The sequence below is a fragment of the Cebidichthys violaceus genome, unplaced genomic scaffold (genome assembly GCF_023349555.1).
Source record: "Cebidichthys violaceus isolate CVI_PGR_0920_01 unplaced genomic scaffold, fCebVio1.0.p SCAF_11, whole genome shotgun sequence".
Taxonomy (NCBI): domain Eukaryota; kingdom Metazoa; phylum Chordata; class Actinopteri; order Perciformes; family Stichaeidae; genus Cebidichthys; species Cebidichthys violaceus.
The window spans coordinates 9193604-9265692 of NW_027176274.1; the positions used below are offsets into that span (position 1 = coordinate 9193604).

The 72089-nt window shown below is 40.7% G+C and overlaps 4 protein-coding genes and 1 long non-coding RNA gene across 5 annotated transcripts in view; 1 reads left to right on the forward strand and 4 right to left on the reverse strand.

Moving 5' to 3' along the window:
- Positions 1–32034: 32034 nt before the first annotated feature.
- On the reverse strand, positions 32035–48539 carry LOC137890755 (uncharacterized). Its single transcript, XR_011105309.1, has 3 exons — positions 48459–48539; positions 44494–44553; positions 32035–32139 (listed from the first exon to the last, which is right to left on the reverse strand). It is a non-coding gene; the product is annotated as an uncharacterized lncRNA (long non-coding RNA).
- A 6465-nt stretch (positions 48540–55004) lies between these two features.
- On the forward strand, positions 55005–60717 carry LOC137867200 (polypeptide N-acetylgalactosaminyltransferase 5). Its single transcript, XM_068703677.1, has 10 exons — positions 55005–56485; positions 56581–56747; positions 57574–57693; positions 58000–58135; positions 58248–58367; positions 58439–58556; positions 58646–58975; positions 59154–59234; positions 59644–59796; positions 59973–60717. Exons 1-10 carry the CDS (start codon positions 55446–55448, stop codon positions 60111–60113), a joined length of 2406 nt encoding a protein of 801 aa, XP_068559778.1. The 5' UTR covers positions 55005–55445; the 3' UTR covers positions 60114–60717.
- Positions 60718–60810: 93 nt separating this feature from the next.
- Positions 60811–62536, reverse strand: LOC137867208 (immunoglobulin A1 protease autotransporter-like). The gene is made up of 2 exons (XM_068703689.1): positions 61771–62536; positions 60811–61668 (listed from the first exon to the last, which is right to left on the reverse strand). The coding sequence occupies exons 1-2, from the start codon at positions 62315–62317 to the stop codon at positions 61310–61312; spliced, it is 906 nt and encodes a 301-aa protein (XP_068559790.1). The 5' UTR covers positions 62318–62536; the 3' UTR covers positions 60811–61309.
- A 1235-nt stretch (positions 62537–63771) lies between these two features.
- On the reverse strand, positions 63772–66985 carry cytip (cytohesin 1 interacting protein). The gene is made up of 8 exons (XM_068734965.1): positions 66765–66985; positions 66499–66548; positions 66299–66353; positions 66046–66148; positions 65729–65822; positions 65528–65594; positions 65278–65344; positions 63772–65047 (listed from the first exon to the last, which is right to left on the reverse strand). Exons 1-8 carry the CDS (start codon positions 66930–66932, stop codon positions 64569–64571), a joined length of 1083 nt encoding a protein of 360 aa, XP_068591066.1. The 5' UTR covers positions 66933–66985; the 3' UTR covers positions 63772–64568.
- Positions 66986–68680: 1695 nt separating this feature from the next.
- LOC137867216 (activin receptor type-1C) overlaps positions 68681–72089 on the reverse strand; it is a 13987-nt gene continuing 10578 nt past the window's right edge. The window contains exons 8-9 of the mRNA XM_068703701.1: positions 71687–71817; positions 68681–71592 (exon numbers count right to left, since the gene is read on the reverse strand). Coding sequence (XP_068559802.1) covers positions 71467–71592; positions 71687–71817 — 257 coding nt within the window. The 3' untranslated portion in view covers positions 68681–71466. The remainder of the gene's footprint in view (positions 71593–71686; positions 71818–72089) is intronic.

Sequence of the window (72089 nt, forward strand, 5' to 3'; positions counted from 1 at the left end):
AGGCATGATTGTCCTATAAGGCGTGATCTATACATCATCCTTTCCAAAAGGATTCTAAATGCTTGATATTTATTAGATTAATTCAGTCAATGCCAAATGAAATACAAATCAATATTAAATGTGTTTAAATATGCTACAGTAGGTGCATGTGATTGGTTCCAAGCAATATTATTGTCTTGCATTTTATTAAGCTGAATGGCATGTTGTATTTGAGGCTGGCTTTTAATTTCTGTATCTGTCCGTGCAGTTGGTGTTTTTATTACTATTAATTTATTACTTGGGTTTTGTCTGCTTGGCCACTTGCATTTATAGAGTAATAAGGGAATGTATTTAATACACCCCCGCTTTCAGTTGCTGTGTGAATTGTGAGCATGAATCAAGGGGGTTGATTAAACCATACTGTCCCAGGCTTTTAAGTGTGCTTAATTTCACACCATCTATAAATAAAGCAATTATTTTCTTTTGCACACTGTCAAAGTGAGGGCTTCATATGTTTGGCTTTGCTGTGACAATTGTATATGAAGGCTGTTTCAAAGACGTATTGTGCATCTCTATTTCTCTTCTGGTTAATCCACTTCTAATGTCGACTATGGGTGCTTTCATTAAGAAACGAGCGCCGTTTTTGTTCGTACAAAGCTCAAATTATGAGGGAATTGTATTTTGAATGCACTTATGAAACCGTTTCAGCTGGGGAGTTCTAATGCATACTTTTGTTGGACTTAATCTACAGATTGTTGTGGCTATCCATGTGGGTATTATGCAATGCAAACTCTTCAAAAGAACACAAACAGGGAAATTCTCAAGACTGAGTATGTGGGAGGGCTTATCCGAGCGTCTGCTGCCAGTTTTATCACTCGAGGATGCTTCATGTTCAATGGATTTATGCTTTTATTTCTAATCTTCACTGTGTCTCTCTTGCAGTTGGGCCGAGTCTTGTCTTGATCCTGACCAAAGCAGTGAGAAATAAAGTAAGCTGCTGTGATCACAAACAGCCTCCAACTGTCTTTGGAATAATTTCTTTTCATATTGTTATCAAAAGCATATTTTTGGTTTTGCACATTGCCCAAATCTCATTTGTATCTCTTTTAATTTTGTGAGTGTATTTCTAAATACTGAGTAAGACACAAGGTTATTCACACGGTAACAATTGGCTTCATGACTGCTTTATGAACACCTCCACTGTGTACACATGCAAAAGGCGTTGTGTATAATCACGCATACCTACTGCAAGACCCAAATGCATTGTAATTAGAAAATAATGGGCTACTGTTCATGGATGGGAGGTTTCTACTTAACATTTTCCCTTGAAGCAAATGGGCTAAAGTCAAAATCAACCTGGATCGAGGCCGTCAGACCCCAATATAAAAGTTGATCTAGCCTGTTAAAAGAGGGGGACTGTGCACACAGAGGTGTAATGGCCAGGCTGTCTCTATTAAGGCTAACAGCTCGTCTCCTGCAAGGTGGTCATTTAGTAGTGCTGCTCATTCAGCCTAATCAATGGTTGAAGCAGCAGCGAACCATTAAATAAAAAAAGAGACGAGGGATGAGGTGCTTCTGATTGGGGTTAATTGGATGTAATTGGAATTTATACTGTACAGTGGACGACTCATTAAGAACACATTTAAAAATAATGTCGTTTGAGCTCAGGTCATTTAACCATTTGTACATTGAAAAAGTGTAAGGCAGGACTTCGGGGAAAAAACTCATAGCTGGTGTGATTCTCTCATTACAACCATACCTATATAGGCGGTTCTACCACTGCATGCAAAATGTCACTTACTGATTTGTCAACTGGTTCAATTTCTGATTGAAAAACAATTTGATTCATTTTAGATAACATGGTAAACTATGCTAACACTTTACTTAAAGTCCTCCTATTTAGTGTTGTATTAAAAGCAGTAAATAAGCACTTAATGAATTGCTCATAACACATCATAATGTAGTTGTAAGTAGATATCAGGGTCTGTATTTGTTAACAACTATGCACTAGTCACTGCAGACTGCTGTAAAACAGTTATTCAATGACAATATAGTCAAACATGATTTTAATAAAATATGTCTAAATAGGATTTATTATAAAAGTTGAAAAATACTGTACATTAATAAACACTTATAACTACATTATAGTGTGTTATAAAATATGTATTACATATTTTGTACTGCTTATAGATGCTAAATAGGGGGTGTTGACAAACGATGTTTAATCTGAGAATTTCCTTTAAATTGCTAAATATATTTTCTTCAATGTTTTGTCCAGCTAGCATCCTGTGTTGGACGGCTACTTGAAGCCCTGTGCCATGAGACAAGCTCAGACGGATGGATTTCAACACTAATCCGTTTGATGTAAGTGAATTTAGGTTCTAATTCATGGGCTTGTGCACTGTATAACAAGCCAGAATCAGCAACACACGGTCCATAAATTGAAGAGGAGAGTGAGGGGGAGAGAGACAGAGTCTGGGATGAGAGAAGGGGGTAGAAGAATATGGTGTTTAACTGGAAGGCAGTATGTTTTATCAGTCACTGGCACCATTTAGCTGACAAAAATGAGCAGGCCCAGCTCTGGGAATAGGGCCTAGGCACCGGGTGTTCACCAAATCCTCCCAAGAAGAATATCAGCACTTCTCACATGCTGCTGCCTGATATCCACTGCTGTAGCTGAAAACTATCTCCATTGTCCAGTTTGATTGCCTGAATCAAACTGATTTACTGCAAATCCATCTGAGCTTTGATAAATCTATTACAGTTTCATTTCGCTGATTTCATTAACGTGAATAAAACCAGCCATGCTTTCTGCATAACTGCCTTTTAATGGCTTGGCCCTGTCACCTGCCTCAGTATTAATCCCTCTGACTTATTGCTCCGCAGAGGGAATGAGTAATGGGTATTTGAATGTGATCAGCACAGTACAATGCAATTAAGGAACCAGTACTGTTCTGTGCCTTTAATCCTGAACTAATTTGAATTGCAGTTTGATAGCACTGTGAATCCTGCATAATTATGTAGGGTGCATATTAAACTCTGTGACAAACCGAAGAGGCCTTTAACTAGCCCTGCCATGAGGAGAGCAGCCAGGAGAGCCCAGTAAGGTAGCCAGCCACAGAACACTGGAAGTCTCAATTACCAGCGTCTTGGCTGACAGGTGGAGGCTGGGGGGGAAGAAGCCTTCATTTGAAAATGGCTGACACTGACATCTCTCTCTCTTTTTTATCCCCAACCTCAACAATTATGTACAAGTGTCATTTTACCCTCAAAGAACAGATACATCAAGTGTGAATCAGAGAAGGTTCGGGTTCGGTCAGTGTGGATAAGCTCTAAGGGGGACGGTACTTTTCTTCAAGGTCTACATCATATCTCCACTGGCAATTGTGAGGTTTTTTTTTAGGTAAATACAGTATTTTAGAAGAATCAAGGATGCTAACCCCAGTTTGTGCCTCTCATGTTTTACGGTTACATGCACATCACTGAGCGAAGTAACTGATTTCCTGAAAAATAATTACCTAGATTCAATTCAGGTATTTTTAGAATTCCCTTCACTGCAAGTTAAAAAGATTTGTAATATGTTCACCAAGTTTTTATAACCCAAACAAAGATGACAACCATAAATGACATAATCTCATTGCAATTTGTATAAGGAGAACCAAGAATATAAATTCCATAATAAGTCATGTTCCTATATAATGTATAATATAATTATATTATATTTGCTTTGTTTTACAAAAAAATGCAGTCACCTGTATTTTTTTTATGTTTTTAAAAAATCTTTAAGGTTTTTGAAATATCTTAAAAACAGTTCTAGGTTTTTCAAAGCTCACCTGGTAACTATTTTTTGGGAAAATTGGATGCTTCACTTTTATGAAGGTAGATTTGTGTCTTTATTACGCAAACAAAAAAATATGTTTTGAAAGCAAATTTCTCGCACTGCAATCAAAAATCAAGTTTGTAAGTGAAAATATATAAACTGAGAATAAATTATTTGTTAGTTTTGCTTATGAAACTATAATTTTTGGTTGCAAAACAAAAACCTTTGCTTTTAAAACGAAAAGCTACGGTTTCAAAACCAAAAGCTACGGTTTCAAAACCAAAAGCTACGGTTTCAAAACCAAAACCAAAACGTAAAGCTACGAGTTGAGTTTGGACGTAGTGGGCGGGGCATACGCTGCTGAATGAGCCAGGAGTTTCTATTGGTGGGTTCGACTTACGTTACATGCACGCAGAAAGTGAAGCTTCATGTCAACAACACCTCATGTCGTTCTTTAAAACGACACTAACAACATGAAAACAAAGTGAAGTGCTGCCATATTTAAAATAATTGTGACAAAACAGAGCAATATAATGTCTTCTCCATACCGCTCATCACAGTAACGTCTACAGTGGAAGTAGATGCCGGGATCCAAGTCGAACCCACCAATAGAAACTCCTGGCTCATTCAGCAGCGTATGCCCCGCCCACTACATCCAAACTCAACTCGTAGCTTTACGTTTTGGTTTTGGTTTTGGTTTTGGTTTTGAAACCGTAGCTTTTGGTTTTGAAACCGTAGCTTTTGGTTTTGAAACCGTAGCTTTTCGTTTTAAAAGCAAAGGTTTTTGTTTTGCAACCAAAAATTATAGTTTCATAAGCAAAACTAACAAATAATTTATTCTCAGTTTATATATTTTCACTTACAAACTTGATTTTTGATTGCAGTGCGAGAAATTTGCTTTCAAAACATATTTTTTTGTTTGCGTAATAAAGACACAAATCTACCTTCATACACTTTGTGATTTGAATGTTAATATGCGAGAGATACAAACTGGTGCTGCAGATGCATGATTGTTATGTCTCAAAAAGAGCACAAAATGTGACTGTTACTCCATGTGACAATGGTGGGAAAAAAAAGTAATACAGTTGTAAATCTGAAATAAATACTTCCATCAGGAGTTACCTTGTGCCATGTACCATAAGTGGTCTGATTTGGGCATATTTCACACCCCTTAAAAAATGAAAAATATCCTTAGCAGTGAACTACTCTGCTTCACACAAGATTGAGTCACAGAGGTAAGAAAGGAGGGATGTAGAGGGGAGAAGAGGAAGAAGACACAGAGGGGGCTGCTGGCTAAATTAAGCCATTGTGACTCAAAATCCTCCTTTAATAAGGTTCATGCTGTCTACAACTTCATCATTTTCTCCTGAATGATAATTACTTTATTCAATCATGTTCAAGGTTTTAGTGAAAGCTAGCATTGATTGATTAACTTCAATTACCATGCTTGCATTTGCATAGATAAAAACTGCTTTTCAATTTGTGAGTGGCACGCGGGTGGAAACCCTGCCTTGATATTTGCATTTCAATGTGAACGGTGAAGGATAAAGGTGGGAGCGGGGACTGTTCACTGCTAAGCCCTTTCTGGTCGGCTGCGCCAGCATCTATTTTTCCATAAACACCCTTTGTTATGATGTTGGTTTGCTCCCTCCACGCAGAGAGAGCCAGCAGAGAGCTCTGTTTGCAGGCTGGCTTGACGGCTCTGTTGGGGGATTAGGCTACGTTGCACTACAACTCAGTCGAGAGCTTAGGTGAGCTGGGGCTGTGGCACTGCACTGCTCTCACATACACTGAGACGACTGTTGGGAAATTTCACACTCCAAGGAATTGTACATGGCCATACTATATCTATAGGCTGACTAAGCTAATGAAGATACACATGTGTACAGAGCAAGAGGCAGTGGAGATAATTACAATTATCACATGTCTATATTAATCATCATTAACCAAATTGAAAAACATATACGGTATGAACCCGCACTATTAATCTTGACAGATATCTCCTGCATTTAACCGTCAATTTATTTGAATTCCCTCAACTTTTCTTCAAGCACCTTATATCTTATACCTCAGCTACAAAACCACATGTTCATTTTCAAATAGGTAATAAGATTTGCTCCCTCTTGACAAGCTGGAATTCTTTTTTACTTCTTGCCAACTTTAAGTGATAATGGAAAAACCAACAGATACTTGTAATTACTTTATTGTAATTGGAAGGCATGAGTTAAGTGTGAACTTTTTTTTTTGAAGTCCACAGCCACTTGATCATTGTGAGCTAAAATAAAAATAATGAGAGGAGGTGGTTTTATAATGTATAGAATTTCCATTTTTGCTCCAGTCCATGCAGGTACTGTACAACTATACAGTGAGCGAAATCACAGCTGTGCCACTTATGCTTGAGTATTGGGATTACTGTCACCTTTGTCTGCATATTTTTCTTTGATTAATGTCACCCAAATGCTGTGTCTTCCAAATGAGAACCCGGTTCATTTGCATGATTTTTTGTACATGGTGCAAATTTGGGGATAAATTAGTCAGTCTTCCCATCTTTGTTGGCATGGCATCGAGTGATTTTTTACTGAAGGAAAAAAGTCTGGGAGCAATACTCCTAGAGAATTACACCTGTGAGATATGCTAATCATTAACACTGCCATAACAACCATATTTACCTTCATATAAAAGACAGAAATTAGCATTAGGTGCCCTAAATGAAGGAATAGTTAATAATCAAGACACTCACTTTTACCCCCTATTTGTTAGCTGGAGAGGCTAAACGGCAGCTTCAATATGTTTAGTGGCAGGCAACCATCAGTCGATATCTTTAAAACGTATTATGGCACCATCTCCTATTGCTGCCTTGGAGGGGAATTCCCAGATGGTGGGATTATGATTAGGTAGTTCACTTGGCTGTTTAGAAATGAGCATCTGGAAACAGGTTGAATTAACACCACTGGGTCCCTCATTTTCTCTAAATGAGTGTCATTCAATTAATCTAATTATTAGGCATACAAAAACTGAAGGACTAATAGATTCCTATTATCCCATCATTATCATCTCTTACTCACAAGTGCTTACATTTCTGAACAGGCTCACATGTGTTTGCGCCACACGGAACAGCCTCCAGCTTCTCTCTCTCATGCCCTCAGCAAGTACAGACAAGTTTTTAAAATTAACAAACTTGGTTACTTTTTAAATGATCTGATTTGCATTTTGCTTTCTACTGTGAAGAGAGTTTGCTCTCATTCCTGGTCCTTTCGGATACAGAGCCCTGCTGGTTTTCATTTTTGTCATGTAATCAGGTACTGATTTAGACCTGGAACACCAGCTGAATGAAATTAAGTATCTAGTAGTACCGAAAACAAGCGGCACTCTGGGTACTGAGGAGCAGGACTGAGAGCCACTTAATTACAGCACTGTATCTGTGACAAAATAAAAAGCACCTTAGAGGCATCATTAGCAGCAAATACACAGATATACTGCTCGGACAAATCAGTGGTATAGGTTTGAAATTCAAAGAGTCAACTCTAAAAGCAATTAGAAGTGAGAAAACTGGCAATCACAGTAGAGGAGAGCTATTTCAGAACAACTTAGCCATATCCTATCTGGGACTCCTGTGGCTATTTCTGCTACATTTGTTGCAAACAAAAAGAGGTTGATCTACTGGATTTTGAAGACGTCGTCCTCCTGTCACTTCACACTATCTGACATAATGGACGGGCAGAACGGATGATCGGTGTCAGCTCCTCATCAGTCGCCTCCTTTCACATGGATCATGTGATGCAAGCCTAAAGTGGCCCGTGTCTTGCCTCGCTCTGTGCCCCCCCCCTCTATCTGGAGCCCCCGCTGGCCGGAAGGACCCTCTCCCCAGGCTGGAGTGGCTCCTGCTGGGACTGCCAAGCCGCTGGCGAGAGAGGGAGGGAGGGAGGGAGGGAGGGAGGAGGGGTTGCACAGACCTGGACAACATTGTCAACATCCCCCAAACCTCCCCCATCACCCTCCACCCCATCCTTCTCTCCTATCCTCTGTCCCTACTTACCCTCCCCCACGTATAGACAGACACTCTTCCCGCTGTATGCGTGTGTATACGTGTGTGTGCACTTGTCATTTATCTCCATATGAGCTTCTCTGGTGAATGCATGTGTCAGAGAGAGGGAGAGACTGCTCATGTGTGCGTGTCTTTATACAGGTCTGTGTATGAATGATTTTTAGTGTGGGCTGTATACGTGTGTGCAAGTGAATGACGGAGTGAATAAACATGTCCCAGGGAAGGATTAACCTCATGAGTTGAAACATTGAGGGGAGACACCAACAATAAATGTCAAATGCTGTACACAAATAATCCTACACAGGATAAACTTTAGCCAGATTAAGTAAATTGAGTCAATATCTTGTTAGAATGAAACCATTTAAGATGGAATCAAGTGAATCTTGATGCTAAAACCAGCATCCAAATTTAACTACTCTTCAACCGTTCGCATTGTATTTTCTCAGTTTCAGCATGCTTTTAAAAAAAATCTTTTTCACATTCATCAAAACACATATCAGCCCCCCCTTCTCAACAGGCCCTCTATCGGCCACTCTCCAGTCTAGCCCGGCCTATAATGCAAACACCCAGGAAACTTAATTCACAAAGAAGAGATACCAATTTCTTCTCAGCAAGAGATATATCAAGGATGTTAAACAAAGCAAACAGCTGCATCGAATTCTGATGGCGCAAAGCTAAGCCTTCAATTTGAGCCTCCCCTCAGAAGAAAGCAGAATTTTGCTTCAAATATATTCCTGGTAGAAAAGAGAGCGTATTGTGTTATCACGACAGTCTGTTTACCTAGTGAATCTACATATGGCTATCTAATATCTTTGTGCCATTGAGCAGGTTTGAGGCTGGAGTCCCAGGGGTTTCAAGGCTGGGATTATGCATGGCGGGGGTTGAACTATTGCCCCTGTGTGATTGAAAGGCCTCCACCAGCTTAGGCCCTGTTTATTGTACATTTGCATTGCTCAGTTCCATGAGGCTGCTGGGAACTATCAGTGGCCAGGCAGCTCATATCTGGGCTGCTATAATTCGGTTTCCTCCGAATCCCCCTCATGCCTTCCAGCCAGCAGGAGAGGGAGCAATCATTTAGTCTGATTGACCAGGATATGCTCTGATCAATATCTCGCACCAGGCCCCACATGGTGAGAGAAAACAAATCAACTGTTTGTGTATTTCAAGCTAGTATTTACACTGGCATTCAGGATTAAATACCCAAACACGTGTCGTGAATTTGGAGTAATGAAAGGACTGTTTGGATATTATGCGTCATGTTTTGCACATGGAAAAAAATGTCAAATTACGACATTGTGAGACAACTTTAACATTTTTCATGTTTTGTGTCAATCAGTTGCTTTCTGAATCATCTTCTACCACTGAAGAGCAGATCTATTAACAAAGATAATTGCGTTTGGATCCATGCCCTTAAGTGGTTTTCACTAATTCATCCTGGTGAAAGGCTGACCTTAAGAGTTGTAATTACACACACCTGAGTTACACAAGAGCCCAAGAGGTCCGCAAAACGTTTACTGGTGAGGAAGGTATAATTTACAGAAAACAATTAGCTCATTGTAGTGGCAGTTGGCAAGAGAGTTCTTCCAATGCAGCTTCTGGCTTTAAACAAACAACTGATTATGAAAACGTAGTTGTATGCTGTCGATATCAAAGCAAGAACAAAGCTGTTTTCAATGTAAAAATTGGAAATCACAAATTTGGGAGAAACACAATGCACCTGCCTCTTCTTAAGGTATACAGTGGAGAGCAGCATTAGTTCTACATGACCACGTGGAATTAAGTGGTTTAGAGTAACCTGGTATAAACACAAATCATTTATGAATTTTAATAGGCCCGCCCATGCCTCATAACTATGCATGACTTCATACTTTCATAATTGACAGGAAATATGAAATAGGCCAGGGGTCGCCTATTAGAATGACTTTTCATTTAATTTTTTGACAGCCCAATACACAAATGCGGGGCGGATTTCTTGAGCATATTCATGTAGTGCACAGGAACCTTTCTGGTGAAATCTAGCAGCAATCCCCCGAGGCCAGGACCACCTCTCTTATAATTACACAGTACTACACTTTGTACTAGCGAAGTAGATCTCCCTGAGAGTCGCACAAAACGTCTGAACTGTTCAAAGGAGAATTCAATTTGTCCATTACAGTATAACATTGCAGATCCATTTCAGTGATTAAAAACAAAACTCGAAGAGCCAGAAATGCACATAGCGCATTCAGACACCAGCCAGTGCATTACAGACAAAACAGTGCAGTGTTGACAGGTGTGTTGTGCACAGTTACATCACTTCTATTCAGTGCATTCGACCGTGCAGACTGAGCAAGAAGAGAGTGCATTTTGCCCAAGTTCAGCTGTAGGTCAGGATGAACCCCCCTCCCCATCATCTTCAACACCTACCCTGCTCTGAGAGGTGTTCACACACAATAGAACAATATGCAGTGGGAGGTGGAGGAATGTGGGCCCTAACACCCCCCTTTTTCCACAAGCTAAAACTCATTGTATCCCTAAGATGTAAATCTACACCTCTGGGCTATAAAAGTGCTACAAAGAGGGTTCTTGACTGAGTAAATTAACATTCATCCCACTCGCAATTAAGCGGACAGACTGACATTGTAGCTCCTACATCGGCGCAACACTGGCCGCTTTGTTGACATGGCGTCTGGACAGAGGAAAAAAACAGAGGAAAATATTTTCAACTGAGTCATCGACTGGACATTAGTATCTGGAGACTGGAGTCTGAGTGCAAAACAAGACGCTTTAAAGCTGTGCAAGCAATGCTCTCTCTCCGGGATACTGTACCATTATTAAGATCATCTTCACACCAGAAGGAGCAGGAAGTGTCAACCCCAGTTTGTTATTTCACTGTACACTGTTGACCAATTATGGATTGTACCGGACTGTACGTCAAAGGCTTTTTCTGTATTGAAAAAATAAAAAAATGACATCAGTGTGCACATGTATCCACAGTTGGACCTAATATGAAAACGGAATTGGTCTAAATCTACAACAGATGGTGCGGGCTGTTTAGGCCATTTATAGCTCGCAAAAAGGTGTTCATAACAAGCACAGAGACACATCAAGCTCATAAAAACCCTATATGGACCAGAGTAACAAAAATGAAATGCCTCCTGGAGAAGATTCCACTAAAAACAATAGCATAGTATTAAACATGTACGTATTTGTTAACACCAGATATAAGAACACATACTGAAAGCATGAATACATTACCATCTGCTGCTTTTAGTCTCAGACAGTTACAGTAGTGGCATGTTTTGGTAAAAGGATATCATTAATCATGGGTATAATCAGATGACATCAGGTCATGGCCCACTAAGTGTGTTTTCCTCATTATGGTAATATGGAGGAGAGGGGTGTGTTTCCGCTCTTCTTCTTTTTTTTATTTTTTGCTTTGACACTTCTTTCCATGACAACCTACTCCTGATGGAAGAGGAAAGGAAAAGATTAGCAACTTGGACAAAACAGCCATCTCCTTCAATGACTATAATCTGACGGCTAAAATCTTCATTAAATACGAGACTTTTGCGGTTTCAGACTAAATATCAGATTAAAATACAAGATGTTTAGCTGCTGCTACAAACAGATTATAAGTACAGGCAGTAGTAGGAATGTCTAGAATTATTTATGACTTCTGAATAAGTCAGTATAAACAAAGTGAGTTGGCTCATCTCTAAAATGATTTTTTTTTTCTTTGCCATGTTTATGTGATCTAAATTCAAGTCACCCCAAGTTCAGTTTATGAATAGACCGAAAGCATTTCTGTGGCAGTACAAAATAAACCCTGCGGCTATTTACTGTCTGCTTGATATATGAAGTTTGTGGTTTTGATTGTGTGATTATGTTCTGGGAGAATGACCTTTAGTGGCAACAGTATTGTAATATAATGAGGATGTGTCAGTCGGCAGGAGTACAGTGATGAGACGAGGCCAGGCAACCGGCGTTTAGAGCATCGATCCGCCAGGCACCAAGAGTATAGAGGGGAATCTGAAATATTTCAACGCCTCCTTCTCCCAATATACAGGTGGATACGAGATCTCATTGAGCTGCTCCGAGGCACATGAGGCAGCCTGAGCCGCCGAGTACAATAAGAAACAAGACAGAGGCATATGGACTCTCCTGCCTGTGATTAATGATGAGCAATAGATCGGCCTGTTTCTCCTGATTCATACACAATAATAGCAATTATGTAAAACAAACTGTGCACTATGTTAAAAAAAAGAGCTTATTAAAAATCTTTTATTTATTAGTTTTCTCAGTTAAACAACATAAACGACATAGATTTAATGTAAGTAGGAATGTGACAATGTTGTATCATACTAATGGTGATTAATGTGGAAAAGATAAAAAACCGTCGGAGTGCAGGTGACAGGAGAGGTGGTGCAGATTGATATGGTGATGGATTCTCTTACCTCCACCTTCTCATTAACTCTGGCCTGAGTAATATGACCTGGGAGAGATTTTCTCCTCCTACTTCAGCCCTAACACTGAGTCTCTAAGCCCTGCTCGGTAAGCCCGATCTCATAAAGCACAATTAAGTGGGCCAATCAGACAGGCTTAAAGTCACTCCTCTAGTGCCTTAACTCCATAATTAACCAAAATACATCATCAGCAATGAATCAGCCCCATGGGTTTCAATCATAATCATAGTCAATCATAATGTTGTAATTTGCTGTGACTTTTACCTCAAGGACTACTTGGTGTGATTTTTGGCTAATAGGATTTAAAATCAATATTTTTTTAGTCAGTTTTTCTTTATAAAAAAAGTAAATAAATCAAACTACACAAATAAGAAATGTGATTTAGAATTCAATGTGATTCTGTGTGCTGGTTGAATGTGATTTGAGTATGTAGTGAATAGTTTATCTCTGGGGTCTGAACCCTAACTATGGAAGCAGAGCACCAGTGAAACATTAATCACCAAAGTATTATGGCTCATATCGTTGGACAGCACATTAATTCAGGTGGCTATTAGGCTGCCTTGCAGCCAACCTTCGAAAAAGGTCCACATTGAAATTCAGTTGACAGTGTACAGTGTGCAGAAAGCTAACTATGGTGTTACTGCATCCCAACAATAAGCAAAACAAATTGCACATGTGAATATAACCAATATGTAAGTATATTTAGTGGAGCGGGAGCTGCAACAAAAACAGTGGACTTCAGTGGACAGTAGGTGTAATCACTCTTGACTGGCACACCAGTCTTCCCTGTATTCCTTGTCAATAGAGACAGACGCTCTACCTGTAGGTGGAAAATAAAAAAAAAAAAGCTGAAGTAACACCAATTAGAAAGGCTCTCTTTCCTGCACTCCCTCAGAAAAGCCAAGCTCCGCTAAAGGTCAGCCTGAAATTTGAATGACAGGGCCAAAGTCTTTTACTCATAATTTTTGTGTTTGCAATAGATTTCGGAGCAATTCACAGCCTTAAAGGCCTTAAGTGGAACAGCAATTAATTGTAATGAATAATCTGACAAATCTGGTTGACATATGGCTGCTAATACTCCTCCTTTCTAGAGGGAGCAGTGGAGGGATTAGATTACCTCAAATGAAATCTGGGAGCGCTGTGCCATCTGCATGTACAGGGAGAGGCAGCGCACGTAAAACAGGACGTGGGTGGAACCGGGGTCTGCTCCCTGCTGCTCCAGTTCCCTCAACCTCACCAGCAACTGATTTGGGAATAGGGTCCGTTTTTTTCTCATCTTATTGAACCAGCTGCCTCTCGTGAAGTAAAACGCAATAACGCTGTGCCGTTGCCAAAATCGAACACCGCGAGAAAAGTAAACAAACATGACAGAAGTGATAAGTGTTGTGCAAACATATAAACAACACCACCGCATTGAACCATCTGAGCGCAGTGAAGCCATAACTTTATTAAAAGCATTTAAAACTATGAAGAATTACCGCACTAAACAGTGCTTCACATCTGTTCATCATTTCATTTGTAAGGCTTCACACAAGGTATCAAAACATCTTGTATCATGTGCCTTTAGGACATGAAAGATGTGAGTAATAGGTGGACGGCTGAACAGATACAGGGAAGCATGAATAGCCTAGGGTAGTGACGGAAGAAGTATTCACATGAAAACTATAATCCATAAATGTCCTGCATTCAAGAAGTATATTAAAAAAAAGGTATGGAAGAAATATTTTTGCAGACTAGCCCCTGTCAACATTATATTATTGTATTATTATTATTATTATTATTATTATTATTATTATTATTATTAAGTCAGAAACACTTGCAAAAGACAGATGGGTCGATCACTCAGATAAACATCTTATTTTACCTATTGATAGAGCGCTGTTACAGTTTCAGGGTCATTAATATGTCTGGAGCATGTTAAATAGTGCCAATAAAGTAAGAATAGCCTGGTCGTCAGCACTGTGAAACAATGTATTGCTGGGAGTGTGCTGCAATATCAACAGATCTGATAGGTGTAATGACGTCACACTGTAAACTCCTGCTAAAAGCCTGATAAAGAGGCAGTGTTCTGCAGGATGTCTATTAACAGCCAGCTGACATAAGCAACTGGATCAGCGCATTGATTTAAAGCGGGGGAATTCTGTTCTCATAATATGCTGTCACCATTTCTCAGCCTTGTATGTAACATGGAGGCCAACATCAGACTACATATATGCACACACACACAATATATATATATATATATATATATATATATATATATATATATATATATATATATACACATAGACTGCTGTTTGTGCCAACCACGTTTTAAACTGCGACCATAATCCAGGGGAAAATACGTTTCATTCTAAACATAATTGAGAGTGCATCTTAGTTGTATGAAAACGTCATTTGTAGGAGAAAAGGTTGTTTGGAATCTTTACATCACGGAAGCACAGTTCACTAAATGTTGAAATATTAATTTAAGGGTTTGAGTCCAAGTCTTAAGCTTGCTGGCGCCTTGCTTCATCCACTGAGCTAGCACTGACCCACTATTTTTTTTAAGATGACAGACAATTTCTTTTTTCTTTTTTTTTTAAAGGTGTTAACTCTGGTCTGAGAAAAGAGCCAAATTAAGGCACAAGACAAAAACATAGTGTGCAGGAGTGCTGTGCGTTTGAAGCAGTGAAAGTGAAAGTGACTGGTGAGCGGAGGTGGAGATCTAAGACAGTGCATCTGCTCACATCTGCCTAACCAGCACTAATGTGACAAAAACTCACCTAGAAAACACAGGCTAATCACCTCATCCAAAGGCAGCAGGTGTCACGTCGCATATCAGTCACCGCTGGCTGCTTTATGATCATCACTTTAACCCCAATGTAACTCTGATACAGAACACTGGATTGGCTCCATTTACTCCACCTGAGAGAGGGGAAAACAACAATGCATAATCATCCTTTTCTTCTTATAAAATGCATTCTAAGCAGAAAGTTCAGGAGTCAGGTCTCATATTTAATTGCAGGAATTGAATAAAGAACGTTTTCCATGAGGTGCTGGTGTGTGGCTAGCATAATTGCCAGGGAGCAGGTCTTAATTTAAACCGGGGGGTAATTATCATGCAGAGCATACCCACCCAGAATGTTTGCATAACTATCACAAGCGTTTTCATAAATGATGCTTTAATTAGTCTTAATTAGAATTTGTTTAAGTCAGCAGGGAATGCAGGGCCCGTGAAATGATGTATGTAATAAGCATCAGGGCCCGCTCTGTTTTTTTCCTTACTTGGGGAATAGAGCTGACAAAATCACATCACATTAAATTGATTCAGTCAGAATTAAAATTCTTATGGTATTAATTAAATGGGGGAAGATCTCATTAGCAGGCTGTGTGGTGAGGGAGAGACCCTCTCTGCCAGCAGATGTGACGGTGTCAGAGCCGCTGTACATGCTCGCCATTAGGGCCCCCAGACAAGGAGAAAGTGAGGGAGGAGAGAAGGAAGGAGGTGAGGGAGGGAGAGGAGAGAAGCAGAGACAAGTTGAGAATGACAGAAGAGGAAAGAGTGGAAAGAGATAGATAGAGGGGGAGAAAAAAGGGGGAATGTGAGGGAGAGAATGTGAGAAAGAACGGGAGAACGGCAGTGCATGTCTGCAGCTCTGGGAGGGGGAGAGCGAGGTGGCAGCATATTAATGGGCTGCAGGCTCCTCATAGCTTTATTTAGCTTCATTTGGTCTATTTGGCTGGAGGAATTCAATAAGAGGAGAGCTAATGACTTGACCAGATACCCTGTTATCAGCACTGATGAGACACCCTCTCTGCTTGACTCTTTATACAGCTACAGTAGTCTAATAGGCGTCTGGAAGATTGCTGCCCAGAGTACAGTGCAGACCTCCTCTCTGGAAATATAGAACATGATTGTGCCTTAGGGAGCTTTGCCTCGCTGGTACAGGGCTCACCTGATCCCCTTGTTAGGGAGCTAATAGCTATTGACACACTTCTTAAGGAACTGAACTGCAGAATAACAATCCAATTCAGAGGTGTAACTGTACTGAGGATTTCCGCTTTTATCCTATTGTGTTTTTCAACGTGGCTTTTCATCCCTCAGGTAGCATTTGGTATCATCAGGTCAGCAGATAGTGGGGATGTTGTGCAATAGACACATTGTTGGACCCCCGCAGCAGCTGTCAGTTTGAGTGAACTGCAACAGTGAGCGGACAGAAGAATATGGTAGGAAAAAAAATGAACACCTAGTAATCATACACAGTCATAGTAAATCACTGTTTCCTCCGTTGGGTACCACTGAGGATGTTATTGCTCCTATTGCGGGTGGATAGCAGATATTTTTAGTAGATATATTTTCTATAGGGTGTCAGTAAATGTTGGTCTGGAATATGCATCATGTGTCCCTCAGATAAATGAATACAAATATTACAACATTGTGGACTTTTTATTGACAATAAAGTCAAAATTTCTAGAAGAAATCTCTCAATATCCAAAACAGCTCCGTAAAACACCTAAGGCCTACAGTATATGAGGCAGTCATTCTAAACACTGGAAACACTGCCCTGTATAGAATCCAATGAAAATGATAATGGAGGAAACAATGGCCTCAGGCAATGTAGCAGCAACCCAGCACCGCCAATGTTACAAGGCATCACTTTCCCTTTATTAGGAGTAAGCATGACTGTTAGGCCCTGCATAAATATTTGGGGTAAATACACACTATATCATTTTTCTTCACACTTGAATTGCATTATGATTTCCATGCAGACTCAGGTGAACCGGGGTCAGGGGACTAAATTAAGTGGGTCTTGGAAGCAGCTGCAATGGTTTCTCTCTTTAACCATGGTTGGCTGGTTAAGCTATCAAAAGCCGCTTGTACATGCATCATAAAAAACACTGTGTGTGTGTTTAAAATTGTATTAAAATGCTGTTGACCCTTAAAATTAGAAAGGGAAACGTGCAACTCTTTGCATGGCAATTATTTCATGTCCATCTAGAGCACAGTGGAGTGGGGACGTATGACCGAGGCCCCTTGAAAATTTATTGACAGGCAGGCAGAGAAGTGAGGTGGTTCATTTATGACAATGGGGCGTGATGACATCACACCATAAAAGCTCTCCGCAGGGTCAGATGGCATGCGCCGCCGCACGGGTTTCAGTCTTTGTGTTTGCTATGCATGAATATATTAGATGTAGAGTGGGTCAGTGGTTGACATTGCTTTCCTGTGATGTATTGTGACATCTGCTGCTATGCTCTTTTGTTTTTTTTTAATGCCGAGACTGTCACAAGGAGCCGATCGGCGGTTTGCTTAAGAAAATCCCTCAAACTGGCTTTTCGAGGTTCATAAAAAGACTCACTGAGATTTTCTCATGCAACCATTCTTCTACTAAACTGGGTTGGGCGATATGACGATATATAATAGGACACAACTAGAAGAGATGTTGCATTATTGTTTCTCCAGAGGTACATTACATTACAGTCATTTAGCAGACGCTTTTATCCAAAGTGACTTACAAGAAGTGTATTCAACATAAGTATTCAAGAGAACTACTAGTCACCAGAAGTCATAAGTGCATCTCCTTTTTTAAACAAGCATCTAAGAGCATAAACCGGCGCAAAAGTACAGTGCAAAAACAAATAAGTGCAACAAACTAATACGAATACAATAAGTGCTAAGTGGAAGGCTCAGGGTAGCACTTCCTGAAGAGGTGGGTTTTCAGCCTGCGCCAAAAGATGGGCAGCGACTCTGCTGTCCTGACGTCAGTGGGAAGTTCATTCCACTACTGTGGGACCAGGACAGAAAACAGACGTGACCGGGTAAAGGTAACTCTTTAATATCTTTGGTTGCATTAGGCCATTGTGGACAATGCTGCAAATGAATGCGAAGGACTTCATGACAGTGTTAGAGTTAAGATTTTTTCATTAATGTGACAAATTGACTTGATTTGTTGGGTATTTAATTCAATAGATCAGCACTTTTTATGAAATCTTGTTCATATTTCCAACCCCAAAGTGTATGAAAGTATCACCTGTTTATTTTGATGTGCATTAATAAGCATAATAGCACAACAATTTGTTCTTTTTATGTTACAGTGAGTGGCATACATCGTTCATTTCAGTCCAAACTCAGTGATGAAACCGTAAGCACAGGATATGATAATTTAGCTTATAATAATTAGCTGTTGTATATTCATTAGCCTTTTAATTGGTTAACTCTGGGGACCACCAGCAATTCCAGTCAGTCAAATACACTAATGACACACACACACACACACACACACACACACACACACACACACACACATATATATATAACTGTTCTCCACACAGAAAGACCTTGCAGAAGTAACCTCCCCCTGAACTTTTGTAGAGCACTCTCCCTCCAATCACTCCAGCTTTCAATACAACTGTCAGTTTTGGCCAGAAACGCAGGCTTTCGCTCTGAATTTGCAGCTTTGTCCTTAGTGAGAGGAAGTACCTGTGACATCTGCACTGACATGCTGGAGATAATCCTCCATGTGATTGTCGCACAAATTGGGGGTCAGCGGCGCTGCAGACAGGGGAACGTGGCAAGGGACATGGAGGAAATGTTCAATCACGGGCCAGCCCATTCGGGAGCCTCCCTTTTCAGCCTCTTCAGCCTATGGTTCATCTCTCTTTCGCGCTCTCGCTCTCTTTTTCTCTGCCCACAGCTGCCGGGCTTCCACTGGGAGGGAGCTGTATTATGGCTGGGTTAATTTACTGATTAATATCCAGCCACTAGATCCAGCTTTCCCCAGATGGCCAATTAAAAACTACAACTGGCAGCACGCATAGGCCTGGCAGCAGGTTGCCGTCGGGCCCAGGGCTGGAGGCTGTGACAGAAGGTGTGGGTCCTGTTTGGGCCCGAATAAGAGCCACGGACTCTTACACTTGAACTCTCCACACCAGAAGGACAAACTGAAGCCATCATACTGAGCAGAACAGAGGAGAAACACGGTGCTGAGAGTGTTACTACCTATACTGATACCATGTGGAAGCCTTCATGAACAGAAAGTTAGTAAATGCATATGTAGAGTTTGTCATATGCACAACATGGGGCAGTACAATAATCACATTTTAAATTGTGATTACGTTGTATGGTTGGTACAAAAATGTAATTTAATAGTTTTAAATATGTAAAGGGGTTACAACAAAAAAAGACATTTCAGGAAATAAAACAGTAATGGGATAAACAATTACTTATCCTATGCTTGGTAATGTTTCAGTAGTTATTCAAACAAAAAGGTATTACTACTCATAGTGAATACAAAGAAAATATAATTTAAGGCTCGGTAAGAACTGACTAATAATAAAGAAACAAGCCTTGTTTGCGTGAATACTGTATGTAGTGGTGTTAACTGAATACATAAATGAGAAAACTAGACATAAGACTATGTTCACTTAATCAGTCCATTGTTCTTACATATTGCATAAAACTCATTTTGACTCTGAACATCTGCAAAACACACATCTAGGTGTATTAAACGATAAGGAATCGCTATCAAATCACTTCAAATAAGAACATTTTTCTTTAAAATATTATTATCTAATAAATACTACATTTTTAATATAACATTTTACATAATTTCAGGTGATTTCTTTTTCTACCACTAATTAATGCATACCTTCAAAGTAAATGTTTGGCACTTGATATGATCTTTGGTATTGTAATGTTTTGATATATTTATCATTATGCCATACAATGTTGTTAAAGTCAACTTTTGTATAGTCGGTAAATTACTAAACTAAATCCCATAATTCCAAGTTTTAAATTAGCTATACCTGTAATTACTTTATAAATACTATGTAATTATTGTACTCTAAAATAAAGGGATCTCTTTCAAAATCAAATGTCTTTTTACATATAATGTAATTCATTCTTCACTGAGGATAATAATATAATATAATCTAGAATATAAATATTTGACATCAGTAATATCCGAATAGAAACTGTTCAATATAACCTAAAAAGCGTCTTTCCTACATTTCTCTGCAGTACTGCTGAATATTACCAGTCTGTAATATAATCCAGCCTGCAATGGAGCAGTGTTAATTTCACTGTAATAACCTCACATTATGAGGCACTGCTATATTTAGATGGAGGCCATTTGAATACAGGTCTTGTCTTAATACTGACACAAACCTTATAAATGGGCTAGGGTCACCATGGAAACGCTGTAAATACAATGGCCGCTGCTGCTCTGAGAGGATGTGTAATTAATAACTGAATTACGAAACCGAGATAGAAGCCAGACAGACCCATGCAGCTTCTTAGTCCCTTGATAAAGGAGAGTGTAATACAAACAGTTGTACTTCTACTGGGTCAGCTAAACCAGGGATATCTGGGCCATCTCTGTTCAAAGAGAAAAAGGCCACGAGCAGAATTGATGGCCCATTTCATTATGTAATTGCCTCTTTAACTTCCTTGTTCTGAGCAATCGCTCTTTAAACTCAAGCTCAAGGTAATATATGCAGAGATATGAGGGTAGTCTCACAGACAGATAATTCAGTAAATAGCTGTAATCTTTGCATCACCTTTAACCACCCCGGAGCTGGCTAATATGTCATCTTAAAACCGTAGAGTGCTGGAAATGAGGTACGCTACATTAAAAAAAAAGTGGTTGGCTACAGAGACGAGTTGTACATCAACACAGAGCTGAGCTGAATCCTGCAGGATCACACAGACCGGTGTGGGAAGCTTGCTGCTGTTGCGGATATCAAAAGTGTGGTCCGGTGGTGGAACAAGGCTCCACACAGCCTTTAAGCTGCCACCCTCAGTGTTGGGGTACAAGGAGCACAAAGCTGGATATGATTACCTACAAGAGAGTGATGCTTCCTGCCCTCCAACCCCTGAACTTAAGGTGTACCTTCCATAGAATCAAAGTAAACACCAAGCCCCTGTTCAGAGCCTCTGAAGTGGGTAGATGTGAGAACACAACACGAGTGACCCGCTTCCTTTCATTTCCCTCTTCATAAAGATCCCACAAATGAAAAAAAAAATGCAATGCAACACACAAAACAGTGGTGGGAAGGCTGCGCTCTTATTGAAGGGTCAGTCGTAGGATCACTGGGAGAAGGTCACCAAAGAGCCCAAATTCACACCCCATAATTGAGAAACAGGGGTCGCTGATTACAAGGCAAGCAGCATAGAGGAACATAAGACAGTAGACGGAGCTGTGCTTCACCTCGAGCTGTACTGAAAACAAGACAAAGCGTTGAAAGAGAGCTCTGGAAAGACTGGATGGTCTTCTCAGGTCTACCACTGTGATAAAGAATGAAGACTTAATTAACTGAACAGCCGGATCTAACAGGGACCACTATATCAGAGAGACAGAGAGAGAGAGAGAATTCCCTTTATGTAATTAGATCAATTGGGCATGAAGTGAAGAGGCTTCATCCAAGAGCAGTGTGTGGTTTTGAAGTGGGATCACTGACTGAGGTTTGATTACCTTTTGATTGTTAATGCAAAATTGGAATGAGCCACAACGGTCTAAATCCCTTATATTTTAATTAAGAGTTTGGAGGATTGTTTTGTGCTTATTTTTCAATGACTGATACACGAGAAAATCTGAGTTTTAAGAAAAACGTGACGTTAATGTGCATCATAAATACTTTTTATAGCAAATGTGCTTGTCAAGTTCAAATCATTAGAGGTAATTAATGGCTTCTCTGATAATTCACCTGAGTGCTTTATGTCCACTTATTCGGCCTATAAATTACCTTTAGATGGACTTATTTCCTTGTCATTTCAAAACAGAGCTTTTTAGCTCAGGCTCAGTTAGATGTTTTTCACCGTTTCACTGTCCAGTACTATAAAATCCACGTTCATGACGCACAGTACACTGACTGTAAAAATTTACACTTTGAATAAAAATTGAAATGCACTCTAACTGTAGGGAAATAAAACATAAAATGAAACAAACAATTATCCTGGAAGTGCTACCGACGCAATAAATCTCTTAATTGTTTCACCACTGTTTGGCTGAGAGAGTTCCTCGTCTCTTAAATAAGGACCCAGAGTCGGGCTGGTCCCAACATGAGGGTCCCCAGGGAGGTGATGGTTCTGTGGCCCAGTGGAGCAGTAGAGTGCCTCTGTCTGTGTCTGTCTCTACATTTCCAGTCACAGACAGAGGACGTGCGTGAGGGATGGGCCTCATCGTCCAGGGGAAACGGCTTGTGTCGGCCGCCCACACTGCGCCTCCTCTGTGTGAAATTGGCTGAGAGGATGTAGACATATTCCACGCACTGATCCATGGCTGAGTATAAACAAGAGAGGATCTCGCTTTCACTCCTAGAAGGTCAGGAAGCTTCCCCGTGAAACAGTAAGTGACACTGCCTCTTCTGCACTCGCTAACAGTCTGACCGGTGGAACTTGACCCTCCCTTACCCCCCCTCCTCCTCCCCCCATCCACCCTTCTCTTTGAGGGTGTCCTGTGTAAAAACGATTCTTCCACTCTCAGTGGGGTGCACTGATATTTAGTGGCTGGGTATGCCAACTTAATCAACAATTCCAGGGACAGATACTCAAATTCACATTGAGGGACAGAGCAGCAGACACAGCATCCAGCCTGTGACTGAAGATCCATGACCAGCTGGAAACACCTGTAATATCTAACCTCTAAACATTAGTCCGAGTCATTTATCATGAGTTCAGATAGACGGACAGGAAACAAAATCTAAAAATCATGTTAGATCCTCTTCTCGCCGCCAGCAATGTCCAAACGGTTGAGACAGAGGCATGAGATCCGTGCATGAAATCTGATTGCGGCTGCAGTAAAATGGACTGGGGAAGGCATGAATGTAATTAAAGTGGCTGACACTTTTATGCTGGGTAATGGGAGTCCAGGGCCCAGCTATTCCCTGACGAGCTCCCCTCACAGTATGGAGTACATTTTAATACCACCCCGCACAATGACTTAAATGCAACTCTCAAGGCCTTCATGGAGATATACTATTGATGTGTAAATAGGATAAATGCCAACATCCTGGGGTTTAAGGGACATAGTAAATAAACACTACCTAATACACAAAATATATAAAACCGCTCAGGCGTCTGGAAACTGCAGAGTAAAACAGGAATGAACGGGAGGAGAGTGCAACACTCAGTGTCTACCTTTAGCATAATGTTATGCGGTTACAAAATGACATAAATATAATCCTCAATATAATTAAAACCCAAGATACTGCACAATATGTTTGTGAGTCACATGCAGTATACAATACCGAGTATAAAACCGAGCATTGCCTTTGTATAGCTGCCGGTTTTAAACAAAAACATCTACCTGAACAAAAGAAACAGAACATCTCTATGTGAAATTAGGCTTAATGATTCACAGTCGGCCCTAAGTGGAGGAAACAGATGAGTTGTGTTGCGCACCAGCACTAATGTTAGGAAACAAATGCAGAGAGTAGAAAAACAGTTAGGCATTGTCCAATCAGTAATGTATTTGTTAACGCAGGTAGGAAGGAGGGAGCTTTTAGATCACAGAGGGGCAGATAATGAAGAAGTTAATAAGAGGAATGGTACTTTGAAATGTTCCTCAACCACCCAGGTCCCACAATTTAATCTGTAATAAATAATCTCGCATCATTGCAAGATGGCATCTCATAATGGCAAATGAAATATGCTGGTATGATAGGTACAATAAATCTGGATTTTCCTATGGTTCCCTCAGGCTAGGACAATATGCAACTATAGTGCTCTCTGTCAGGAAGAGCAGATCTCAGAGCCGTCATAAAATCTAAATGGGCACTAATTAGGCAAGCCTTCCCTCTCACACTTACTATTTCTATTGACATTTTCGGCGCGCCGTCCCCCCCTCCCCCTGCACTACCATAAGTCACTGAGAGAAGAACTCCCAGGATTGCAGAGCACAGGGCTGTTAAAGGGAAGTTCAACTTAGTGGTAATGAATAAATTTGCCCTCCCATGCAGTACTGTTTCTTTTGTCTTGGACCCAAGCATATTCATGCATCTAAATGGTAATTTAATAATAACCCATGCCACAAGGGCAGATATGAGAGCCATAAATATACTTTATAATTGCCTTTGATTAGTAACAACTTCATTCTCATTTCTTAAAAAAAAAAAAAAGAGGAAATGTGTTGATTGTAATTAATTTTCTCCAACATATCTAGCTAATAAATAAATTCAGGTAATTTTAGAAATGTAGCAACTATTAATATCTTACTACTTATTAAGAACCATGATAATGTTTTTTTCTTGCTGCAGACACCAGTAGAGTTTAGTTAACTTCTAAAGGGAGCGCTGGGGTTGAGGGTTGGCGAGGAGTGGTGGGATCACGTAAATATATACGTATGCATTCCTGCCTGCTTCAAATTAATAAAAACCTAATGCTTGCTTGGCACAGGACTGCTTGTTGAACATATGCTGCAAGCATGGCTAAGCCATCTGGCTCAGAGTCAAGTATTCCCACCAACTGTAGTCTTATGCTACCTGACAGTGGAAAAGCTTTATTCCCCTGGCATCAGGGGCACAAATGGAGAAATATTATTGAAATGATTATCTGCATCAAGACTCAGATTTGGGCTGACATTTCGCTGGCTATGTGTAATCCGAGGGGTTGTCTAGGAGAGGGCGGAGAGGGGGTTTGCCGGTAAGCCTTGGCGGGATGATTAATGAAGCCAGGATACTGGGTGGACCCAGCCCACCTCCACTCAGACCCAGGGGCCAAGCCCCGCATATGAAATTGGCCTATGCTGCTCATCTCCCTGGGAGAGAGCCAGTGATGATCCTCCCGACACCGCTCTATACCTCCAGTCACCAAACAGCACTCCAAAGCAATGCCAGGTCCAGGCTTAGGAGATACTCTCCACATACTGTGGGGCTGTAAGGGAGGGCTGTGTGGTAAAGAACAGCATCCGTCCTCCTGCTCTTCTGTCAATCACATTTCACTCAAGCCATATTATGGGGGGGGGGGGGGGGGGGGGGGGGGGTCGGGGTTTCAGCATGACAACTTTCCTGCAGTGCTCGGTAGGTGTCATTTTATAGCAGCTTTGCAATCAAGTTTTGTGTTTTAAAGAATTTTATCTTAAAGGAATAATAACCCTTCGAAGTTGTTGCAGAAACAGACGACCTTTATCACATTTGGGAGGAAAAGATACACCGTCACCTTTATAAAGTTACATCAGAGAGCATCACATAATGTTATTTTGCGTGGCAAGTCCTCTGTTTTTCAATATGAAACCATGCTTACCTTTTAATATCCCATGAATCCCTCTGTGCTTTACATCACTGCAGCAGCATTGTCGAGGCTCTCCCTCAACCCCTTAGTCTTGATGGATGGGCCTGTGAAAGCCTCTCAGGACGCTGGTAATCGGATAACAGCAAACCAAATTCTTGACCACGAAAAAAAAAAAAAAAAAAAAAAACGACAGACGGCAGCGACATGTAGCTCATGAATGAACACAGACGAAGGGGAAGCAAGTAATTCAAAAAAGCGAGGAACATCTTTAATCATTCTGTGTCGATGATTAGTCATAGACAATGTCGCTTTGTTAAAAGTGGGCTGTAATTAATAACTGGAGCAGGACAGAACAATTGAGGGAGCGAATGTCATGTGTTGTACAATACTAGAGAGGTGATTTCTAAATAGTGTAAATTAGGTGTTTACCTATTGTGATCCAGCCTGTGACACTTCAGCCTCTTTTTCCTTGAGAACAAGACCAAAGAGAATGATTAATTGCGAGCTCACTGGGTTTTACAGCTTCAAGAGTAAATCAACTTCTAAGAAGTGCTAACTTGCTAAAATATAAACTAATTTTAGGCCCCAGATATTAAAATATAATCCATCTTCTTCCTCCACAGGGAAAGCTAATTAGAAAATGTGACTGGCATAAGAGAGGAGAGGTGGAGGAATGGTGGGATTAGACTCGGGAGCAGAAAATCACACCCTCTTGCTAAATCTTGGGATTTCTATACACTTCAAATCAACTATTTCTCATCGGGCCTCACCGCTTGTCACATTTCCAAAACAAAAGCTTAAAAATAATTGTATACTACAAATAGAAAATGAAATGAATAGATTACCAGAGTATTTCATTAAATTGTTCATCAATAAAATAAAAAAATTGACAGAATTTCTTTTCCTGAATAACAAATATTTATGCTTTTTCTCCGTCTCTGGGTTTATATTTGAACATCTAACTGGCACACTTTCTCTTTAATGCAATAGCCAATAAACAACAGTTGCCCAAGGCTAAGAGGCTACCTGGTTGAGGCTCGACTGGCATTCAGCTCTTGTGTTCATCATATGTATTGACCTTATGCAGTAAAACATCCACAGCCTATTGTTCAATGCAATTTATATGCTTCAGGAACAAAGCAGTTCTAAACAGGAATAGCGGACTTATACTGTCACCGAAAACATAATACAACTGTAGACATGTTGTTATAAATACATCTAAAAATTTACTGATTTTGTAAATTATAATTTTCTTCTCACACAGATATTTTGACTGTCAGAGAGTGTGTGTAAATCAGTGGACAATAAGCAGTATGAGAGTGCATTGCATTGCAACATGACACAGTAGCGGTGTGCAACAGAGCTCAGTAGTCCCAGCCAGCCAAGCTCGCACTCGAGTCCCAGAAGACAATCCCCCGAGAGAAGAAATGCTCTGAGTGGTGACAGCTTAAAGGCAATAAGCCAATAATAAAGACCAGCAAAGTGGCCATGGGAGAGGGTTCTCTTCCTGCTAGCTTCAAAACAACAGAGCAAACAAGTGTCACTCAAGAGTCTGCAACCAGGTGTACAAAGTTATAGTGACGTCTTTTTTTCTCTCTTTTTTGCAACTTCCCTCTATTCTTTTATTAACTTAACTGTTGTGTCTTCTCATTTGTGTTCTTTTTTTTTTATAAATATAAATCTCCTTCTGCAAGCATCTAAGAAAGATGTATTTTGTTGGGAATTGACAATTACTTTCAGTAGACCTGTTCTGTTAACTCTTTCAGTATCGGAAATAACTTCATAATCCATTTACAGAGGCGTGTCAAGTGTTTTAGTGCTATAATAGCTGTCCAATTGCTGCCCTGCTGGGTGTCTATTTGGCTGCACCAAATGCACTGAAATGCTTTCCTACTCACTGTAACTACTCAGAAACACTCAAAAGAAAATCTTCTGGGCACAAATAGCACTTAAACTAGCTAAACTTAATTTCATAATGTATGGACATGATACAGGAGGTGATGGGAAATGTATTTAAAAGCTGGAGTTGTAAAGGACAACATTTCTGTTATGACAGAAATTGCTCTTTGCAGATAAAGGAAAAAACAAAAAATTTTAATTCTGATAAATTCATACCTGAAACAATAAAGTGGATATTGCGCTGAGAAAAGAAGCACTAATTGGATTCCAAGCAGCACACACTGCATGACAGGAGAAGAGCATTCAATGCCATGTGGCCCAATTCCCTCAAACTACCGCACCAAACTTTGTCTTTTCATTCGACCTCTATGTAATCAACTTTTCTGGTGGAACTTTAGTGGTCGACTCGTTACACGTTATTGTTACACTTCAGTACAGTTGTGAGGATGACAAATTTCTGGGCTAGTTTGGAAGGCAGAGTGCTGCAGGGGAAGGTAGTGGCCAGTCTGCGATGGGGGGCCAACCAGATGAAAACTCATTTGGAATTCAGCACTGCAACATTGCCATCTTTTGGCCAGTCTGTATACTCTGTGAAATCCTAGGGATACTCCATCTCCAAACCCAGACTGAGGTCCTACGGCAGCTTGACACGGAGGTACGTAATGGATTTATTCTTTATACAGAGAGAGGGGAAATCATCTTTTAGCTGATAACACAATCAATAAAACAGCCTGATATGTTTGTAACTACTAATTAAGTATATTCTTAAAACTACAAGAATATTGACACACATCTTTCATAGATTGAATTTTCTCTTTGAAGGCAACACAACCTTAATATCACCTATGCATTAAAATGCTGTAGTCTGGAGTCAGGAAACAACAAAAGTCAACTACCTGAATGTAACTGAACATTGTGTTTTGTGCTATTTCAACGGCGTGTTTCAAGTATCACATTATCAAGATTTCATACAATGGCTTGTAAAAACAAGTGGACACATTTTAGCTTTTAATCCATCATCTACTCTTCTTCTGGGAGCAAATTGGCAAACATGTGGTGAACAGGAAAGCTTGAGTGGGTATACTTGTCTTCTACCTGAATAAATATTTGTCTGAAGCGCCCGTGCTGTCCTGTTTTCCCACGGTGGTGTATGGGACATCATGGATAAGCGAGAGGATGGGCTCTGACAGAGAGTGACAATTCATCCCTTCATCCCCCCTAACTGACATGTCACATTCTCTGATGACTTTATTGTGCTCCCTGTCACTGCACTTAATCTGTGTGTCAGTCAAGCCGGAGCAGCCAAAACCACCACCTCCAGACAGCAGAGCTAATACCCACCCTTTTAATGACATTAGATTTGGAGTAATGCCATTCAGTATAGCATTGATATTATCTTCTATTTGCATCATTCAGCCATGTGACAGAGCCAGAGCTCGGCCGATAGAGAGCCGGCCATTTCCCCATCCATTTCCACTAAGATGACAGATGTCAAGATGGAAACTGGTTATTATTTACTGTAGCTATGTTGTTTTTTTGTTTTTTTTTATCACAGACAGGCATGATGTCTCACTTTACTCCAAGCTGTCAGCCAATGAATCAAAACCTTTTTTTGGCTGATATTTGAAGAACAGCAGTACAAAGTATACATTCATTTTGTTACTTGTTTTTTTTTTTTTTTTTTTTAAATAAACTGTAAGGAAGCAAAATAATAGTGCTGATTGCCAAAAATCAAACACTGCACGATAAAAGTTCTGATATTTCAAATGAATAAAAACATCAGTTGTATCTTTGCAAGAAAGACACTAAAAGCAAATCATCCTCATTTACTTGACAATCACTTTAACTTGATAATGAATTTTGTATTCTGTGAAAAAGTCTCACTGAAGGGCAATTAATAATACCTGCTTAGGCCTGCCAAACCTCAGGAAAATACTCCCTCTCTCTATAAGTGTCTGTACTATCCTCTTCAGGTGCTATGATGATATTATAATGAACGTGCCACAAATGATTTTGAGTGATTCAAAGTCCCTCTGCTGTGTGTTTGGTCCTCCTGTCATTGGGAATGAGTAAGCAGCAGTACCAGCCTATCAGCATTAGAGGTAACAAAATCTTTTTTTACTGACAGTGCATTTTCTCTCCCATCAGAGCTCCAGTGCCTAATTAAATGTATTTAGCATCATAAATATTCCAGGGGGACAGGTTGACACAATGAATTAATGTCTTGCCTCAATACCAGAGCCTCTCTATTGGCTGTGGAGAGAAAGTTAGCCCAATGCCAGGTAAATGCTACTGCTTGCATGGCTTGTTATAAATTAGTAGCGCATTTGTTTTCTCATACTGTGGAACTGAAAATACATTGATACTGATTATGTCACATGACTAGAATAACCACTAGTGACATACACTGTGAGCGAACAGGCAGCAGCTAGTAGTAGATATTTTGTATTGTTGTAATCTGATCAATTTTTTTCTTTACCATTTCTTTCTTTATTGCTGTTTTATAGTGTGGGTATCGTTTAAAGAATATGCTTATACATCGCTCATATCTTTCCAATAAATATAAAGCTGCAGCCAGCAGCCTGTTAGTTTAGCTTAGCACAAAGACTGGAAACAGGAAGAACAACTGGCCTGGCTCTGTCCAAAGGTAACAAAATCCACCTACCAGCACCTCTACAGCATAAACAGCTTGTATCTCATTTGTTAAATCCACACAAAAAACAAAGTGTCACTGTGAGGTTGTCTGGAAACCAGCAGAGAAACCTGTAATACAAGAAAAATACTAAATACTAAACAGTCCGACGGCACATAACACCTCGTAACACCACACCGTGTAATTTTCACATCTTAGTTTATCCAAAGCCAGGCGACCTGCTTCACCCAGTTTCTAGTACTTGTGCTAAGCTAAGCTAACCAGCTGCTGGAGTAGCTTCAGATGTGAGAGTGGACGCCTATCGAACCTATCAAAAAAGTAAATATCAGTTGTTTCCCACAGTGTTGTACTATTCTTTAAAGAGCAATTCAATTAAATTTACTTGAGATTACAGAGAGCAAGATGAGCTTCTCTACGTGATTGATCATTTGGTTCAAAGAAGTACCGTCTCTACCCTCAGTGACTTGTCCTAGTGGGCTTTCTGTGCCAGTGTTCACCAGCCATAAGCCAAACACTGCTGCTAGCTCGGTGTTTTTCTGTGGTTGAGCCCCACCTCACCTTGCTGGTACATTCACCAGTGCCCCCTGCTTAACAATGCCCTGCACAAGCCCCTCAGGAGGACAGCAGGGAATTTTGGATGACATCCGGGTTTAAAATCCCTTTCCAAGTCCTCACCCTTGAAGAGGGAAACATTTCACAGCTTATTTTCCTCGCATGGGCAGCGAGGAAAAGTGTACTAGTCTGTTAAGCCACCACCAGAACAAATAGGTAGCTGCCAGACAGGGCTGAGGGGGCTGGAGAGGATAGAATTACACGTTATTATGTTCATTTTAAATCTAGATATTTTTCCTAATTTTCTCACATTTTCTCTTGCCTGCGAAAACGCAAAGACATTACTTCTCTCCCCCCAACACGTGTAATTGCAATTTGCAAGAGCTAAACTAATTTTACGACACAGGAACACCTGTATTCATCTCCATATTAATAGAAAACAGGAAGTATAAATCCCAATTTTCCAGCAGCCAGTGTCAGTGAACATGTTCCTTGAGGGAGAAGGCTGTCTCCTTTGCCATTAAAATATTGGTGTTCTCCCCCCGCTTTCTCTCTACAGCGTCCCTTCTGAGCCGAAATCAGATATCATAATTATGAATGGCACCAAATCTACATCACTGGACTTGACACTTTTAATATACATATATGCCAATGCACATTTAAGTCTCCACTGTTAAGGTGTTCTCCATGGTGAGTTATAGTGCCGTGTGGCGCCGCTCTACAATACAGGCCCCTGTGAGTCTCATTTAGCTGTGGAAAAGGGAGGTTTGACTGATCGGCTCATTTGGATTAAGCGCAAGTACAAGGCCTGAAATATCTTTTAGAAAAGTAGAGAACTAACTTTTGCATTACTCCTAAAGCCACTAAAAATCTCTTAATCTCACACAGGCAACCTCAGCTATTAACAGAGGGGGAAAACTGGTCACCATTATGAATCAACATTAACATATTAATACAAGGGGACATTTAGTGTTATCCTCTTAAACATATCTATGCATACCATTTTTTTTATATACTAATGATCATTAAATTTACAAATGTAACCATTAATGAGTGCGAGTCTCACTCTGGGCTGCATCTGTGCTCCTGCATCCCTCTCTGTGTATGTCATTACACCATGGACCTGAAAGCGCGACCAGGAGCCATTGTCAGGTCAGGCACTACAAAGCTACGGCTGATGTAGGTGGTCTACGTTGCCTCATTAGTAACAACATGAGCAGTGGTCTAATGAACTTAAGACAATGCTAATTAATGGAAGAGAACAAAGGCTTAACATTTTTAGAAAGTGTGAAGCACTGAGTCTGCTTGTATGACAGCGTTTAAGCCACCTTAATCCGCTTGTGATGCGGCGCATGGTGCCTCGACCTCGCAGCGGCAGGGCAGGTCAGAGGGAGCCGCTCCATACCTCAGCTGATATAGTCACCTGTGACAATCCTTTATGGGCTGATAAAGTAAGGGAAGTCTCTCAAGGAACAGTGCAGTGACTTGGCGGAGGGTCTCCCCGGGGAGCAGGTGTCAGGGTTGTCTATCAGAAGCCTGAAAGGAGAAAAGGGACGTGTTACCGGGCTCTATTGTATCCCGGTTGTCATTGACTGATCGGGTCCATTTAGCTGGCTTTCACAGTGAATGAAACCACCTGAATAGATGAAAGCGAGACAGCCTTCCCGACAAACAAGGAGCCCTGGAATATTCATGGAGGATCTGTGAGGAAAAGATTAATGTATTAGAAATTAAAATGGGGCCCGGACGTATGATCTTGCTCTAACACTTGGCCAGACCTGTGTCACCCGCCGCTAGCGCCTGAAGTCGGCACATGCCGCTGCCAAGGTGGAGAGGAATCATTAAGCACCCTGCCATTGTGTGAGCAGAATAATCAAACTTCACCCCCCCCATTCTTTCCCGCAGCACTGACAATGAATAATTCTGGAGCCATTTGCAATGTTAACTGCACCTATCTGGGCCATCCATGCCTTTATGATAAGAGCTCCAAATATGCATTTCAACAGTCTGAACAGAAGCTGCTTCACCGGCATTTCAAAGGACACCTGTCAGTCATCTGAAAGAGCTGTCAGTCTCTGTCACGCAACGGTGCCGGTGAAATGGCCCAAAAGATAATCTTTACTCCCTCTCTTTCTTTCTCTCCACCTCTCTCTTTCACATCAGAGCAGTTACATTTGCAATAGAGTGACAAGTGATTTACACTGGAAAATGGATTGTGTTTAAACTGAAAAAGGGGGGGGTTTATTCTTTTAGGCAGCGTTATTCTTTGCCGGTGTACAGCTGTATCAAATATGTTATCATAAATGTGATCTTGGCTACACTGAATGTCATTATGTTTGATACCATGAGCACTAGACGGGCTACTGAGCTCAAAGGTGACTTTGATAATTCCTATCTCTCTAAACAGAGCTCTGTGTCTACGAGGAGTAGGAGCGGGTGGGATCAAACAGGTTTGTGTTTCCAAAAAGTTTGACCTTCTGTTGTTTTTAAATGGAATGGGACTTCAGATTGAGTTCACTTCTGTGTGGTTTATCTACCATGCTCTACAACACTGCTCTGTTATATCTCAATAGATTTTTACTTAATAAAATCTCTCTTCTTTTTTCTTTTTTTTACACAGAAAAGACAAATAATTGATTTACTATAAACCTGTTTGTTGCAGATTGTAATTGCATGGCCACTTTATTGGCAAGGAGACAAGTGAAGCTCCCTGCCCCTCCTCATGTAGGCCAGTAATTTGTTAAGCACGACTAACTTGTGCGCCACCAGCTGTTGGTGATATTTACAGCTGAGTGGGGAGGATGCGTTTGGACCGAGGCTTGCAGGGCCAGGGCAGCACTAGACCCAGTCCCACTTCGCTTGTGGCCACTCCATGGGTACAGGACAGCCAGCACAGACCACAATACCATAACATCACAATACAGAGGTCCAGAAAATAAGACAAAACTCATTTTTTTCCTCAGCTGGATAGCTTGTTGGCTCAGCGGAGCAAAGAGTAAGCCATGTGTTCATATACTGTGAGTCTGAATCTGGAGAATGACCTTTATGACAAGTCATCCTCTCCAAAATCTCCTCTGTCAATGTACTATGCAATAAAGTAAAAAAAGGGCCACGGTATGGGTGGCCCAGTTGTTTCCCCGCAGTGCACCACTCTCCCAATCACAAAGAGATCACAGCTAAGCTGTGGAACATTATATCATGCATACCAGACATCAGTAGCACATTTTGATCACTGAAGTTCGCTAAAACTGCCGAAAACTGTCTTCAATGTGCTCCTGGGAACTCCGCCAACTGCCAGAGTCACTTTAGTTCATCCAGCACAAGCCATTACAAAGCTCTGTGGAAACCCTTATGCTTACCCATTCAAAATTCTTTGTTGTTTTCCAGCAAACCAGGCCATTTTCACACAGAACAAACAGCAATTTAACGAGGAATTCAAATTTTGGGCACTCCTCTTTGTCACATAGTTTCCACACCATGTCCGTTCCTTCAACAATCTCCTCATTGTCGCTCAAGGAGGACATGGTTCAAGAAGTGAGTCACTCGATGAATGTTCACTTTCATTTCAGAGCGCAGTAGGCTGGCATAATCCCTGATACTGAACCCTGACTCACTAGGTCTTTTTTAGATTGGGCGCTCTGTCCGTCTTCCTTTGTGACAAAGGACTTGCACTCGCACTTTTGACTAGATAAAGTTCATCCACACGCTCACTGATGAAATTACATGTGTCAGAAAGACAACAAGGCTGTTGTGAATGAAAACATTATGAGGAAACCCGCTGAAGACAAATGAACACACGTTCAAATAACTCACGAGTGAATGAAATGTTATGAGTTAATCAAATGAAGTGAATAAAGGAACAAAAGCGAGTAGTTATCTTGTCTGCAGTTTTTTTTTCTCTTCCATTTTGAAATCGTCACACAAATGAATGTCAATAGATGTGCTTGTACAACAGCTTCCTTACAAATTATTCAGTGACTACAATTTTGCAGTTGAAAAAGTCACACACGGAAAGCCATTTACCTGAGTCACAAATGAGTGTGTAATTGAGTCCTTAGGGAAAATAACTCAGCTTAACTACTGGAAATAATGTGTAAATTCAATACATTTCCTAATGAGCTCATTTGAGTTTGCTGCAATTATATTTGCTAGTCAAGGTGCAGATAGGATTCTGCAGCTGAGTTGAGGTGAATAAAACCAGCTCTCTTGTATTCATTAAAATTAGCATATGGACCTGTCAACACTTCTCAGAGGCACGTTGTAACAATGCCATTTAGCCCTGCATCAAGCACTGCCAGTGGAATGAATGCATGTGGTGGGTAAATGCCTCCCCACCCCTAGCGACAGGGGTGGAATAGGACTGGCAATGCTGGCTCTGACGCACAAAAGAGGCTGCGTTTTAACAGCCAGGCCCTGGCCTCTGACCAGGGGCCATCCACATCAACACTGCTTACACTCCACCATACCTCCCAGCTACTGGGCCAGCCGACCAGCTCTATGTACACATGGAGACAGACAGGGAGAGGAACAAGACTGGAGAAACAAAGAGTGTGTGTGTGTGTGTGTGTGTGTGTGTGTGTGTGTGTGTGTGTGTGTGTGTGTGTGTGTGTGATTGTTTGCGGAGGTGGGCGGATGGTGGGGCCAAGGAGCAAAGAGAAAGAGATAGAATAAAGATAGGTCTCTGTATAGTGAGTCTCTGTATCTTCCCTTTAACAGCTCTCTTGATCATTCTTGACAAAGTGCATTTTTCATCTTAATAACACCATATATTATATATTATAAACAATTATTTTCTGTAAATATCTCTATCTCCTGATAAACTTAAAAACTATTCTTATCAAAAGGTTCCAGGAAGGAGAGGCCCATGGAAAAAAAGACCCCCTTTATTGTTGTTTGTCATCATTACACTGAAGCTGCCAGTGAGAGAAGGTATTGTTGCTCAGCGGAGCACACAAGGCCCTCGTTGCATTGTTGTGCCAGGATTTTAAAACAGGCGCGAGTTATCAATAGACCACAGACTATTCGACTCACTCAGCTGTGCCTCTCGATACACTTCAGAACCTCACACGCTGAACAGCCAGCTATGATCTCACACAATTGGGCTGCTTAACTGACAAACACTTTGTTTCCAGATGGATCCAGGTCTATGTCTAATGGATAGACAGTGCCATCACTCCAAAGCCTTCTGACTTCCTTTTAGCTCTTTATTCTTTATAAAGAATGAACTGAATATACAGTATCAGTTGGCTGGCACAATTCCAATTAATGTAAATCTCATTAGAATTTGCCATTTTGGATATTAGAAGCCACACTGTATTAAGACATAATTAACCTCGCGATTTGCTTATGACAGCTGAAATGGAGCCGGTGAATTCAGCCCCATGAAAGAGAACAGAGGAATAAAAGACATGGCTAAGGAGAAGACAAGGCCTCAGCTGTGATTACCTGGAGCAGAAAAACGAATGTAAAGGCCTTGGGCTGGCTTTGATATTTCCATCGTTCGTTTGTCTGCTATGACCTGGACTACATCTAACAGACCTAGACTGGAGGTCAGTAGGAATCAAGGGAGAGGAGAAATTAAGAGTAGGGGCACAGTTGAAAATGTCCACTATACAGTTTTCCTCTCCCTCCCTATTTAACTCACACACACCAACGCTCATTATAGTTACCTTTTGTCTAGTAGTTGGTGCCATTACCACTCCCACCCCAGCACTAAAAGAACTGGGACCAACTTTATTCTGTCAGGGTGCTTATTAAAAGTTTACATATTCACACTTCTGTGACCCTTAATGAGAATGAAGGCAGGCTTGTCATCACTTTGTGACAAATTATAGGCAATAAGGTGTAGATGAATTAAAAGAGCTGCCCTATAGTCTGGGCATAACAAATCCAGATTCAATGTATGGTTGGAAAATGGCATAAACAAATGAAAAATATTGGCTGTTAAGTCTAGCATATGTCTCGTAAGCATACATACAGAATAAGACTGTCTTTGTCTTGGCTGGCATGCATTTCTAAAGTCGTGTGCCGTTACAAACAGTGCGAATGGCGGGTGGTGGCAGAAGGATGTCTAATTATCTAGGTGTCACATTGCTAAAACTATTAGCATGTCCTGCCCTGTGGTGGCCTAAAAGGAGAAAATGCTTAATTAGGGACAAGAATACTGTAAAAAGAAAGAATAAAAGGTCTAAAAAGCTATTGAGTAAGCACACAAAAAAAAAAAATCTACAAAAGTTAAAGACTCCCCAACACAACTGACTCTGATCACCCTGTGTTTAACAATATAACTGGTTTACATGAAAGAGACACTGTTTGTAATTACAAGCAAATCAGTTCAAATAATCACTATTTGCTACCGAAGCAACAGAGTAACACTAAATAGTGTAACTGTGAATGGAAATAGATTTCAAGAAAAGAAAAAGTTTGATTAATGCTCAAAAAGTTCACCAAATGTTGAGCTTCAGTGTAGAGCTTAAACAATAAGTCGATTAATTGGTTAGTTAATCAAATTAATGCAAAAACTATTTTGATTATCGATCAAGTCCAGCATGTTGTCCGCAGTGAGCAGACAGCAGCTCATTGCCAGCGAATTAAATCCATGCTCTACTGTATAACCGCCATGGATATAATCTCCACTAACTGTATTTCACAGCTGTTTCTGACCACGAGTAACCCTGACCTGAATGTGTGTTTTTTAGGGCCGCATGTAATGATTTGGGCCCCGTAACGCTCTCTTGCTGTTCTCTTAAGCCTTTCTCTGACTTGGCATGTGGGTAGTTGAAGTAGTTTAAAGTTAAAACTACTACGAACGTTGCCTGAAGGGAAGGGTTAACGTCTGTTCAAGGTGGAGCTTTCAATTCTACGATGCTGGATAGTTTAATGATTAACAATGCATCATATTTTAACTGTTATATATTGTTGGTCAAATCTGAATCTGCAACGTAACCAGTAACATTTCTGTCAGGTAGATGTAATGTTCTCCTCTGAAGTAAAAATACATAAAAGTCTATGCGGCTGTTACATATTTTTAAGTGCTTTCACTAAGTTATTTCAAGGTATAATGAGTTTGATTAGTAACGTAATTAAATATTTTTCATGTGGCACTTTTGTTGGGGCGGTTCCCTATCTTACCTAACAGTACAGTCTGTTTTTTTTCTGTGGTCTATTTCACTGGTGTTTCTAACCATGACTTGGGTACCAAAAACCATCAGAAATTCTACTAGATGTCAAATCGCAAAATGCAAACTATTGCTTTTGTCAGTGACTTTTCATACTTATGTTGTTTAAGAAATAAAGCTATTTGTCACTTTACAGCAAAAACAAGGACAGGTATCCCACAGACTAATATTCCCACAGGCAAAAAGTCTGGTGTTGGTCATCTAATGTGCTTACCTCACTACTAACTAACTGAACCAACTATAGACGACAAAATAATAATGTTTCAAAATAAATACTGTCAAATACTGTATTTATTATAGACAGACAGACAGACCATATTTGCATATGGGTTTATTTGTGTCATGGAACAGATGCAGGATGACAATTAATCCAAGAAAGCTTGTGTAACAGCTATTTTAACTCTACAACAAGAGTATAAAGTTACTTGATGGATGAAGTCCGGCTACTGCATGGGAATTTAACTGCATTTTAAATCTGCTATAGCTTTCAATGACAGCTCACAACCGTTTCTCAAAACATGTTTTTGTGTGTAGAGTAATACAGCCGAGCTCAAATTTCTCTCGTCCCTTCAAGCGCAAAATACGAAAGGCTTGGGCTGCCACCACCTGATTCAATCAAGTGTGTTACATTGTATACCCATGGGCAACAAGGCAACTTGTATTTTAATTAATAATGTAATACCCTGGTCTCAAAGCCTTGACCCCTGGCATTCTTGCTGCTTTTTTTTTGTAAATACTCTCAAGATCCCAGCAAAGGTGCTGGGAGCCTTTTTCTACACACTCATGCAACTGGATTTGATAAATAAAGCTTGAAACTAGCACTTTGAAGCATTATGTGAGAGAAGAGCATTTAGCATTATGTGATAGCTTAGTAACCAAGTACAATGTGGCACATGCCATTAATTATGTAAAAAAATAATTCAAAGAAAAATGATCACTAATACTAGAGAAGGACGGGGAACGAGAAGATAAATTTAACAGTATTAGAAAAGTAATGTACTGGGTTGAGAAAATATCCAATGTAAGCATAGGACGTGGTGTGAATGAAAGTTAACGTTAAGGGCTATGAAGACAGAGACATGGCCGTCGGTGCTATGTTGTGAGGAATAACATGCACAGTGAAGGGTAAACGCACGCTTCTTTGGAGATCCTGGACCGGAAAGAAGCCCGAGGGAGCTCAAGGGCTTGTGGGGTACGGGCTGTATTCAACCTTTCTCTGCAGCCACACACACACACACACACACACACACACACACACACCACAACAACAGGGAATGATGGCACTTTTACAGTATGCCATGAGAAGTACTGACTCATTTATTCACACAAACAAAAATGTTAACTAAACATATAAAAGTAAATGATTGACTGGCTTGCATGAAGTCACAGGAAAACATCAGAAATGACTGACGCACTGCAGCCATGTTTTTAGCCATAGAGATGCGAGGCAATTAATGTATTTTCATATGCAAAGAAAAAGATCAATTACCTGCCAATGATTTATATATGGAATCATAGAATTATATATAATTATATATATACATTTGTATACAGTATATTGTTTGTCATTTTATCAGAGGGTGTTTTAAAAGTATTCATAATTTTTAAACCACAGCTGAAAAAATATCAAACTATTATTAGCAATATTATTTAAGTATTTTCTGAAATCACAAATTTAATTTCTAATAGAACAAACATTTTAATTAGCTAACATGAGCTCAGCCACGGGTAAATCTAAAGTGATTATTCCTGCCCTTAGAGAAAGGCTGTCTCCCTGCGCTCTGTCAAAAGGTCAATTATGGCCCCAAACCGGCATGCAGTGACAGTGACCTGGAAGCGCTACTGATGACCCCACATCCAGGGGCCCAAAAGAGTTGATCATCTAACATGCAGGCTGCCCGGAGCCATGGAAATCTGACATTTGTCCTTATTCAAATGAACACAAACAATATGCATCTCATGCCTCTCCCTAACCTGTGCCAAATCTAAGGCACAGGGACCAGCAGTCTTAATGCATTGTCCTCCAATCCAAGTCCATGCCCTTCCCTGTGAGTATAGCCACACAGCAATCACACACAGAGCCTGCAGTAAGAGCGGACTGCGAAAAGGCTCCATCGTCACCAGCATCTACACCAACACTGGTCATTATTGTTCTAGTCTACAGGGGTCACAGAATGGACTGGGGTCAAACAAGTAAGGAAAATGTTAAGGGTAAGAACAATTCAAGTTATGTGTACTGCAAAAAAAAAAAAAAAAAAGACAGACTAATAATTTCTTTGTGAACATTTTTCATGTTGATGTTGCTGTCATTTAATGATCTAATATCTAAATCCTTAAAGAGGCTACAATTGATTTTTTTTGTTTTAAATATTAAAATAAATGATTTTAAATAAATGATTCATGCTGATGTTGCTCTGTGTCTGCTGGATGTGTCAATAGAAAGCTGCAGGGATGACGTATAGCTAGTGTAACACACTACACCACGGTCTCATGAGGGCGAGTATACTCAGAGCTGTGAAGGCAGACTAGTCAGCATGATGATGTTTTCTTATGGTCTCATTTAGCCACTTGTTAGCTACCACTTTTTAAAAGCTTCAACATTCACGAGAGGGGTATCCACTGAAGAACTTACTATCAGAGAACAAAAACGTTAAAACTTGTGTAACCTCAGACCTTATTTCAGGCATCTAACCAAACATCCACTGACTTCAAGACGAGGGAACCCGGAAGCGCAAAAATACAAATTTCTGGGTTTTAGGATCATTCCTACAGCACTTATAGGGGAACTAGTTTTCCACATTAACTTAAAAGGTGATAATATGTCAGTGATGCTTTTTACAGCTTGTTTCTGCTGCCCCCAAGTGGCCTAAAAATCAGTTACTGTAGGTTTAAAAATAATGCATCTAAATCTCAGTTAAAGGATGAGGCTGGTGACATTCCTTATTTTTCATACTGTCAACAAATCCGATGAAAAGTAAACTACATATTGATCAAAATAAAGTAACATATAACCTGGTGCAAAATTGTGGTGGTCTATGATGCAGAGGATTAAAATGTATCTGGCTTTGACTGCAAAAACAACATTTCCAAGTACTCTGATCAATTCAATGCTGATGTTGGTCTTTTCGACAATAAAAAAATATTACTACACCAATCCTTTAAGTTTGGTCAAATATGACAAATATCCATAATGCACTGTGCCTTCATGCTAAAGCCAACATGAGCCAGTTTACTACACTGGAGTAAAAAGCTTTGCAAAAACACCTCTATAAGAAGGTTATTGCCGTAACACCGGTGTATACACAGTAAATTCCCCCTGAATAGCACTTGCCTGAAGCAACACCTACCATAGTAAATGCTTATCCATGTGGACTTCCCATCTCATGCTGTTTTGTCTGTGTGTGCAGAAGGTAGCAGCCTGGGCTGGAACTGTATGACACAGAGCCAGGGCTCTCATGTCTTCAGGGCGTTCCACAGAGCATGATCATGAAAAGCAGAAACATGAAGAAAACTGCAAAAGGTTGAGCCATGGAAACGTCTTTCTTCTGCACGTCAGTTAATTTCCTCTTTTTCCCTTTGGTTCCACATCACTTTTCTATTATGTTTTGAACACAGTGAAAACATAATACAAATCATGCTGCTGGAAAAAAAAAAAAATCTAATCATTACGCCCTCAAATGAAAAAATGGATACCAGTGAAAAATGTAAGGGAATTGTTATTTTTCACATTCTAATTCACATCACAAGGAGCCGAAAAGAAACACATGCTGTATATCAGATTGGTTTGGTGCCTTTTGCCTCGAGCCATGCAGCACACACTGATATTAGTTTTAAATACAGATTGCTGGCAATAACAAAACAGAGGAGTCCATGCCTGCCACATAGGCCCGGTCTGGAGTACCTCACATTGCCGGCTGGCCAGGACAGCTTCAATCAAAAAGCTCAAATAAATGTAGTTCTTTGGGCTCTGTCAACTGTAAACTGTTATTGATCCCAACAAATGAAATTTGTTCACGTTGATCGATCAAACACATTATCTGTGTTTTCCAGTCTATTACCAGCAAGTGGAAACTCAGGAGGCATCAATAAATAGAGCTGGGTCACCCCGGGTAGATTCCGTTCAAGCTAGAAGGACTGTAAAAACAGGCGACCACACATAAGCACTCGTACTTAAAGGTAATGGACCTGCATCCTGACTAAACGCTAAGTGCCTGGGGTGTCTAGATGTGGAAAGCACTTCTGTCGCACCTTCAAGGTCTAGAGACACTTGTGTACATACTGTATACTTGCCCTCCTCTCTTCTGCCCTTGCTAATTTCTTCCCCTCCACCCTCATGCACCAACTTATGAAAGCCTTCCAGCTGGCACCCAACGCCTGTACTTGGCAGGTCGTTGGGGGAACATGAGAATTAAACCTATATCTCCCCAGCTACCAGTTCTCAAATATCAGTGGAGTCCAGCACTTCACCAGGGACCGATGGGAGGAAAGCATGTCAATGAACAAAAAGCTCCTTCTGGCAATACTCCTCTCAACTGCTCTGCTCAATGCTATCACAGGAGTTACGTTGTCATAAGGTAGAAATGATCCCATATGAGGGAGGGATCCATCTAGCAGTTGGATGACAAAGTGGTGCGTCTATGCTTCGCTTAATGTGTGTTTCAAGCACAAAATGTACCTGTTTTCCACTGAATTATAAGTTGTCACTGTGACCAAGAGAAAAGCAGAGAGCTAGATCTACACTGTTGCCAGTTTAATTTGGTACACCAACCTGAAAGGGATGCAGCCGAAAGCAACGGTCCTGCAATAAATCCATGAAGGTTATGAAGTTCAGTCTTTGTTTACTGTTTGAGCAGCGTTGATTCAACTTTATGATCATTTCGGAGGCTGTATCTTGGGTATGGTGGAATTCTATTGCAATTTACTCAGATGTATTTTTATTATTTAATCAAACCCAATTGATATAAATGTAGTAGACACACAAAAAATATTTTTTGTTAACTGAGTGTAAGACTTACTTGGGATCTGAAGGTGAGCTTCTTTGCAAAATATCTGAGGAAAATGGTTTCATTAAACCCTCAAATTGACAGTAAAAAAATCAGTGTGGAGTACTGCACACCATAAAGAATTGTATCTGATCAGGAGAGTGATATCAGACACTTTATAAAAGTAAAACAGCTATTTCATGTCGAAAACACGTAAAGAAACTTGTTTGCTTTCCAAGTTGTTCTTCTTGTTTTCCCTGTGTGAAGTTCATAATCCTCAGCTGAACCACTAAACCCTCTTCTGTCCTTTTGCATTTCTTCACACTAACAGGAGTGACAGCTTGTCCACAAACTAAAGGCAGCCTTACTAGAAATAGGAATATCCGCCCCTCTACAGTGATAGAGCAGCTCTGATAGCTCCTTTATTATGGAAAATTATTTTAAACAGCATAAAACGGCAGAGGCTCATTTTTTCCATGTTTCTGCCACTATCACTCCAGCTATTGATAAGATGTCTAAATTTATTGCAGAATAATTCTGCAGGAAAAGAGATAAAAGGTTGCTGAATAAAATATGAGGCGAAGGCTGTAAATTGTAGCAATGCATATCATTTCATTCAAATGTAGGACGCAATTACCATCTGCTACACTCATCAGTCCCCTCCTTTATGACTTAATTATATGTTTAATGCTATCAGATCAAGGAAAGGGCAAAACAGATGAATGAGGGAGAAAAAGAAAAGATTCCGCAACAAGACAAAAGGCAGATGAAAAGTAACATAAAAGGATGGAATTGATTTCATTCACCAGGAAATAGAAAAAGTTAATTTAGATACAATGTTCCCTCATCTCCTGCGCCTTTGTAAGATAATAAGCCCAGTGTGTTGCCATTAGGTCTCATACCAGGCAAACAAAAGAAGTCAAGTTCTTCAAAACTGAAAGTCTTCCTTCATTCATGTTGAGACGACGGCAAATTGGTGAATCACTCAAAGGGTTATACGATCATTGCAATCATTTCAGTCCATGACATCAATGTGTTATCTTCATAAAACTTAAGGTTTAGCAGAGGTGAGTCAGAGAAGAATACAACAACTAAATGCATTCTGTTTTAAATGACTCCATGGGCACAATGAAACTTCACAATACTGAAACTTTTTGTTTGGATGCAAATCGTGTACGGCAGTGTTCACAAAGAAAACCGGGGTTGTCCAAATGGCTGTGGGGTAAAAAGCTAGCCAGTGGGCATCCCAGGTGCCAGCGGGCACTGTCCTAACTGTGTACCTTTGGCCAGAACTCATTATAGGGTGACATTTAGGACTGCTGCTGTCCATGCCAAGTCAGCCCTCTGGATTGAGACAAATTATGTAGTTATTTTTTATGTCAGACATTAAGTCATGTCCAGTGGGAGCCAAATCAGTACCACCTTCATGTCACCTGGGGAAAAAAACCTGATAAAGGCTCCTTAAACTCTTTAAAACAGGGGCGTTATTCAACTTTTTGGTGAAATATTTTGTCCTATAAAACAAGATTGAATTTAAGTTTGACCTGTAGAGCAGATGCTTCAACAGTTTTATGAAATATTAGATCATAAGCTAAATTATTTTTTTCTAATTTTCGCATTCTCACGGTAAACACTAAATCACAGTCCTGTTCAGTTTGACTGATCGTTGCTCTCATCCTGCGATCCTAGAGGAACAAAGATACAGTCATGTCATGAAGGGAATTCTCTACCTGTGAGCTGCAGAAGGTGCAATGGTTTCCTTTGCTCTGTGGCGACTACTTCTTCCAAGCCTGAAGAGAAACACAAAATGAACAGAATTAGTGAATAGCCTAGAATTTGCTTAAAACCCATTACTAAAGCCACACAAAGATTTATTATACAAAAAGAACACCTGACTTAAATCTGTATGCTTCGATATACAAAACAATGCATCTAATCCTATGTCACATTGACGACTCTTTTTTTTGATTAACATAGAGTTACACACATTTTTGATATCCATTAAAAACAAATAATATTTCAGTGGTGCACGTCAATACTACACAAGCTTATTTTTTCAATTTATGGATATATTGCATTGGGAATAAAGCAACATGATTTCTTGTTGCAGATTCCTCCATGAAGCCAAAATGAACGTCATCCCACCAGAGAGTGCACAACATGAACAGAACTAAAGCTCCATCTTGTGGACGAAAACAAGTACAACAAAGGGGCCACCCTAGCTTCCAAGGCTTTTCCATTTACACGTTTGGAAACAGATATGCTTGCATTATGCCCTTGAAATGATTAAATATGTGAAAGATGATATGAACAGACAAAAACAAGGTGCTAATTAAGTGTGTAAGTCAGTGTGAGTATAATTACACGGTGTCTGTTTGAGAAAAGAGTAACAAAAGAAATGCAGGAAAGCGATCAATACATATTTTATGGTTCTCTCATTTAGTGGGAGAAACATTTTTGATTTGAGGATTCCATTAATTCCTCAAACAGAGGACATAAGAAGCTAAACAGAACAATTAAACACGGATGAAACAGTCATTAAGTGAGAAGTCCGCACCAGCTTGCAGGTATCTCACAAAGCATGAAATGAATCAAAGTTGTTCATCTGCTTTGTATTAGTGAGAAAATTATAGATAATTGCTCATTTGATGTATTCCAAGTAAAGCATTCATACAATGCATATGCTGTGGATATTTTCCATACAAACTTCAAGATGCAACAAACAGAAGAGAAAAAAATAGGCTGTAATTGATTATAAGTTAATTGTGCAAAGGTCCCCCTGATGGAAACCATCTGTCAAAACAAGCTGTACATTCACTAATTCTAATCATACTTAATTAAATGGATAACAAATTACATACATCATAGTTAGTACAGGGGGGAAACTACCGCAGGAACTGTTATGAAACAAATTATCTTTAACAATGGAAGAAAATTACATCACATAACTAAATATTATTCTCGTTTCCGCGAGCCATATTTCTTAATGAATTCTCTAATTAATTTAATTCACACAATGTGCATAATTTGGAGCTGAAAATGTCAGTGGGTCAGACTTAACCATATTGTTGCTGGCTGTCTATTTCAACGAGTGCCATATTAGCACAACATGACCTCTATGTAAATTACACAGACCAACTGTTGTAATTTTAATTCCAGGGTCTAATTAACATGTTCTAAAGATATCATACAAGTACATTTAGCTCATTTTACACATGCCAGTGTCAATGTCAGTTTTCCATTTGCCCTAATTTTCTGTAATCCCTTTGACGGGAAACGGCATAATGGCTTATGCTACAGATGTCAATTATGACCAACAAAAAAAAAGGCTTTTATTTTTTTCATGCTTCTTATATTAAGTGCTGAACATTGTTGTCAGGGTGACTCGCTACTCTCAAAACTCAAGACTGCTGGAGCTGTGAGTATTTACAGACTCATTCAGAAAGCACTTACATGTAAATTATAAGAGTATTTTAACAGAGGTGGGCATTTGAGCTACCTCTTTTCTATCACTCGTCCCAATTACTCACTCTATCATAGTGAGGTCAACAGGCACGATCAAAGTTAGTAAGCCCAAAAGATGTCACAGAGGCATTTGTGGCTCTAGAGGGAAATAATAATACCCCATAGATCACTATAGTTAATGATCTTGAGCAGTGAAGAACTGTTGTGTGATTATTCTCAAGAGGTTTTCAGTTTGTACTTTTCTTATAAAAAATACATTTTCTTTCCGAGAACCTCTGAGGGATCCTTTTGTTCAGAGCGCAGGGACAACATTCAGATGGGTCAAAACGTTACACACATTCAACTAGAAATCATCAAATCTAAAGACCTCAACTTATCATTTTCATCACCAATTAATCTAGTGAATATCAGTTAATTAAATAATGAAAAAATGATAATTGCAATTTTAAAAGGTGATGTCTTTCAATTGCTTGTTTTGTCTGACCAAAAAAAATCAAAAATCAATGGATGTTCAATCCGAGAAAAGCAGCAAATCCTCAAATTTGAGAAGCTCAAACGAAAACGCTTTAAACAAGTAATCAATTATGAAAACGATTGCAGACTAATCAATTAATGGAATAATCATTTCAGCTCTACAGTGTACACTATTGGTAGGAGAAGCACATACACCTGTGTGTTTGCACATTGTTTTACTTCAGGTAATGCTATGAATGAAATCCTGTGTAATTATACACTCGTGATCGACTTCCACCGCTGTATGCTCTGTCACCTCTGTGTCGCTGGCGCTTTTCAAAACGCTGTGCCCATCCAGTTTAGAGAAAATACAAATCAAATTTACCAAATGATGCCATCATGAGTGCGAATGCAAAAATGGATGAATAAATGAATAAATTGCCCAGTGGATGGAACATATAAGCTAACACGTGCATTGCAGGGCTCGGGGGCTGTCCTGAGGCCAATCATTTAGCTAACACACTAATGAAAGCGTGTGTAGTGTGGCTAAGGGCAGCCACCATGGGAGGTACCACTCCCCTCCCTCCTCATGTTGGGGAGCGTTAATAGGCTGGATGGAGCCAATGGAACTCCCAGGAGAGGCCTGCTGATGAAGAGGAAAACCTGTCGTCGCCTTCACTAATCACTGCCTAATGGCTGCAGCAACACAGGTTTTACAAATGTGATTGTGCATGTGTGCCTGTGCACATCTGCGTGTTGTGTGTGAGAAATACTCGCATTTTAAGATATCGGTTATTTCACTAGAATGTTCTTTGCCTATCGTGTTCCTGTGCTTGGTCATGTGCATATTTTAGCTACCAAAGATGTTTGGTAAAACTGCAATTTACACGACAAGTGTAGGGTTATCGTGCTTTTCCGGGTATTGTTGGATTCCCCATCACCAAACCACAAAATATGATGATTTAGGGGTTTTGTTTGTTTGTTTGTTTGTTTAGTTTAGTTTCATATTAACCCTGTCGGTCGTTATGGGGGAGGGGGGGTGCTCCCCCAGGATCATTTTTATTTTAAATAATTTTAAGAAAATGAAGTGATAAGACATTTACTTTAAGCAAAAAACTAATATAGTATTCAGTTATTAATCAGTATTTCAGCTCTTGAACTCTGCTACTATATGGCTTAATATTAATGGACTTCTACTGTTACTGTAAAACTGTTAGAATTGTAACCTATCTTCTATTTTGCAATTAATATGTATTCAATCCAGGTCAATTATTTAAATTAAAATGATAATCTCCTCTGGCTAAGGTAGCTTATCAAGAGTAAAATAATAGCTGTTAGTACACTGGCTGTGGTCATCACAACACCTTTATCTACACAAACAGCCTCCTCTTTGATCACATCATCTTATCAGTATCTGGGCCTCATCTTTCGCCTCATTCTACTTAGAGTTAAAAAAAGACAACCAGATCCGCCGGTGTTCCGGTTTAACGTTAATGAGTGACCGCGTGAACTACTGAACCAGAACACGGGGGGGGGCTGCATGTTTCATCACGTTACATTTCTTTCCTCCTAATTCACGATAATGACGAACGTTAACAGTCGACAAAGTTCCACATGCAGTGGACGTTATAATTAACCCCGCACGTCTGAACTGTAACGGAACGGAACTTTAACTTTAACGGAGGGAAATGAAGACGGTGTAGACATCTTAACGCTGATTGGCCAAGACTCGACACGTCACATCAAAGATATTTTACTGCGAAGATCACGACATCACCTTTTCTCCTCGTCTCACTCCAATCTGAGAAACGCTGGCTGGCCAGTTGATGGCCAATGATGGAAGTAGACACTGGGTCAAGGTGGAGTTGACTTGGAGAGAGGGACATCTTCACTGATGTTCGTCAGCACCCCAAAAGATACTTATGCCCAGGCATCATCACTGTCAGAATCCTGTGTAAAACCAAACAGAAACAACATGACAACAAGGAAATATAAATTGTCACTGTGTCATATGTCCTGCCTACGCTGCCTTCCAGCCTTGCCCATAAAGTTTTCCTTACACACACACACACATACACACACCTTGTGCATTATACACAACCGGAGATGGCAAGCAGGCTTTGCGCCATTGAGCTGAGCTCAGCAGTGCAACCCGGTGACATGGACTGCGAACGGAGTTAGTTCAATATATGGCTGCTTCACCTTATGAGTGATGCTACAAGCTTAGCTCATGTGAAGCCAGGGAAATACAGCTTTATCCATCTCCATCTGAAAAAATGTAAAAAAATTTGGGGGGCATTTCTGCATTATTCAATAGTAACAGTAGAGAGACAGAAAAGGCAGGGATGAGAGAGGTGATGACCTGAAGCAAAGGGCTCCGTCCAAATCAACCTCCGGCCGCTGTGGTTGGGACTCAGCCTTGCTGTGATACGCCTCTACATTTGAATCTCAGACCTTCTTTATGCTTTTATGTCTCCACGCTGGCATCAGCCTTGGCTTGAGGCATTATGTTTTGGGGTTGTCCGTCATTATTATTATCTCAGGATCACCTTGAAGGAATTTCTTCAAATTTGGAACAAAGGTCCACTTGGACTCACGGTCGAAATTTGGTGGTCAAAGATCACAGGTCACCGTGACCTCACAAAACACGTTTCTGGCCATAACTCAAGAATTCATATGCTAATTATGACAATTTTACACAAATGTCTAGGATAAGATGTAACTATGACAATTTACAAAGCAGGTGTGGTAGAAGTGACTGGGGTCATCACCAAGTAGAACAGGGAGGCCTCTGAGTACGAGGGTGCACATTGCTGTCACATCTGGTATCTAGATGTGGATAATTAACAAAAAAAGTTCAAGATTATGCAACATTTAAATCTGACAGTACAAATATGTTTGTCAATGTGACAATGAAAGTGTCACCAGAATCTTTGTTTGACAGTACAGACTCACCCGTGAATCAATTTGCTGCACAAGCTCAGCAAATGTATCTCCAACACTTCCTTTCTTGGACTTGAAGTTTGTGACAAAGTGCGGTGTGTAGCGGTCCACGGCATCAACAAAGTCATTCTGCAGGTTTGTGGTGGCTCCAGTTAAACTCTGCAAACACCGAGAACACACAGAAAAAAACATACAGTGACTAAATCGGCTTGGACCAACGTGGACATTTTTGAAAACCATTCTGCAAACAAAAACACCGTCACAACTGTTGACATCACTGCAATTGCCAAATTGAATCAATAGCATACTGCTATTTAGTATTTCGTCACCAGGCTGAGTGACAAGACAAAGTGTTGATTGGAAATTGATTTAAGCTAGCTAGTCTATTAATTCTAATAAAATTGTAGCATTGTAAACGCTTTGTCAAAAACTGCTCTACCGCTGATTATAACTCCTTAACCTTAAATATCCTCCAAATTATTTGGCTACCGGCATCTCACCTTTAGTGAACCGGCATCCCGTGTTAACGAAGCAGCTCTTCAAGAGCCCTCAGGCAGTTTTCTGAAAAAGACAAAGAATGTGTGTATACATACATACACACACTATTGATATGAATGTCAATTAATTTACATAAATACATACTGTATCTGAGGCCTCATTCATAAAACAATTCAAAAGTAGCATTTCCTCAGTATTCATTTAGCAGTAGTGTGCCAACACAACAACACGAATAACAATAAATGTACAAGCCAATGTGAAACAAACATTTGATTTTGTTAAACTAATCTTTTGTCATGCTTCCTGAGGAGTTAACACAGGTCAAATAAGCGAGCTAAGACCATTAATATCCCTGACACAGACACACAAAAAATGACTGGGTCGTAACGTTATACAAGCCTCCACGATATAATTGTGGGATTTTTTAATTTCCCCCCTTGTCTAACGTTACCATAAAATGGAGATTGAAATGATTTCTCCTTCATTATCTGTCACAGGCAGCTTAACGTGGCTGACAGCTCGAGAGGGGCAAGGAAAGGTCGTTAATATGCGCATTCAGTGAGGCTAAAGAGCGGCGTGCAAGCGCAACTGCAGCTTTTAAGGGCACTTTCACTGGAATTGAATTAACGTTGACAGAAGCCGGTGGCTACTCGCGTCCATGTGAAATAAATAAATGTGTTGGAAAGACTGCTACAACGGCACTGGAGTCATTAAATACACAGGCGTAGCATAGATCCGCCTACCCTAACTGTTGCGTTCACTGCCGTTATATTATTGTTTCCTTCAACCACGCTTTGCATGATATATAAAAACATGTCCGCTAACGTCATACACCCATCACGTAACGTAAAATAATATAACTCCACTGCTAACGAAACAAACAGTACTGTTAAACAGTCTCATAATTGTCCACCTAACGCGGCAGCAAACCGCACGTTTCAACAACACCGTGTTTAACGTCGCCTCTGTTCATGCTGCATTCACTTGTAACTCGGAATTTCCAAGTTGTAAATGTCGTGCGACCTGCGACCAAAATGCGTTGGCTGTATCAACTCGAAGAAAACCGAACATTTAAAATGTACAGTGACTTTTCACTTTCGTTATGGAACAATTAAAATATGTTTTCAGGCGAACCTGGAGCAGTGATGCGAAAAGCTTGTCTTTAGGCTACCGCCAAAACATGCCTGAACAAGTTTAGCTAATAGAGGAATGTGCAGCAAGTGTTAGCTAAGTCAGCTAACTTCGGCTAGTTAACGATTAGCAAGCGTTAGCTCAAGCTAGCTAACATTGGCTAGCTAACCTATCCCTATTCTAACCTATCCTCACTTCTACCTATCCCTATTCTAACCTATCCCTATTCTAACCTATCCCCACTTCTACCCTATCCCCACGGCCACTTCTAACTACCACCACACACACACACACACACACACATTTGTGTGTGAAATATTTTTCTCCTCGCCACCTTAACGTGGTGGAGTTTGAGTGGCTCAGTGATCCTTGGAGCCATGTTGTCCGGGGCAGTAGCCCCTGGTAGGGGCTCCCAAGGCAAACAGGTCTCAGGGGAGAGGCCAGACTAAGAGCGGTTCAAAAATGAAGAATAGCAGCCCACTGACCGCCGGCAGCATAGACTAGTTCTTTGCTGCATTTGACTGAAATCCTGAGTCAAATGCAGCAAATTAAATGTTTTAATCAATGTTAACTTAGAATCCACAATTGAATGTTTAAACACTATTTCACTGAATAAACACTAAAAAAGTACTCAAGGGCTCAGATTTATCACAGCTGTGAAATACTCTTCTCATTTTAACAGTAGTTAAAACATTTATGAGTGAACGCATCTTATCAATGGATTTAGATTTGTATCAACATTCACTGAAACAGCCCCTACATCACCTGTTTCTAAGAGCTAAAGGTGGGGTGTTGCAATGGGGATCAATTTAAATTCCAAACCATCATATTCAATATAAAATTGAACAATACAAATGATACCCCTTTTATCTGGAGCATGTTGCCCTTAGTGGACATTTTACATTCAAACAAATCTCTCATCTCATCTTCGACCGCTTATCCGGGATCGGGTCGCGGGGGCAACAGCTCCAGCAGGGGACCCCAAACTTCCCTTTCTCGGGCCACATCAGCCAGCTCTGACTGGGGGATCCCGAGGCGCTCCCAGGCCAGTGTGGAGATATAGTCCCTCCACCTGGTCCTGGGCCTCCCTTGGGGTCTCCTCCCAGCTGGTCGTGCCTGGAACACCTCCCTAGGGAGGCGCCCAGGTGGCATCCTCACCAGGTGCCCGAACCACCTCAACTGGCTCCGTTCCACGCAAACAAATATTTAACATTAAATATCAAACTGAAGTGACATTTAGACATTTTATTAATGTGTTAATGTTACTTAAGCTGCTACCAACTCTTCTCCAACCAATCTTGTGTAAGTTAGGAATGTAGGTTAATGCAAATAAATCTAACGTGAGCACAAACACTTTAAACCAGGGGTGTCCAAACTTTTTTCAAAGAGGGACAGATTTGATAATGTGAAAATGCCTAAGGGCCAACAGTCCCTGCTGACATTATTTTAAACAATACAAGTGACATATAAATACACTGTTATTTAATAATTGTATTTTCAATGACACACGTTGTCTGGTGGAAAACCCATCGCATGACTTGATTCAAGTATCAAGCTATTATTGTTATAGGTCTAAATCACTGTCAAACTGACTGAAATGTCTCAAAATTTGAGCGGCAAATAAATTAGAGCTACAACGATAAACTCATTAATTGATTGTCGTTTTATTCTCTTCCAGCTTCTCGAATGTGAGGATTTGCTGCTTTTCTCTGTTTTAGTAGTACTGAATATGTTGGCGTTTCGGACTGTTGCTCAGACAAACAGTTTATGAGCTAAACAATTAGGCTAATGGATTAGCCTAACTGTGCATTGTCCTAATGAGCAGCAGATGAAACAACAATGAAAATAATCTTTATATCTTCCCCTTTGTTTACAGTAGGCTTAATATTTCACAATAAAGCAGCCTAATTCCCATTATGACCAATTGAGAAACCCCAAAATTCAGCAATTTCATCAGATCTTCACTTTCAATTTATCAAGTTGTTGGTCAAACATAGAGATTCATATAACATCATATAAAAACAAATACATCACAGTCATGGTGTCAAATGTCATTATTGACGTTCCCTGGCCTAAAATGATGAATCACGTTAGCCTAAAGTTTATCATAGATTGAAGGATGGAAATAGCAGCTGCATTTAAAATGAAGCTATTTATATCATAATTGCTAGGCTTTTAGCCTACATGTGTTTGCATGGGGTTCAAATATAAACTTATCTATACTGAGTAACTTAGCTAAGACGTTCATGCAGACAGTACACAAAGCCTCCTGAATACCCACAGAGGTTTATCAAGTTGCACTGCATTTAAAGGTGTGTCGCTTTCATTGTTGACCGTGCAGGTCTAACTTGTTTGCGACACTGAAATCGTGGCACACATCACATGATGATGTCGATTTTCACTGTCAAACTGGGCATTTTGCTTTGTATGAAGATTGCAGGTTGACGTCGACACTATTGGCTAGTGGCTATACTTTTTCACGTCAACGTTAAACTATAAAACTTTAAGAAATCACTTCCGGTTGAGACCTACAAAATAAAGTTCGATTAATAAAGAATTTGTTGCAATAATTCAGCTTTCCACTTTACTCTAGGTCTAGGACAGAGCAGTTGACAAAAGCAATATCAACTCAAGGTCACCTCAGTTGCTTCTTCTAGAGCTTTCCACCACATCACATGGTCCTCATCGGCAGATTACTTTATGGAAATATGGGTGTTCAAACTTTCTGTGATTTTGAGCACCAGCTAGTACTTCTCATTTGTGTTGATTTAAAGGTGCAACGTGTAAAGTCTAGCCACATGCTCCAACTCTACTGCTAGGTCCATGATGGAAGCCCAGTCAGCGGACCCCGGGATCAGACCCAGATGCTGGGGTTTTTACTGCTGGCTGAATTTGAGCTAACTGCTAACTGAAGGTCTCCCAGAGTTGCAACTTGATTGAGAATCCCGGAGCAGCTCTAACGTTTTAAACAAAAATGATGGCCGTATCCTACACATTGACCCGTCTGTCAGTAGGCCTTGGAAACATCAGTCTTAACTCAAGGTCCACATGTTTGTGCACCACATGTTTGTGGACTCAAGGTCCACATGTCGTCCGCCGAATGATTTCAGATGATAAAACAACATGGATGATGCCTGGGTCCAGAATCCTTCAACTCCATTGAGTTGACTTGACAATTCTGTACTGATATCAGGCAAATGTGCATGGGAAGTCCTGGAGCATTATGGAAAGTTTGCATGACAGACTCTATCTCTTGAGGACAGCATGTGACTTGGTCAAACACCGCAGAACAAATAAATCTATAGTGGCCCTGAGAAAAAACACAAAACAAGACAACACATGGGCAGCAAAATGAGAAAATGCAACATAAATAGACTGCAAGTAGTAAAACATGGCCGGTACATTTGTATTGCCATACGTTTTAGACTCATTATTGAAGTCTGCTTACCCTGAAGTGGTTTTGGAAAATGAGCAAAAACGTGTTATTTATTCTTTTTTATTTTTTGGTGGCACAACAAACATAACCCAGTCGTGTTTGTTGTGCTTTTTAGTGCACCCCCCACCCCCGCAAACCGTTTCTGTCTGCACGTTGAACGCTTTATTTTGAAGGCCATAAACACCTCACTTCCTGTGCCGTTCTAGCTAGCTCTGGCTAGCTTGCTGTTAGCTCCGTGCAGTAGGCCGACACTTCCCTGCCAGTTTGTCCAATCAGAGAGTTCACTGACAGAGTGGAAGTTGGTCGCTACGTCCTCATACATGAAAAAAAAAAGCTGTGTCAGTCAAAGTTGTGGCGTGGAGAGATTCAGCGTCGAAACCGACCACTTTAGCAAAGTTGAGTGACTTAGTTATTGACGTAAGTTAGTGTCGAAGACTTTTGCGAAGTTTTGCGATACAAATGCGTTAATGTTCCGCGGCGGTTGGAGGTGGCCCGAGTGGTACGGTATGCTAAAATAACATTACTTTGTACCTTTGTGTTGGGTTATGGGTGTCAGACGCTCCTGTGTTCCTGACTGGCAACACCGACTACAGCTGCTGCTCCGTGGAGTATTTCTAGCATGCCACGCAGGCAGATAACTTCTCCAAAGAAAATAAAACTTTGCCTACATCTTAGCGGTGAACCACACAGTATGTTACTTTGACATTTTGTATTTCACGTGGAGGTCTTCTTTTTTTTTTTTTTTTTAAACCAACAATGATGAAGATTACGAGATACATGAGGGGAAGTGGGAGGGTTCTCGCGTTTGTGTTTGTCGCCTCTGTCGTTTGGCTGCTGCTGGACATGGTGGTACTTCGCATGTCAATGAACGACGAGAGCAGTCAGCTGCTGAAGGAGCGAGTGATCAGAGAGAGGGAGATCTCCAAACAGCAGTCCCTGGTGACACAGCTGGTGAGACAGGGCTTCAAACACCCAGTTCAGAGGGAGGACTTTGGGGTTACACGTGCTGTGAAGGGACCACTCGGTCCAAGCAACAAAGTGGCTCATGTGTACAGACAGGGAGGCCAGAAACAGGATAAAAACTCTCTTCTTCACCGAGGAGATCGCCGTACCAAGACAGACAAACCCAAATATGATCCTGTTGAACATAAAGGAGGAGCCGCCGTACAAAAGGTCACACCAAAGCAGGATGGTCCTTCAAAGAAGAAAGCGGTAAACTTGGATCTGAATGGGATGAAATTAGAAAAAAGTAGAGTAAAAGATGGCTCTAATAAAGAGACGGTACCTGAGGTACTGCCTGGTGTTCACGAAAACAAACACGCTCCACTACAAACTTCTGTCAAGTTGCAAAAAGGCAAGAATGAAAAGAATGAAACTAAAGTCAAGGCTGGAACAGAAGTGAGTCTGCTTGAGGCTGGGAAGGCACACCCTGTTAAAACAACGAAATCTCCAAAGATGGGTATAGAAGTAAAGGATGTAGTCGGTAAAACAGAGGAGAAACACGACCTGAAGGCAGCGAAGGAAACCCCGAAACCTACAATCAAGCTCCAAGCAGGAGACTCCAAAGATAACTCTCTCACCGCTGTCAGAAAACCAGGTGTCCACAAAGTGCTCTCTCTGGATCTGACCGACGCTCCCAGAGATGCCAACGCGGTGGGCCAGTTTGGTCAGGCAGCACTTGTCGCCAGCCACGAAGATGCAGAGGTGAAGAAGAGATGGGGCGAAGGCCACTTCAACGTCTTCCTGAGCGACAAGATCCCGGTGGACCGCGCCGTCCCAGACACCAGGCCTGAGATGTGAGTCTTCATCTGCACCATCTTACCTCTCTAAGGTGTTTTCGACTGCCGAGCTGAATTGTTTTTGCTGTTGTTGTGTTGTTTTTTTTCTCCAGGTGTGCACAGAATCTGGTCCACGATGACTTGCCGTCCACCAGTGTGATCTTCTGTTTCGTGGATGAAGTGTGGTCAACACTCCTCCGCTCTGTGCACAGTGTGCTCAACAGATCTCCTCCGCACCTCCTCAAAGAGATCATCCTGGTGGATGATTTCAGCACCAAAGGTAATGGAGACCTGAACGCTTCACGTTACTTTCAATGAGTCTTCACGGGTTGACAACATGTGACGACTGCAGCAGCTAAAGCACCAGAAAACTGCTAATGACAACACTAGGCTTTCGTTATTAGAGGTAGGCAGTTCTGCAGTGCACCGTATATTTACTAGCATTGTGTACAGTGTAGCCTAATGTTTTATAGGCAAACTATTATATAATAATAGTTATAATTAGACTTCACTCCTCGGACTATATCTTTCTTGCAGCTGTCTCTCAGAAATGTCTCTGACTGTAGGTCTTAAGTCTCTTAATTGCTTTATTATATGTTTATTTTTTGTATGGATTTACTTTGGGTCAAGTCTCTTTTAACCCTAAAGCCTAGTCGAAACTGGACTTCTTTTTTTAAGCCAAAGTCAAGACCAATATTTGAGAGTTTAAAAAAGAAGAACAAAAAGGTGTATCAGAGGTATTTCTTTCCACATAAATACATCAATTTCATATTTTGAAAACGCCCCCACAACGAGGTGCAGACCTGCGTGAGCTTCAATGTAAGTCCACCAGAATTGGAGAATTGGGGAAGAGTTGTGTGACGTGTTTTATTTAGTTTTGATTTACTTTAATGCGTAGTATTAACACAGTACGGGAGTAGCATCCCAGATATGTGGTTATTAAAGCTACTGGAGTTGTGACAAAGATATTTACAGAGCGGAGACATTTTACGGTTGATGATAAACTTGAGTGCTCTCTGGAGGACAAACTAATGTTTCTAAAGCTGATATCAGTTTATGATATATGCAAGGGTTGTAAAATCATGTGTAATATTTCCTCTTGGCAGACAATCTGAAAGAGCAGCTCGATAAGTACATGTCCAAGTTTCCCAAAGTGCGAATCGTTCGTCTGAAGGAGCGGCAGGGCCTGATCCGAGCCAGGCTGGCTGGAGCTGCTGTAGCCAAAGGTAACCACTCCAAAAAATCTTTTATATATATATATATATATATATATATATATATATATATATATATATATATATATATATATATATATATATATATTAAAAAATACAGTACTGGAACATGAGAGCAATAGCATTTTAAAAGTCCCACTGTGTTGCACATTATTGTTCAGTAGAAACCCACCTATGCATATTGTTTGCTCACTTATTAAGCAAACAGCCGCCTCTCGAGGTTTGCACTGTTAGAATGCACATGGGGTTATTTGTTTAACGACAGCAGGGTGCTTGTTTCCTCTCAACGTGCTGTAGGCGAGGTTCTCACCTTCCTCGACTCCCACGTTGAATGTAACGTGGGCTGGCTGGAGCCGCTGCTGGAGAGAGTCTATCTGGACCGCAGGAAGGTGCCCTGTCCGGTTATTGAAGTCATCAGTGATAAGGACATGAGGTGACTCCACGCTGTCTATCTGTGACAAAGCCACACGCGTGATGTGATCGTGTTATCTTAAGTGACGTGGAAGGAAATGTCATTTGTTGCTCTGTCTCTTTCCTGTTTGCAGCTACATGCTGGTTGACAACTTCCAAAGAGGTATTTTCAAATGGCCTTTGGTTTTCGGCTGGAGTGCATTACCAGAGGAGCACATTAAGAAGAACAACATGACCGTCTCCGATCCCATCAGGTACCTAAACGGTTTCATATTCATATTGTGTTGTTATTTCTACTGCGTCTTTATTTATTCTTATCTTACAGGTGTCCCGTTATGGCTGGAGGCCTTTTCTCCATCGACAAGAAATACTTCTATGAGCTTGGTGCTTACGATCCAGGCCTGGATGTGTGGGGTGGGGAGAACATGGAGATTTCATTTAAGGTATATCATCTCATTCATACACGAGTATCGGCCACGCAGGTGTTTGAACTCCTTTTAGAAGTTCTTTCAACATGACTCCTTATGGACAGATCTGGATGTGCGGAGGGGAGATCGAGATCATCCCCTGCTCTCGGGTGGGACACATCTTCCGAGGAGAGAATCCTTACAAGTTCCCCAAAGACCGGCAGAAGACGGTGGAGCGTAACCTGGCGAGGGTGGCGGAGGTCTGGCTGGATGAGTACAAGGACCTTTTCTACGGCCACGGCTACCAACACCTGCTGAATAAAAAGACGGTCAACATCGGCAACCTCACCGATCAGATCGAGCTGAGGAAGAAGCTCAAGTGCAAGAGCTTCAAGTGGTACCTGGATAACGTGTATCCAGATATGAAGGCTCCCTTAGTCAAAGCTGAGGGCCTGGTATGTAGTTAAAAATAACGTTTCCCTAAAAGAGCTCTTGCTTTCCCTCCATTAGGTTATTGTTGTCTCTGCTGACAACCCCAACAGAGACCCGCTGTCATGCGTAACTCTTGATGTGAGTTACACACTCACGTTCCTTCCTTAAAGTTGTTTTTCTTCATCTCATTTTTCCTCGTAGGTCTTTAATCGTGGCTTAAGAAAATGCCTCGCTCTGCAGAACGGCTCTCTGTCGTTTGACAAATGTGACCTCAGCAGGAAGGTAGGTGTCTTCATTATTATTCCACAGATTAAAAAAAAAATAGCAAAATGTTTGTTGTTTCAGATGAAAACATTTAGATATTGTGCAATTTTGATCCTCACGACTGTGGGAATTATGGCGGGGGCATGAGAAAAGTATCCAGGAACAAATGTAGATCAGGTCCAAGGCCGGAACCCAAGCCACGATAAACAAGGGTGGAGTCCAAGAGGAGACCAGGCCTTTTTAAATGTGGTCTTTTTGGATTCAGAGCAGCCACTGAGCCATCCTTCAAAATATTCCAGTATTCATGAGGCATAATTACATCCTGTCACTCTCTCTCTCTCTCTCTCTCTCTCTCTCTCTCTCTCTCTCTCTCTCTCTCTCTCTCTCTCTCTCTCTCTCTCTCTCTCTCTCTCTCTCTGGTATTCAGAGTCAGCACTTTAATTACACCTGGATGAGACACGTTCGCCAGCAAGATCTATGTGTCGCTCCCCACGGCAAGGGCAGCGGCTTTGCTTTACAAGTATGTGACAATGCCAAGTCTGAACATCGCTGGTTCCACAAATCATCCAACTCCGCTCTGGTAGGTTGACTTAGGGTGTGCCGTTTGTTTTGTCTGCTGTCTTTGAGCCTCTCTCCTTTCTATACACTTGTCTTAGCGTCTGTATTTCAAACAATGGGACTGTTGCTGTCAGTTGGAGTTTAATGTAGGAGAATCAAAGAGTAATTAATCATGTTTCCTGTTTTGTCTTTGTGAAGGCGGAGCACCTCATCGCAGAGTTTGTGTCCAATCACATGTGCCTGGAGGCGGGGCCTCAGGGTGACACTCTTCACCTGAATCCATGTGAAACCAGAAACGCCTTCCAAAAGTGGCAGTTCACACACTACTACACTCTGTGATGAGGCCGAAATGTGTCTAACGGGCGCTATAGAGACCTTCAGAGGCCTCGCATTGCAGCACGGTCTGTGGTCCAGACTCAACACACGACTGTCCAGAGGAGGTGGGAACCTGTGGTGTAAAGCGGAGGGTGTGGGGATGTGCAATGTTACTAATTTCCTTTTGATTATATTGCCATGGACTGACGTTGAGGTTTAAACACTTGTACCGGAGGAAAGGGAGCTTCTTGTCTCTGTTTAGGAAGATGTGGACCGGAGTTTGCTAAAGGGATTTGGGTGAACGTCTACGGAAGAACACTCCATTTTGAGCACGGCATATCATCACACTGCCAAAGATTATACAGTGACTCTTGAAAAAAGGGATTTTCTTTCCATTTGTTCTGCTGGGACTGATTAATGAGTTTACTTGTCTGTCATGTAGAATTTTCTAGATGTCATTTACTTTTATGTTTGAGGCGCATGGTTGAAACAGCTGCTTCTATGGTTTTAAGCATTATTTAGGTGTGTGTTTTTTTTATTTTTAACTGTCCCTTTTTGTATATATGTCTTCTTGTCACTAGAGGGAAGTGTTGTTCAAAACATGCAATAAACCTGTGCTGTGATTTCATGATTTTGTGACCTGTTGTCAAACCCGTTCACCACGCACTGATGGAAATGGATTTGATTAAGAAACTAAGAATAAAAAGATGGAGATAAGGATTTAATAACATGTATCACTTTATTATGTTTTTATCCACCAGCCTTCAGGACATATATGTATGTTTAGGTAATCACTGGAACATTCTTACCCTCATACTAGAAGTTAAGATACCGCAGCGCTAATAACTTTTTAGTTGTTAGGATTATAAAGCCCTGAGCGTCTTATTTATGTAATCTGCTGCTCAAATACCTGCCTTACATTGGATGTTTTCATCCTAAAACCATCAAATGAAAACGTAAAGTACATCTTAGATCTGAGATGAGTGTTATAGGCATTGCTCTCCCATCAGATCCTACACAACAAATATAAAAAGCGCTCAGCATTTGTCAATCTTGTGTGACCTGGAGAGTTACATCAGAGATTTTCAATAGGTACAAGTAGATTTTAGAACAAATAAATATGTAAACCGTGTACCGCATGGGTTAGATGTGCAGTCAGTTTTGTTATGGATCACATTCAGCAGTTTTAATTTTCTTTAAAAGAGCTTAAAACCATCATCTTATAAATTCACGATCATGTGCTCAAACTCCTCTATCTTCTGGCGGGTGTTGCCTCTGCGGATCTTGCGGTAGGACACGGTGTCGTATTTGGAGGAAGAGGGGGGGTTGATGGATTTCTTCGGCAGAGGCAGAGTGGAATAGCCTGAACTGGAGTTCTGATGAAACCCCACAGGGACACCGAAGTTCTGGTCCTGCTCTGGCTCCACCTGAAGCTGACCTGTCCCTGACATCTGGAGTTGAGCGCTAGAATTCTGCTCTGGGACATCTGCCTCCCCGCTCAGCCTCGTATAACGCTCCCCATTGGTTTCATACAAGGGTTCAAGTTTTGGGGTCACTTCTTTTTCAACTGGTGGATTCACTGAAACGAAGAGGAAAGGAGAATCTGTTTTGCATTCTGTAAACAAAAATCTCCCTTTCAAACAATCTATTTTACTACACAATAATGTTAAATTCCTCTTACCTTTTTCTGCTGATATGTTTTGCTGTGTTTGCATGTCTGTAATTGTGCAGTTTAGAGATTCTCCACAGGTGCTCGCTGACTTCTCTGGAGTTGGATTCGATTCTGCTCCTGGTTCTGCAGGATCTGACTGATCCATAGGTACAGTTTTTGGTTTCTGGAGCTCTTGTTTCTCTTCTTGCTCAGTCAGAATGACCTGCTGAGTCACTTCCGTCTCCAATTCTGCGATTTCTTCGTCCATGATGGATTCTTCCTCCGTATCGTCCTCATCAGCTGCCACACTGTTGACAAGAAGCTCGCAGTCGTTGGCACCAAAACCACAAGATGTGTTGGCTTTTGTTTCCTGATGAGCTCGGTCCTCTTCACTGTAGAACACAGAGTCATCTCCCTCCTCCATTGACCACACTTCTCTTTCTTCAGGATCCTCCAGGGTCTGGAGGGCCTCAAATGTGATCCCTCCAATGATCTCCAGTACCTGGGATGGGAGTGCGTCTTTTTCTACTGTGAGCCTCGGGGCCTTTGGAGGCATTGTGCTTGTCTCCATCTCCATCTGACTGTTTGTCTTTCCTCTATGATATTGAAAATACTCACGCTTCAATGCTCTTAGCTGTTTTTAGGCTGTCTATTTCTCAAATCAAATTGTGAGCGTTCCACCGTTCCAAGCATGTTACCAGAAGTACTTCTTATCCTGCTTTGTCAAAAAGTGAAGAAGGAATCTGTCCTGCATTTCAGTTCAAGGTCAAGCTCTCAAGTGTGCTCTCTAGTGCTAGTACCATGTAAGTCTGTGTGCATGCTGAACCACCGAAGAACAGGGGTTTTGTTGTGGCCCCAACAAAGACTCTTTGTGGCTCTGGCATCTGCATATTGAAGTGATTGTACTCATTCTTTGGTAATCTCTGTTGGGTGACCACCTTCATTCTGTAACTGTTTGAGTCTGGATTAACATTCTCCTGTAGGTTTTCTTTACAGTGTTTCACCGTTTGAACCGACAGTGTTGAAGCTAAGCCCTGTTTTAAGTGCATGTAAATACCATTGCATCTTAAGTAAGGCACCTGAAATGCTGATATAACAGTATGTTCAAACACATAACATCAGCACTGTTCAAGGTACAAAAAGGGAAAACATTAGAGAAAGCTCAAAGTACAGATTTGTGGATTTTCATCTCCCTTTAATCGTGTTACAACCCTCAGATTTATCTTGTAACCATTTGGAGGGGTTCGACCACTAACCTACCTAACTGTGTAGAAGTAGCTCAAGATAGATCCAACAAGCTAGAGTAAAAAGCTGCTTACATGCACAATGTTATATATGATAATCTGTCATGGGAGATATTTTACTGCAGAACAACTACTTTTAGTCTTGGTACGTAAGGATGTGAATACTTCCTCCACACTGTCTGCATGCAAGAGGCATTTCCATTGAACCTTTTCATTTTGTGCTTCATAACACAAAACAAGTGAAAAATAAGTGGTGATTTTCTCAATGATTTTTCTCCTGGTTTTGCAGCTTTCAAAATAAATCATCTTTCTTGTGAATGGTAATCAAGTGCAATTTCATTTATTATAATGTGATAATGCCCCTCTGTGTCTCTGTGTGTGTGTGTGTGTGTGTGTGTGTGTGTGTGTGTGTGTGTCTCTCTCTCTCTCTCTCTCTCTCTCTCTCTCTCTCTCTCTCTCTCTCTCTCTCTCTCTCTCTAGCAGCAGCAGCAGGAAACCAAAGAAGTGAGACTTATTACAGGAAATGTGTGAGGTTTTGTGAAGTGTTTAGCTTAATTTTTTACAAACAATTTCTGTTGTTGTTATTATTGCCTTGTTTTTGCTGCTTTGACTGTCAAAGCACTTTGTGAACTCTGTTTTATAATAGTTTGTGTGTATGAGTAAATGATGTGTAATACCAGCTTCATCATCAATATATCCCACTCTGCAATGCACAAGTTACATCTTTCCTTTTGAAGTGTGTAACTTGAGTGTGCATTAGTATCTGGTATATAAAGGAAAACTCTGGTGGGTTTGTAAAACTTCAAGTTTATTATAAGTCTTTTGCAGACATATTTTCTTGATTTGATATGAAAAAATAAAGCATGACATTCTGTAAAAAAGTTGTATTTTCTTGCCACTGAAAGTGAAACTTGCACATTTAATTACAGTCAGAATTTACAAGAAACAGTTTCAGTGTTTCTAAACGAACACTGACAATTGTACGCAACCTCAAATAATGTTGGAAACGAAAACTGTTAAAGTAGCACCTCTTGTGCCCACATCCTGTTTTGAGCTGAGCAGATATCTATACTGAGAGCTTTGGTTTTGGTTTTCAGCACCTGAACGTGACAGAAGAAGAAAACTTTAAATGTCTCTCTGACCTGAAAAATAGTTTTATGTCACAAACTCATTATGAAATCCAAGGTGCTACAAGAATACAGCTGCTAGTTCAGACCATTCAGATTAATGCAGTGTTATATTCAAGCTAGTAGGACACATTATCTTATCTACATTGTAATATTGTATGTACATATAAACAAAAGAATATTTCCATAATGCTTTTGTGCAACCACAAGTCTAAGCCAAGCTCCTTTAAGGCTCAGAACCCTCTTAAGTAAACTTTGACATTGACAAATGCCAAGCCCCAAAAATGTCTGTCATCTCTGTGTTCCCATGAAGGCAAAAACAGATTTCTTTTAAAGGTTCAACCCAACCTTAAGCGTGGGGAAACACTTCATTACAGTGTATATTTCTTTCTGCAACCAGAGCATGAGAAACCATTTTTAATATCAAGTAGACACATAGGAGCCTGTGAACAACAAGTCACTGAGTGTTTGTTCCCATCTCCTCTTCTTCAACTGATCGCTGGAGTCCAGGAATTAACTTCAGGATGTGTTTGCGAACATTGGCTCTCCTGCTTTTACGGGGCAGGGTACCAAACAAGGAGGACATCCTTGTTTCCTCCCAGGAAGGAGAGAGGGAGCTGCTGCTCCCGGCCAAACTGGAGCTGCTGCAGCGGCTGATGGATTGGTGATGTCGGCTGGAGCTCGAGGAAAACCTGCGGGAGCTGTCATGTGAGGGGAAATCTGTGGAGAAGAAGCAGCTGTCGTCTGTGGTGCTGGCTGCGCTACATGGGCTGGGAGAGCACAGATCCCCAAACACGCTGGCCTGGTCACTGTCATCCGTCATCATGCTCCTGTAACTACTGGCACTAGAAAAACGCCGGCCACAGCGGACTGTTGGGGAGCTCAGAATCGATGAGGGGTCCACTGAGAGGTGGAGGCTGCTGTTGTTCAAGTTACCTGAAAGCATAACAAAGTCCCTGTGAGAGAAAGCTACAGATGACGAGAAGTGTGCAACAGGAAGTTCTTCAGAATCTTCTGTGTTTGTTTGTCAGGGGAACTCCTTTATCGAATTTATCTGGAGTTTACACACTTGAATTCACATCATACGTTTGTATCTCTTTAGAAAGACGACTTTTGGGGGTGAGAAAGGAAGTGCTGCGGTCTGACAGCCGAACAAACCCTCTCACCTCGCGTTAGACGTTTTTCCTGTAATGTAAGGGCTTGCAGCTCCACCAATTTCTCACGTAGCGATTGCTGTATGGGCAACAACAACAAAAAAAACATCAGGGTTTTACTTCCAGTAAGATAATTTTAACAGTTTTGCCCTTTCATTACTGTCAGCTGGGTTTTTTTTGCACCAGTTGTTTGTAGGCTGCAAAACAACCAAAAAGCTGCAGTGTGTCAACAACAAACATGGGCAGGGTCAAAGAGACACACCTTAAGCAGGTTCATCCTCTTCTCCAGCTCTATCTGCTTCACTATATTCCCACATACGGTCTCCATCCTGGAATCACAAAGCAAAACACATAATCACTCACATGTTCAACAGCAAACACTGTTATCACACTGTTTTTATTTCTGTACAGTAGATCTTTCGTGTGCTTTGTTGCACAACCACTTTTTATTTTCCTCACTCACTTTAGACTGTTGGTTGATTCTCTTATGAGATCAAGTATGTGCTGATGAGATGATCCTTCAATGCTCGCCCCGTTGATGGTGACGATAATATCTCCTGCAAATAAATGAGGATGCAAAAAAAAAAGGAACTAATCAATTTATGAGAAGATAACATGACTTTGCATAGCATATGTGCATCAGTGTGTGTGGGTGTGTAGGCGTTTACATGGGTGGTAAGTGACATAACTGTCACTATGTTCACAGGAAAGGTACAATAAGGGTTTTATATGTGTATGTAAGCCTGTGTAAGGCCTGTATCGAGGGTGTGGGTGGTTCACCTGTGGTCAGGCCAGCATTCTCAGCAGCGCTGTCCTCCTGCACTTTGCGCACAAACGTGCACATCTCCACTGCAGAGCTGTCCTTCAGCTGCAGGCCGTAGGTCTGCAACAAGAGACCATTTGTCAATACTTTTACATAAAAAGATCCCCTTGCACATAAAGTGAGCATAAAAAATACTCTGGAATCAGAGATTAAAAAGCATGACATCGACATGTAAGCCACTTTATCTTAATGAGTATAAAATTTGATTACCTGAATTTCAAAACCAAATGTTTCATTGTCTTGTTTTTCCAGTACAATGGTGGTCCTGTGCAAAAAGAGAAATGCAAAACAAGAGAAAATAAACATTTTAGGAACTGCTCTTTATGTAATAAAACAAAAATAATAAATAATATTATTGTAGTAAGGTTAAAGGTGAAACCTAAATCATACATCAGATTTGATATATTTACCTTTGTGAGTCAGAGTAATCAACCAGCGAGTTGGAGCGGGTTTGTTTGGGCTGCAAAAGACGAAATGCAAAGTTCTTCTTTAAAACAATGTCATAGCTTCAAGTTTTAAAGCTCTCTGGGAACTTAACAGATTGTTCAACTTGAGAACATGTTGATCCTACACGGTTAAAGAACTCAAAAGATTAAAATTGTATTTGAATGGTAGAAGTGTGTGTGTGTTTACACTTTATATTCCAGCTATATTCACACTTGATTTATTGTCTCACCTTGCATACTCTGGGCAGAGAGCCTGTGTTGTGCTGGTGTCGATCATTGTTTCCCTTCACTGAACGTCGGTACCAAAGGGAACATTTCCTCCTCAGAGTATTATCCAGAATGTAATTCTCTTGGCTGTCCTGGCGTGGAAGTCCATTGAAATTCATGGTGGACTGCATGGTAGACTAGTCCTCAAAGCGCCATCACGTCCTGCTGCAGCAGCTCTTCAATGATTGTGTGGCCCTGCCCCACTGTGCAGCCAAGAGCACAATGTGTCAAGCGGAAATCCACGTCATGTGATGGTTGTGGTGGACCTGCATCTGCAGATCACAGACTCACATACCTAATTTCCTGTTCATCTTTGAACTTTTTTTTGTTTTGTTCTTCTTTCTTGAGAATGGATGGTTTGCTGTATTATTCCCCTTCAAACAGTCCCTTTCCCTTTTTGCAGTCTAAGCAATTTGATTTATGGTCTGTCAGAAATCAGCAATGCATGAGAAACTGCCACCTCATGCCTCCACCAGCACCTGCTTCGAGCCTCTCTCACTCTCAGTTTCTCAATGGGCTTAGCTTCTGCCTGAGCATGAGTCCTGTGTTCTGCCAAGCAGGGTGACTTGTCTTATGAGGACAGACAAAAGGCTGATTTAGCTCGGGGCCAGTGTCACGCTCCCCGAACAGACAGCATGGGTCATTGGGCCGAAGGCATCAGACATGGTTGGTTCAAAAGGGAAATCACACACACAGGCCGTCAGCCAGCGTGACAATGGTGGATGGGGAAAAGAAAACTGAGCCACAGTGCACAAACCTTCTTCCACTACCACACCCCTCCTTACAAAAGGTACACTGTTTAATCTGCAGGAAAAGAATATCGTCTTTCACCGTGCACAAAAGCTGCATTTCTTTGGTGACTTGAAAATCAGAGAAAGAGGTCTTTTTCGCTTTGAGCCTCGGTACTGTATATATATATGAACCCGGTTGAAATACTCCTTAACTAGCAGATTGCCTCACAGCAATCCCCTCTGCCCCACTGACCTGCAGCAGAGCCGTTGGCCAACCGACCACGGGACCGTCTGGAACACAGATATCCCAATTCTCCAGGACATTGCAAACTCCCATCTATAGTTAATCCACTAGAAGTACAGAAAAGATTACATTTTGTTCTCTTCTTTGACATCATACACTCTCTTGCTGCTTGATGAAAGCAAGGAGGAAAAACATTAGATACACTATCGTCAATGATTCTGTAATACATGAGGAAACAGAACATACATCTTTGCAAGTTTTGAAGTGTGTCTTTTAACAATACTTATATGTCCATATTGACTGTGTGTTTTGTGTTACAATGCATTCTAAAGCAGATTTTGTAAATTAAATCAAATGGTTATCTTCCAATGTTACAGTCTGTAAATTAACTCTTTCTGTATTCACAAATTGTGTTTTTTCTTATGTGAAAAAATGTGAATCCATCTCAAAATAGCTAAAAAGCTCAAACTAGTTTCATTCTTTGTCCCATAAACCTCCTATGGGTAACACTGTGTGGCAGCACAGTAAAATCCGTTAAAGCATGCATCACAATCTTGCGGCGTTGACTCATCTGCGTAGTGCTGATGGCCTCAATGTTACACTTTTATTTCCTCTGTCTAACGGACACATCATAAGCGAGATACACAAGTAGAGCGGGAGAACAGAAAGCAGAGATGAGTCGTGTCAGTTAAGGTAAAAGTGTGATGGCGAAGATAAAAAAGGACCTGTTTCAGATGAGTTGTTCCGGGAAATTCTGCTCTACGTGCAGTAATGTGCAAAGCTCTGCACAATCAGTGCTTTCAAAATCACAACTGCAATGTGAGACATTTTGTACAAAAAAAGGTGAATGAGAAACGTACTGAAAACAGTTCACTCCATGAGAAACAGTTTATTGACCCACTGATATAACTCATTTTTATACAGAACAAATAGTGCAAGAGATACAATGCAATGGCATGAAATCTGAGCAACAGCACAAAACGGAATTGATCTACATAACAGGATGATTTGAAAATCAAAAAGCAGGTCTTATTTTATGAAAGCGGTTTCACATATGATTTTAGCATTCAGCAATTTCATAAACAATATATAAAAAAAGACACCAGTCAGAAATTGCACATGGTGGTCACTCCTCTTTGGAATGATTGCTAAGTCTTTTATATGCTTAGCCGTCGGTTGTGTCACCTGTCTGATTCTTGGAGAAACAGATATGACACTATAGACAAAATATAAGTTTGGTTCAGCATAGATCCAACATTAGATACAAAACAAATATATACATTACAAGTACTTTCAATGGACCCAGGCAGAGACGGGCGCTTTAATACTGCATTTTCAATATTTCATATCTGTATTCTGCAACACACAAAAGTCGAATGAAAAACACGAAGAATTACACAAACTGATATTTGTCAAGAGAGCGACAGCTGAGTCTACATTATCAACCAGTAGTCATGACGCCTTCATAACAGAACATTTATATGTGTCAACACTAAGCAGCTACATGGAAGTAAGTAACTCGCCTTAGCAACTAAAAACATGGACGTCAACTGAGGATGAATTGAAAGCCATGGTGGATGGGAAACAGGTTTTCTCCACAGCATCAGTTTCACAAACACATGTGTCACCTGTCTGATTCTTGGAGAAACAGATATGACACTATAGACAAAATATAAGTTTGGGTCAGCATAGATCCAACATTAGATACAAAACAAATATATATTACAAGTACTTTAAACGGACCCAGGCAGAGACGGACCCTTTAATACTGCATTTTCAATATTTCATATCTGTATTCTGCAACACACAAAGTTGAATGATCCCATGATTGAAGTCAACTTATCATTTCGTAAAAAGAAAAACACAAAGACTTACATGAACTGATATTTGTCAAGAGCGACAGCTGATTCTATATTATCAACGAGTAGTCATAACAGAACTTTTATATGTGTCAACACTAAGCAGCTACATGGAAGTAAGTAACTCGCCTTAGCAACTAGAAACATGGACGTTAACTGAGGATGAATTGAAAGCCATGGTGGATGGGAAACAGGTTTTTTTCCACAGTACCAGTTTCACAACCTACAATAATAAATCAGATTCACATCTTTAAACACAGGGTCGCTCCACATGATATGAAACACACACACACACACACACACACACACACACACACATACACACACATACACACACACACACAGGCACACAGGCACACACAGGCACACCGTCACACATGTGGGTGCGTATAAGCACACATGGAATATAGATTCACCCATGTGCATTTTCCCTATAAGCCTGTTACGACAAGACTTTACAGGCCTCATCAGACAGTGATCATGAGCACCCATCACCCAGACTAGGCCCTGCAAGTGAAATGTCTTAAACGGATTTAATGACATTTTGTCGTTATCATTTTTTATAATTTCAATCTTGGCTTTATCCAGATCTTTATCAAGAGCTTATCTTTGTCTTTGCTATGATGTAGTACATTGGGAAACCTGCTGTATAACAGCATCGGGCTTGTAAAATTGGGTGTTTTCTAACATACTGAATGTAGTATTAGATTTCCCAGTTAAAAATACCAATGAGCCAATGTTAACATACTGAAGTTTGTGCATCAAAATCATAAAGATTTTATGATTTGAACAACATCCTTCCAGTGGTTTTAGATATATTTGAGAAATATAAAACATAACTTTTCACATTCATGAATGAGCTTTGTTGCTAGCATTCACCTGTCAGAGAGCAGCTCTTTTAGGCAACTGAAAGTTTTAAATGTGCACACTTTACAGCAGGAGCTTAAAGCAATACTTATCTTTGTGTAAAGGACAAGAAAAAAGTCTATAGCCACTCTACTGATCCCATGAGACAACTTCATAGATTTCATTTTTACCACGAGTCAGTCAAATGTTTAAAGTTTGGCCTGAGGGCGGCGCCAGAGGAACGGTCACGTCTTTAACTAAATCCAAAAAGGTTCACTCTGTTGATTTTAAGATAACTCTTATTAGTTTCCGCTCAGCAGGGGTTATTATTATTCATCCTCTGGGGACCAAGATTTTCTGAACCAAATCTCATCGTGGTCCATTCAATACTTCTTGAGGTATTTGGACCAACAGAACCAATGGACCAGCAACAAATTATTTATCTACAGTTAGTACTGTAATAACTATTCAAAAGCACTTTAAACACTTTTAAAATTCAGATTATCAGGGACAGTCTGTAAGAGTGTCATTAAAAACCAGTCAGGGTTTCTTTTCCAGTATCCGTGTGATTGTCAGTTAGCACACTAACTACTCAGCAGTACTGTGTTTGATACAAGATATGGCACGAAAACATCACAATGTGCAACTTCAAGCTTTGGGCACTTAAATGTCTGAGGTAGCAAAATAATCTGTCTACACATTATATTATACATACATTCTTATGGCTCTTTCTACCAAAAGTGCAGCTGTTCGGTTCATTTTTTTTTTTACTAGGTGTGTGTGTGTGTGTGTGTGTGTAAAGCAGCCACACCTACAATACTTTGGCACCAAAAACAACCTGAAGTTGCTCTCTGAGGGTGAACAGTGTTTTTGTTTCCTGAAGAGGGCAGCCTCGGACCGTTAAGAGTTTCTCCCAGTTTGCTCTCAGTCCGTCGTGTTGCACCAGTGTCAGCACCAGTGCTGATCTGCAGGGCAACAAATCCTACTAATCTTTGACATCCTTGATGAAAGACAGCTGAGACACTGTTTTCTTGACCCGCAGAGCAGTGAGTCGAGCAGCAGGGTTGGCATACCAGCACTCTCTCATCAGTTTGCCCATCACACGCAGAGCCTGGTGTATCAACAAGGAGACAGTACTATTTTATAAAGATATGTTTTCGGCATTTCTGCTATGATCATACATCAGATGCATCCTTCCGTCTCACCTCACAGCTCTGCCACTGGTTGGGAACGTTGGGTCTGAGTTTCTGCTCACACAATACCTTCCTCATGTCCTCAATGGTTGGATCAGAAGGCACCAGGTCATAGTAAGGCAGCTGGAAATCTTCATGAAGCCCTGTGACAAAGTACAAAGATGGAGATTTTGTTCATCATGCTTTTCCTCACCCACATGATGACTGATGACTGACGGTGTAAGATAATCAGAAAAGGCAATGAACCACCTTAAATCAGCTTGGGAAGGACATATTGACATGGCTGATGTAACAAATGTTAGTTGCACTATTACAGTTTCATCAGTGGTGCCATGTAGGTAGCCGACTATTAGTGCCACAGTCCAGTCTTGGTAATGATTTTTCCATTAAATATTTCTATAAATATCGATAGAAA

Coding starts and splice junctions, on each gene's coding strand:
- LOC137867200 (XM_068703677.1), top strand. CDS start 55,446: ATGATGAAGATTACGAGATACATGAGGGGAAGTGGGAGGGTTCTCGCG. Junction 58,136..58,247: donor ATCAGTGATAAGGACATGAG/GTGACTCCACGC, acceptor TCCTGTTTGCAG/CTACATGCTGGTTGACAACT. Junction 58,976..59,153: donor TAGTCAAAGCTGAGGGCCTG/GTATGTAGTTAA, acceptor TTTTCCTCGTAG/GTCTTTAATCGTGGCTTAAG.
- LOC137867208 (XM_068703689.1), bottom strand. CDS start 62,317: ATGGAGATGGAGACAAGCACAATGCCTCCAAAGGCCCCGAGGCTCACA. Junction 61,669..61,770: donor AAACATATCAGCAGAAAAAG/GTAAGAGGAATT, acceptor TCTTCGTTTCAG/TGAATCCACCAGTTGAAAAA.
- cytip (XM_068734965.1), bottom strand. CDS start 66,932: ATGCAGTCCACCATGAATTTCAATGGACTTCCACGCCAGGACAGCCAA. Junction 65,595..65,728: donor GAATCAACCAACAGTCTAAA/GTGAGTGAGGAA, acceptor TTGTGATTCCAG/GATGGAGACCGTATGTGGGA. Junction 65,048..65,277: donor GGAAAAACGTCTAACGCGAG/GTGAGAGGGTTT, acceptor TTATGCTTTCAG/GTAACTTGAACAACAGCAGC.